The sequence below is a fragment of the Capsicum annuum genome, chromosome 1, assembly GCF_002878395.1.
Source record: "Capsicum annuum cultivar UCD-10X-F1 chromosome 1, UCD10Xv1.1, whole genome shotgun sequence".
NCBI lineage: Eukaryota > Viridiplantae > Streptophyta > Magnoliopsida > Solanales > Solanaceae > Capsicum > Capsicum annuum.
In genome coordinates this window covers 185,608,657-185,680,745 of record NC_061111.1, presented here as the reverse complement: position 1 = coordinate 185,680,745, position 72,089 = coordinate 185,608,657, and the positions used below count along the sequence as shown (strand labels likewise).

General features: G+C 36.7%; 2 protein-coding genes and 1 non-coding gene across 4 annotated transcripts; 2 read left to right on the top strand and 1 right to left on the bottom strand.

Moving 5' to 3' along the window:
* The first annotated feature begins 30,292 nt into the window (after positions 1-30,292).
* Positions 30,293-43,781, top strand: LOC107842602 (serine/threonine-protein kinase PBL27). Its single transcript, XM_016686545.2, has 5 exons — positions 30,293-30,809; positions 31,796-31,995; positions 32,203-32,392; positions 42,113-42,504; positions 42,678-43,781. Exons 1-5 carry the CDS (start codon positions 30,686-30,688, stop codon positions 43,302-43,304), a joined length of 1,533 nt encoding a protein of 510 aa, XP_016542031.2. The 5' UTR covers positions 30,293-30,685; the 3' UTR covers positions 43,305-43,781.
* Positions 43,782-51,043: 7,262 nt separating this feature from the next.
* Positions 51,044-51,150, bottom strand: LOC124892199. Its single transcript, XR_007050130.1, has one exon. It is a non-coding gene; the product is annotated as a small nucleolar RNA R71 (small nucleolar RNA).
* A 1,169-nt stretch (positions 51,151-52,319) lies between these two features.
* Positions 52,320-70,121, top strand: LOC107842611 (protein ALWAYS EARLY 3). Of its 2 annotated transcripts, none has more exons than XM_016686553.2 (21): positions 52,320-52,519; positions 53,516-53,645; positions 54,667-54,765; positions 54,890-54,952; positions 56,617-56,694; positions 57,120-57,294; positions 57,916-58,175; positions 58,270-58,627; positions 60,213-60,290; positions 61,687-61,940; positions 62,022-62,078; positions 62,215-62,523; positions 62,594-62,772; positions 62,888-63,170; positions 64,477-64,704; positions 66,629-66,790; positions 67,739-67,882; positions 67,960-68,175; positions 68,785-68,889; positions 68,968-69,069; positions 69,852-70,121. In XM_016686553.2, exons 2-21 carry the CDS (start codon positions 53,535-53,537, stop codon positions 70,014-70,016), a joined length of 3,426 nt encoding a protein of 1,141 aa, XP_016542039.1. In that variant the 5' UTR covers positions 52,320-52,519; positions 53,516-53,534; the 3' UTR covers positions 70,017-70,121. The 2 variants fall into 2 exon arrangements, with proteins under 2 accessions (XP_016542039.1, XP_016542041.1); XM_016686555.2 differs by having other exon boundaries at positions 52,346-52,519; positions 62,215-62,376.
* The last annotated feature ends 1,968 nt before the right edge of the window (positions 70,122-72,089 follow it).

Genomic DNA, 72,089 nt, shown 5'->3' with positions numbered 1-72,089 from the left:
TCAACCTATCCTATAATCCCTACTTTGCATGCAATCTATATCATACAAAATCTCATAGAGAAAAGTAAAGCTACTCCAACCTCAATATACGCCTACCTCAATGTTGAACCGCAATTCTTCAATCAACCATTAATGCTCATTTTCACTTGACAATCGTAAAATATTTCTTTCTATTAAAATAATATCCTACACATTAATATGAGTAAAATAATTCTTATATTGCAGTATAAATCTCTGGGCCTAAAATTGGGTTAATAATGGACTTGTGGGGCCTGCTAACAAAATTTCAAAATTAAATCTATCATGAGGTCCCTCAGATGACATGGAATCTGTGCTCAAAAGTTAATCACAAATGAAGTACAAATTGGGTCCCAAATCAGCCCTAAAGTTGGGAATTTTAAAAATAATTTCTAAGAGTTAATCAAGAAAAAGAAGAGAACTTGATGATGAAAATAATAAAAATTATCAAGAAGGGTTAATTTAGCTTACTTTGTCCTCAATGTATGATTTCCTACTTTTTCCCAAGCTCTAGGGTTCAATCGCCCATATCTATGCAACCGTCCCATACCGGTGAATAGACATAGGTGCATACTAGTGATAGGCGATGCCCATGCAAGAATGAATGTAATTATGGATTGGGACTTAGAAAATGGTTGGAAAGTATGGATAAGGGGATTATATATTTCCAGGCAATTGGCCTTTACAATCGCGGAGGCCAAGGGTCATGATCATAATGCTTGGTAAAGTTACCCTTCACGAATATAGACAATAGGTTTTAAATGTAAAGGTGGTGAAGTTAAACTATCATGAATGCAGGAAACCAACTGTGATTGCAAGGAAGTAATCAGATTGGGTTAGAGTTGACCCATATCGCGAATACGAATAGTGAAACTCACGATTGTGAAGGTCACAAATTTGACCATTCATGAATTTGACTTGTACCTCATGATTGTGAAGAACTACAAGTGGTTGCACCAAATTTTGGAAAACCAACAATTCCTTAAGTGCCAATTATACTTCGATCGGGTGCTCGAGATTCATTCAAAACTCCGAGGGTGCACACAAACTATTCTACCATACTAAATTGAGCATTCCAAGCTTAACTCAACCATTGAAACTTTCATTTAGATTATTTCAATTAAATATGGATCCACAACCATAGCTCAGAGATTTAGGGTGAGATCCTAACATTTGGAGTATTCCCGCCCTCTTTCTTATCATTAGACTGATCTCTATTCTGTATTCAAAGACATTTTTTAATCTCTTATATTGACTTTACCAAGTTTTCAGAATATATTTACTTTCTTCTGCTTTTTTTTTCCTTGTAATTTAGTTTTGCTTCTGCCTCTGTTATTAATACGTTACTAGTTGCTCTAGGCTATGGTTTGGATTACCTGTTAGTGAGTTATATTAAGTGTAATTATGACCTGAGAAATTGGGTCATGACAAATTAGTATTAGATTGTAGGTTTACCGATGTGTTGGTATAAGAGATAAGTGTCTAGTGGAGTACTGCAGATCGGTACGGAGATGTTTGTATCTTATCTTCGAAAGACTATAGGGAATTCTTAGAAAATTACATTTTTGACTCTTTATCGTGCGTTCTTACTTCTATGAACCTCTAGTACTTCTTTTGACTCTACTCTTTCCCAAGATGGATAGCGCGAGGTTGTCGATAGATGCATATGAGACTTTCACACATGTTTCCAAAGTTTCAGCATGCTTTGGGCTAGGGAGATAGAGTGTAATGTCAAGATCTTCAGTGTCAGCTAGAGAGTTTGGGGTTATCCTAGGCTGTGGTAAAGTTTGTGGCCATCTCAGTACTTCAACATCTGGCGTTAGGGATTGTAAGTATTTTAGTAGATGCCTTCCCACTAGAGATAACACCTGATACATCGAGTAAGCATGTGAACAAAAGGATAGCCTATTGGAAACACTAACACACCTTGTCCAGAACAATCATGAGCTCACTTAAAAGGTTGATAGGTTTGGCTAGGATATTTACCACGTACAAGTAGAGTTGGTTAAAAGTTGTTGCATGTAACACCCAAGAATTTAGTTATGGGTGGTGTGAGATTGAAAATTTTTTGAAAATCCAACTTGAGAAGATGAAATTAGAGGAGTTTAAAATTTCTCATACTCTTAAAGAGAGTATCACTCTTAAGGAGAGCATACTAGAGTTTTGTGGGGATGTAAATCAGGTTACAATTCTTGAGTTGGGGTGTATCGGACCTCATTCGAAGCATTTTTCCATATTATGTTTGGATAGTCAGATCTTGATTGAGACATCCAAACCTAAATAAGAGTGCTAGAAGGAGGAAATATATGTCTACATTCTTGAATTTGCTAAACCAGAATCAAAGAATTACATTCCTCACATAAGGGCCAAGAAGTACAACATGCCACATCTATTTCTTGGGTCCTTTATTTTTATACTTCCGCCCCATAATCATAAAGGGAAATATGAAAAATAATTAGGGGTATAATTCATAAGTACAAAGTAGAAAGAGAAAATTAGAAGCCAACTCTTGGGCTACCTTGGTGAAGTCTGAGTAATCAAGGTATCGATGGGATTGTTGGGGAAGTCTGAATACCTAACCAAGTCCCTTCATGCCACGACATAAAATTATGCACTACGTGGGAGGCAACCCAAGGTATTTTGTTGTTGTATTCATGTTGATGTGACTGACATCGATCTTCGCACCTACGGCATCACAGGTTTATTTCTAACTCTCTCATTTTGTAGTAGCTTAATGCATTAGGGACAATGTATGATTTTATGTTGAGGGAGGGGCTGCTTATGGATCTTAATGTCCTCATGGGGTTTTTATTGCCGCACCTGTTTCCCCCGGAGTCCTATTCCTAGTACAACCGACATGTTTAGGTGTAGTGTTTTGTTTTAGGATGTTTTGTGTTTAACTAGGAGAAAAATGAGTATTTAAGGCAGTTGACATGTTTTTGTTGATTCTTGAGAAAATGATACCCGTTCAACAGCTTGTTTTTGAATTTTGTGATATGTATATATATGTGACTATTATGAATCGTGTTATGGTATTATATTAGGGACATGATAATCATAGCTAACTTATGCATGAACCAAATAACTAGTAGCTTGTGATGTGACCCTGTGCCATGTGTGTGTGAGATGCTACTTAGTTTTCTTTGTGTGTTAAATCCAAAACTTTCCCCAATAGTCTTGCGTAGGTAGTAGGATAGTCGGTTAGGAAAGTATCATAGACCATTTTTTTTATTTTAGTGCACTTTTATCCTAAATGACCTTACTTATGTGAATAAGTATCCCTTGATCCCTATTTTGAGCCTATATAGCCTATTTTCCTTGTTACACCTTTCACTTTCCCATTTGTGTTACAATGAACCTGTTTTGGCCCTAGTTCTCCTTGGACATTAGTGATGCACACTGGTAAAACTTCTCTTATGAGTGTATGTGTCTCTTGATTGTCCCCGCATTGACATGCATGATTTCATATAAGTGAGTGAAACTTCTTTAATGTAAGGGCACATGGGTTGTATTGTAGTTGTTTACTTATTTGGGTAGTGTGACTTGTATATATGCATGATTGTTTGTCATTTATGTAATTCCAAAACTTGATTCACTTTTGTCATATTGTTGTACTTCATGTATACACACAGTTTGTTTTAAAGTGTTGAACTTGAAGAGGGTAATGTGTTTTGAGCTAAATGTGATGATTGACTGCCATAGGTATCTTAGGTTTCCCTTGGTTAAGCATCATCTATATTGTGTTGTGTTTTTGTTGCCTAAGGACATGGAACATTCCATGTTCAGGGTCTTGATTTTCTATGAATTTATAGCAGTTACGATGCTTAAACTTGGAGAATATGCATGTACTTAAGGCTATTTTGTTAAATTTAATGTGTTTTTTGGAATGATTTCACAGGAAACAAGGGTTTGGATACTAAATGGAAGAAAAATATGGGTTTGGATACTAAACGGAAGAAAAAGAGGATTTTGGATTTTAAACAGAAGAAAAAGATGAAAAGTAGAAGTTTTGGGCTACTTACTTAGGCAATTCCGGGCGAATGTACCATTTACTGGGTATAAGTGACCAAGGTAGGTGCCAGAAATTGAAGTCTAGAGGCTCAAGAGCAGTAAAAACAAAACTCTGCACTATCTTATGTCCACATACGGTCCATATGTGGTATATACTGACCGTATGTAGACATGGGTAAGTGGCCACCGACGTAAATTTTTTCGAATCGGTCCGAAATCATTTCTTAGGGTTTTCATGTAATCTACATACACGCCTATGATGTTTTAAGTAATTATTATATATGTTTAGTCAAGGTTTTCCTATTTTATTGAGAATTTGATTTGTACTGTTTTCTTGTAATTTATAAATACCCTTTAGACTTTGTTTAGTAGTAGGATAGAGAGGCCCTTTGAGGATGAGTTTACAAATATATTTTTATTTGAAGATTGACTTGTGATCATGGAATCTTATTGTTCTTGGTTTGTTACTCAATTTAAGACTTGGGGATTTCTTTCTTCATTGTTGAGAGATTGATTCTGTATTTTTGTCTATAGATTGAATGATTGATCTCATAACTATGAGTGGCTAATTCCCTTAGCTAGGGTTGTGGGAACCCCGACATATCAACAAAGTAGAGGAAGTTCCAAGTCATTCTAGATAAATATTCTTGCATGTATTGGGTTTTCCTCGTTCTTATTAAATTCTTAACGGGTGCACACGTTAAGATCCCACCTAGAATATCTCTACTTACTCCATAAGAGAAGTAGTGACCAGTAAAAGATAATTACAATAGTGATTTGAAAATTAACTATTGATCTAGGATAATTAGTATTATCTATGTAAGATGGTTATTTGTCATCTAATAACTTGAGACTCAAAAGGTAATAGTTATCTGGAATCCAGATAAGGAATCACTGTTGATTGTACATAACTTATCAAATTCTGCATATAAGGAATTGGAATAGTTCGATAGTGCACGATAAATCTGTGGAGTTGAAAAGCCAAAAGGAACACAAGCTTAGTGTTCGTCTTAGATTGTTTACAACTAAAATCATCCAATTCTTGTTACTTCTTGCTAGTGACTAATAATCCCACCTTTTTACCTTTTCGCATTGCCTGACATTTCAATAAGTTCAAGTAAGATATCTGACTTATTACTATATTTTGACAGTGATTACTTTATCCTTCTGGGGGGGGGGTAGTTTGGGCGTTATCAAAAGCTAAATGATACATAAATAGTATGAATAAATAAGGAAAGAGAGGGTTATATGGTAATACCTTATATATATATATATATATATATAATATTATAGGACTAAACTCAAGATAATAACCTGAGCAAACCAACCTAACATCTTAGGGATCATAGCCAAGTAAGGGAGCTAATACTAGCATACTCATGACCTTTAACCAAAGTGAATAACCATAAAGTAACCCAGCAATACTAAATTATCCCAAAAAGGAGTAAAGGTTCAGGAATGTACCGACAACCTCAGAAACTAGTGCATAATCATTCTGCCACAAACTAACCATAATAACCAACAATAGAGTAACTTGATAGTCTGAAATAATAATAACCTAACTGAGCCCCCATATGCCTACAAAGTGAAAGCAAGCGCTCAGAAACAACAATTATAGCTTCTTCCTATGCAACCCCAATAAGGCTGATAGATATGAATACCACATAATTATACCGGTGATAGGCAATGCATATGAATGAATGTAATATAAGACAGTAGTAAACTATGTCCAATCTGAGTGATAGATGTACCAAGTGTATACACCTCCTCCAGCTCAGTAGCTTGTAAAGGCAGGACCTATGGTGATCATCTTTATTAGGCACTGTAGCTCATAGATAAAGGGACCCGTAGGGGACTCGAGATATCTGTATACACTGTCTGGTTCTGAACTAGGACTTTAAATAAACATCATAATCAATCTACTCCTTCCAATACCAGAGAGATATATGTATAAGATAATAAGTGCACAGACTAAAATCATAACTAAAAGAGTGTAAATCTATAAATCCATTGCCCGAATCGATGTCAAGACTAAATCAGTAGAATAGTATAGAAAGGGTCAGAATCTCTCTCGACTAAAGTAAATTGTTGTGCCAAAAGAGTGGTTTAAAAATGGACCAGAATCAATCTCAAGATAATTTCCAAAATAGTACATTTAGCAATAAAAGGTCATAATTTATTAAATAAGGTAGTACGATTCCTGTTATAGAAGAAATCTATTTTTAAAGTGAGAAGTGAGAATAAATCCTTTTTTAGAAAATAATAGCAAAATCAAAGATGTTGGAATTGTACCACTAAGTAAACGATAATATCCCTAAAGTATGCATGACATCACCAGTATTCAACCATAAAACCCTAAACATCTATAAACTACAACCACATCCTTACAAGGAGTAAAATACTAACTGGGTGCTCAAATGGTATCAAAACCATGGATTTGGGTCCATAATATACCCTTCAATAGTATATTAACACCATAACTTAAAGACTAAGGTAAACAAAGGCATAGAGCTACTACAAGGGTCTAATCGGGAAATATCACCCCAAATACTAAGTAATATATTGTCTTATTCTAAAGTATTTCTTATGCAAATCTATGGTTAATCAAGTCCATACTTGAACATAATAGGATTCTTCAACCTTAAAAGGTATTCTAGTCTATGGTTTGTATCATATTTCTATTCTTAATCCCCTAATTAGGCTAAATCATGGTATACTAGTCATTAAGGAGAGAATTTGATCATAAAAATAATAAAATTTGATCAAGTGAGGTTAATATAGACTACCTTGTCCTCAATGTATGATTTGCCACTTTTTCCCAAGCTCTAGGGTTAAACAATGATGGATTGGGACTTAGAAAATAGTGGGAAAATATGGAGAATGGGATTATATATTGCTAGGGAATTGGCCTTTACAATCTGTAACAACTCGAACCGAGGCCCTGGCCGTGACGAGCATTCCGAACCATGAAGGCCCGAAACACCCCTATCTATCTGGTAATCATGCACATAATTCATATGATAAAAGAAATGCAGAATATTCACAATACTGCGGAAACATGGTCAACCTGAATGTGATCATAACAGTGAAAACTGAAATACAAGGTATATCTGAATAATAATGTCTAACTCAGTCTGTGAAATCTCTACTATGGACTAAAAAAACTGTCAGAAAACTGGGAAAAGGCCCCCAGTAGACCAAAATAGAACTAAAGATAATTATCTGAAATAACCAGGCCTTCTGGATCATAGAAGGCTCACCACTTCACAATCTGATATGTGATCTGAAATATCTACTATTTATTTGGACCCCTAAACTGTGCCTCAGAACCTGGAGAGAGGGGGGGCCAGCACAAAAGTACTGGCACGTGAAGCAATAAAAAATAGAGTACTTGAACATATATATAAAATAGATGAGAGCAGTTTTTCATCAAACGACATGCATAAAATAGTTTCTCGAAACACATGGGCATCATTCAAGTAATCATAAATCATTCTTATCAAAACAGTTTCTGATCTTTGTTTTACTTCTGAGTTAGGTGGCACTCCCCTACATTTTCTGATATTTCACGAGCTATATGGAATCCGCCATTGACACGGCGGGGAAGCCTCCAACCCGAGTGTGCCGCAAGGGTTGGAGTCTATGATTCTAATACGCCATACGGCACTAGTCCAGCGTAATATAAGATATACCCGGATTGGCAAATCATGATTTCGGGAAATGAGTATCTGGACTCATGCCTTCTTCGGGGAACCACCTAACATCTCTTTCTTCCCAATTTTTAACCATTTCTAATCATGCAACATTCTAATCACAAAATCTATAAATCTGATTTCAAACATGCATTCTATTCTGTTCTGAATTTATCATGGCATTTTTTGAGTTCGTGTCATCCCACCAAGACTTGCAAGTTCTATTTCTGAGCCATAATGCAATAAGCATGATCTTTCATAAAAATATAGTTTCAGACCCCCAAAACATGTAATTTGCATAAAAGATTTTATATTCCAAAAACTCAAGTCAAAACTATGCAAAAACACTCATCAAACATATGGTAGTCACGTGCTTTTGGCAAAAACATGCACTCTTTCATTATATGTATATTCAACATTCATAACCCTCTCTTTCGTATTCAAAAATCATATTCAAAACATAGCAAAAGCCAAAGAATTTCATATCATGCTCTTCAAAATGCATTCAAAACAATTTATATCATATGAAGATGAGAAAACTCATAACAAGAGATGGATTCATTATAATTCATACTCTCAATTGAATAACCATTCTTGAACACATACGTACATATATACATAATTTCAAATCAATTTGGGGGAAAGGCCTAAAGACCAAAACAATACCGTTAAAACTTCTAAAATATGATTATATTCATAAACTTCAAAACCCCATTCTTAAAACATGATTTTTATGCCCATAAGATAATTAGGAAAAACCCTGCGTACCTCTATTTACGAAATTAGCGGGTGCTTCTTGAAGCCTATGATCTGGGGATTTCGAATCTTCAATCGATTTTAAAAACCTACAGTTGAATCTTGGGTTTCTTGAAGTTCTTGTTTGAAACCCTAGAGAGGATTTTTGATGATTTTAATGAAAATAGGGTTAAGTTGCTCAAACATACCCAAAATCCTTTGTTTGGATGGTTTAAAAGGTTAGGGAAAATTCAAATTTACCCTTAATGACTCCTGAACGGAACTGGGAATTTAAACTTAAAAACCAGATTTTGGGTACCACTGCGACGCGCCACAATCGCGGTGGTCCACTGAAATTCGACGGTGGGAAATTGGGTGCCTCCGCGATGCGCTACCATCGCAGAGCTCCACTGAAATTTAATGATTGTCAATTTGACCCTCTTTCCGATGCGCTAGACCCTAAAATGATGATGTTTTCGACTGGAACTTTAAATTATTCATAACATCTTCACCGAGGGTCCGTTTTCGATGAATCTTATATCGTTTGAAAGCTAATTCAGTCATCTATGTAATAAAAGGTTGAAATCTAAGAAATTCCACATGAAAAATAATTTAGATCATTCTTGAAGATAATGCTTAGACTTTTTATGGATGAAACTTAGCTAAGAAAACGTCGGGGTGTTACAATATCCCCCCTTGGGATCATTCATCCCCGAATGATGATGCGGAACACAGAAAAGTACGATTCTACGTATATTAAAGGATAGAAAGATTTAGGTAAGGGTTGTACCTTCAACTCCGCCATCTGCTGGGTCAAAAAGGTATAGGTATCTTGTTATCATGTCGTCTTCTGATTCCTAAGTGGCTTCTTCAACCTTCTGATTTCTCCATAACACCTTAATTGAAACTATTTCTTTACTTCTCAACTTCCGAACCTAACGATCTAGGATTGCAAAAGGTTCCTCTTCATATGATAAAGAGGTTGTCACCTTGATCTCTTCTACAGGAAATACCAAAGAATGGTCTCCAATGCATTTCTTCAACATGGATATGTGAAATACCGGACGGACAAAACCCAAACTGGCAGGCAATTCTAAATCATACATAATATCACCTATTCTCCTCAAAATCTGATATGGGCCTATATAGCGAGGACTCAATTTACCTTTCTTTCTAAATTGCATAACTCTCTTCATAGAAGAAACCTTCAGAAATACCCAATCTCTAACCTCAAACTCTAACTCTCTCCTCCTAACATCGGCATAGGATTTTTTATGACTCTGAGCTGTCTTAAGTCATTCTATAATAAACTTCACATCTTTCATTGTCTGATGAACAAGGTCAGGCCCAACATCTGCATCTCACCCACTTCATACCACCCTATCGGTGACCTACATCTTCTCCCATATAATGCCTCAAATGGCGCTATCTCAATACTGGAATGGAAACTGTTATTATACGTGAACTCTATCAATGGAAAGTGATCTACCCAACTACCTTTAAAATAAATCACATAAACCCTCAACATATCCTCAAGGGTCTGGATGGTGCATTTCGCTTGCCCATCCATTTGGGGGTGAAAAGCAGTACTTAGGTTCACTTGGGTACCTAAACCTCTCTGAAAAGATCTCCAAAATTGAGAAGAAAACTGCGTACCTCAGTCAGATATAATGGACACAGGTGCCCTATGCAAACGAACTATTTCTGTGATGAACAGCTTAGCATAATCCTCTCCCGAATAGTTAGTCCTGACAGGCAAAAAGTGCGCTGACTTGGTTAGCCTATCTACAATTACTCATATAGAATCATATTGGTTTTGGGACTTCGGAAGTCCTGAAATGAAATTCATATTGATCATCTCCCACTTTCATAAAGGCAGAGCTATCTCTTGGGAAGTACCTCTTGGCCTCAAATGTTCTACCTTCACTTGCTGACAGTTCAAAAACTTGGAAACAAAATCAGCTACATCACATTTCATGTTATTCCACCAATACAAAGTTTTCATATTATGGTACATCTTAGTAGATCCTGGGTAAACAACATACCTCGAAGTGTGTGCTTTATCAAGGATTATTTCTCGCAGTCCATCAACATTCAAGACGCACAACCTACCCTGATATCTCAGAATACCATCACCACCAATTTCAAATGACATTAGCTTTTGTTGACCCATATCTTTATTGATTTGTATCAAGATGGGATCTTCAACCTGCTTCTCTTTAACTTCAGCACAAAGGGATGACTTAGCTATCTCATGAACAATCACCCCTCTATCTTCATAATCTAAGAGTCCCATTCTCAGATTTATAAGGCGGTGAATATCCTTCACCATCTCTCTCTTCCCCTCTTCAACATGAGAAAAACTACCCATAGACAATTTACTGAGAGCGTCGGCTATAATATTTTCCTTGCCCAAATGGTAATGCAGGCTTATATCATAGTCTTTCAAAAGCTCTATCCAGTGCCTCTGCCTGAGGTTCAATTCTTTCTGCGAGAAAACATATTGCAAACTTTTGTGGTCAGTATAAATATCAACATGCACTCCATAGAGATAATGCCTCCAGATTCTAAGTGAAAACACCATGGCTGCTAACTCCAAGTCATGAGTGGGGTAGTTTCGCTCATGCACCTTTAACTGCCTAGATGCATAAGCTACCACCTTACCATGCTACATCAGATCACAACCAAGTCCTACACGTGATGCATCACAGTATACCACAAAACCATCTACCCCCCCGGGAAGAGTCAAAATAGGAGCAGTAGTCAGCTTGTCCTTCAACTTCTCAAAACTATTTTCACACAAGTCAGACCACACACACTTTACCTTTTTCTGAGTCAATTTAGTGAGTGGAGCAGCTATGGAGTAAAAACCTTTCTACGAACCTTCTATAATAACCCATCAGACCCAAGAATGCAATAGCATTAAGCTAGAATTCATACTTGGAGAATTTCACATACAAGCCATGATCTTTAAGAGTCTGAAGAATAATTTGGAGGTGAGTGGCATAATCATCCTTATTTTTGGAATAAATCAAGATGTCATCAATAAATACGATCACAAACATATCCAGGAACTAACGGAAAACCCTATTCATAGGTCCATGAAAGCTGTAGGGGCATTAGTCAATCTGAAGGACATGACTAAGAATTCAAAATGACCGTATCTGGTTTGGAAAGCTGTTTTGGGAATATCTGACTCTCTAACCTTCAACTGATGGTATCCCGAACGAAGGTCTATCTTTGAAAAACATCTATCACCCTGAAGATGGTAAAAAGGATCATCAATCCTAGGAAGAGGATACTTATTTTTAATTGTGACTTATTCAGATAACGGTAGTCTATGCATATACGAAGGAAACCGTCTTTCTTTCATACGAAGAGTATAGGCGTACCCCATGGTGATACACTGGGCATATAAAACCTTTATCTAGAAGATCTGCTAGCTGTTTCTTCAAATCTTTTAGTTTTGTAGGAGCCATTCTATATGCTAGAATAGAGATGGGGCGGGTATCTGGCAACACATCAATACCAAACACTATCTCCCTATTAGGTGGTATTCCTGCGAGATCATCTGGAAAGACACAGGGACAGACTGAAGAGGAAGACCCTCGGCATTAGAGTCCTTAACCCAGATAAGGCAATACAAATAGCCTTTAAAAATGAGTGTCCGGGCCCTGAGATGGGATATAAAGTGCCCTAGAGGCGCTAAAGAATGTCCCTCCCATACTATCACTAGCTCATTCAGGAAAGAAAAAGTGACTCTTCGAGTCCTACAATTTAATGTGGCATAGCACGAATGGAGCCAATCCACCCTAAGATAGCATCAAAAGTAACCATATCGAGTTCTATGAGGTCTGCCATAGTATCCCGGCTAAGAATAGATACCACACAATTTTTATACACCCTCCTAGCCATAACAGAATTACCCATCGGAGTGGAAATAGAGAAAGGATCAAAAATCATATCGAGCTCAAACCCAAAACCAACAGCCACATAAGGGGTCACATAGGATAGGGTAAACCCAGGGTCAAGTAACACATAAACATCACGGGAAAAGATTTGTAATGTACCGGTGACAACATCTAAGGAAGCTTCCGCCTCCTGGCAGTTGGTCAAAGAATATAATCGATTGCGACCGCTCTCGGCAGTTGATGTGGCACCCTTTTGAGGTGGGGGTGGTGCCGAAGAATTTGCCTGAGACTTTGTACCACCAACATTTTTTCCAGCAGATGGACAGTTCCTCTAAATGTGACCAGGTTGACCACATGAATAATATACAAATGCGCCTAACTGACATCTCCTTGGATGATTTCTACCAAAAGTCTCACACCGTGGAAAAGTACGATGCTACTGAGCCACAATACCCTGGGATTGAGTATCCAATGCTCTGGATCCATGATGATTCTAGAAACTTTGAGATCGGCTGTTTGCTGGTGGTCTGGGTGCTGGGTTGATGGCAACAGACTGTGCATTACCCCAATTTTTCTTCTTCTGCTATTTATTTTCCCACTTACCACTTTGAGGCTGACTGTGACCCTAGTTGGCAGATCTGGCTCTTTTTGCCTGTTTTTCCTTCTCCTTAGATTCAGAAATCTTCTTTTTCTTCTCCTCTACCTATTACATGTGAACTGTCATCCTAGAAAAGTCCAACTCCTTATTCAGCATAGCTCTCTGACACTCAAGCACCAGATCATCTGAAAGGCCAGAAGTAAATTTCCTCATTCAAACCCTCATACTACTCGGCATCTCGGGAGCATAACGGGCTAGCTAATTAAATTTTAAAGATTACTCCTGCACGCTCATCTTACCCTGCTTGAGGTTCATAAACTCCTCTACTTTAGCTTCTCTCAGCTTCAGAGGAAAGAACCTATCAAGGAAAACTTCTACAAACTCATCCCAAACTATGGGCTCAGCACTGACAACCTTTGCATCCTCCTACTCATTATACCATTAGTTTGCTATATCCTTCAGCTGGTAGGCTGCCAACTCAACACCTTCAATCTGATCCACATGCATCACTTTGAAAAATTTCTCTATTTTATCTACGAATTCTTATGGATCTTCTTCTACCTTGGTGCCAGTAAACTTGGGTGGGTTCATTCTCATGAACTGACCCACCCTAATAGCATCAGATGTAATAGGTGTAGACCCAATATCTTTTGATCGTTAGGCCTGATTAGCCACCAACTGTGCCAGTATATGAATAGACTGTCTGAATTTGATATTCAAAATATCCTTTTGGGCAGTCGGGGGAGATTAACATTGGTCCGTGGAGCCTGGGGTAGACTGGTTAGGATATAGAGGGACTTCCAGAGTAGGGGCAGGGTCTGGAGTGAGAGCACTATTACGTGTCCTCATCCCATGAGTGGGATAGACTTCATCATTCTGAGCACTCTGATTAGTATTGCGACGAAGAGGCATGACTGTTATTTCTGTAAGACAAAAGATCACTAATTAGAAACACACTTGACTCTGAAGCACGAACTAAATTACGAGGAAGGGAAACATTTCCTAAACGCCTAGTAGCCTCCTGCTTATAAGTGTAGAGCGCTACACACCCATAAACAAGACTCTACCCAACTCGATTTCCCAGATACCCTGGGACCAAGAACCGTGCTCTGATACCAAGTTTGTCATGACCCAAACCAGGGCCCTAGCCGTAATGAGCATTTCAAACCATAAAGGCCCGAAACACCCCTATCTATCTGGTAATCATGTACATAATTCATATGATAAAAGAAATGCGGAAGATTCACAATACTACGAAAACATGGTCAACCTGAATGTGATCATAACACTGAAAATTGAAATCCAAGATATATCTGAATAATAATGTCTAACTCAGTCTGCGAAATCTCTACTATGGACTAAACAAACTGTCTAAAAACTGGGACAAAGCCCCCAGTAGACCAAAATAGAACTAAAGATAATTATCTGAAATAACCAGGCCTTCTGGATCATAGAAGGCTTACCACTGCACAATTTGACCTGCGATCTGAAATATCTACTATTTATTTAGACCCCTAGACTATGCCTTAGAATTGGGGGGAGGGGGGCCAGCACAAAAGTACTGGCATGCGAAGCAATCCAAAATAGAGTACTTAAACATATATATAAAATAAATGAGAGAAGTTTTTCATCAAACGTCATGCATAAAATAGTTTCTGGAAACACATGGGCATCATTCGAGTAATCATAAATCAATCTTGTCAAAATAATTTCTGATCTTTGTATTACTTCTGATTTAGGTGACACTCCCCTACATTTTCTGATATTCCATGGGCTATATGGAATCCGCCATTGACTCAACGGGGAAGCCTCCAACCCGAGTGTGTTGCAAGGGTTGGATTCTCTGATTCTAATACGCCACATGATACTAGGCCAGCGTAATATAAGATATACCTGGATTGGCAAATCACAATTTTGGACAATGAGTATCTGGACTCATGCCTTCTTCGGGGAACCACCTAACATCTCTTTCTGCCCAATTTTTAACCATTTCTAATCATGTAATATTCTAATCACAAAATTTGTAAATTTGATTTCAAACATGCATTCTACTCTGTTCTGAATTTATCATGGCATTTTCTGAGTTCGTGTCATCACACCAAGACTTGCAAGTTCTATTTCTGAACCATAATGCAATAAGCATGATTTTTAATAAAAATGTAGTTTCAGACCCCCAAAACATGTAATTTGCATAAAAGATTTTATGTTTCGAAAACTCAAGTCAAAACCATGCAAAAACTCTCATCAAACATATGGTGGTCATGTGCTTTTGGCAAAAACAGGCACTCTTTCATTATATGTATATTCAACATTCACAACCCTCTCTTTCGTATTCAAAAATCATATTCAAAACATAGCAAAAGCCAAAGTATTTCATATCATGCTCTTCAAAACAAACTCAAAACAATTTATATCATACGAAGATGAGAAAACTCATAACAAGAGAGGGATTCATTATAATTCATGCTCTCAATTGAATAACCATTCTTGAACACATACGTACGTATATACAAAATTTCAAATCAATTTGGAGGAAAGGCCTAAATACCAAAACAATACCGTCAAAACTTCTAAAACATGATTATATTCATAAACTTCAAAACCCCATTCTTAAAACATGATTTCTATGCTTATGAGCTTTTAGGAAAAACCCTGCGTACCTCTATTTACGAAATTAGCGGGTGCTTCTTGAAGCCTATGATCTAGGGATTTCGAATCTTCAATCGATTTTGAAAACCCATGATTGAATCTTGGGTTTCTGAAAGTTCTTATTTGAAACCCTAGAGAGGATTCTTGATGATTTTAATGAAAATAGGGTTAAGTTGCTCAAACATACCCTAACTCCTTTGTTTGGACGATTTTAAAGGTTAGGGAAAAGTCAAATTTACGCTTAATAACTCCTGAACAAAACTGGAATTTTGAACTTAAAAACCCAATTTCGGGTACCACCGCGACGCGCCATAATCGCGGTGGTCCACTGGAATTCGACGAGTGGGAAATTGGATGCCTCCGCGATGTGCCACCATCGTAGAGCCCCACTAGAATTTGACGATTGTCAATTTGACCCTCTCCGCGATGCGCTAGACCCCAAAATGACGATGTTTACAACTGAAACTTTAAATTATTCATAACTTCTTCACCGAAGGTCCATTTTGAGCGAATCTTATATCATTAGACATCTAATTCAGTCATCTACGTAATGAAAGGTTGAAATCTAAGAAATTCCACATGAAAAATAATTTAGATCATTCTAGAAGCTAATGCTTAGACTTTTTATGGATGAAACTTAGCTAAGAAGACGTTTGGGTGTTACACAATTGCGAAGGCCAAGGGTCGTGATCATAATACCTGATAAAGTTACCCTTCACAAGTATAGCCATTAGGTTTCAAATATGAAGGTGAAAGAGTTAGACTATGGTGAATGTGGGCAACCAGTCGTGATTGTAAAGAAGTAATTAGATTGGGTCATAGCTGACCCACACCGCGAGTGTGAGAGGTGAGGTTCGCGATTGTAAAGGCCAAAAACTTGACCATTCGTGAATGTGACCTGTACCTCACTATTGTGAAGAACAACAAGTGGTTGCACCAGATGCTGGAAAACCAATAATTTCTTAAGTCCTAATGGACATCGATTGGGTGCTCCTGATTCATTCAAACTTCCATGGGTGCACACAAACTATTCTACCATACTAATTTGATATTCCAAACTTAACGCAACCATTGAAACTTTTATTTATGATTATTTCAATTAAATGTGGGTCCACAACCCAAGATCAAAGATTTGGGGTGAGCTCCTAACGTTTGAAGTATATCTGCTCTCTCTCTTATCATTAGATTGATCTCTATTTTGTATTTAGAGACATATTTGTATATTTATTTTTTACTTCACTTGTAATCCAATCGTATTAGAAGCTCTTATACTTACTTTACTAGGTTTTAGGAATATATTTACTTTCTTCTTACTTTTTTTCCTTATAATTAAGTTTTACTTTTGCCTCTCTTATTAATACGTTACTAGTTTTTCTAGCCTATGGGTATGCTTTCCTACTAGTCGGTTATATCAAGTTTTATCATAACCCAAGAAATTAGGTCATGACAAATTATTATCAAAGCGTAGGTTTATCGATGCGTTGGTATAAAAGCTAAGTGTCTAGTGGAGTACTACAATTCGGTATGGAGACGTCTATATCCGATCATTAGGAGGCTATAGGGCATTCTTAGAAAATTCTATTCTTGACTCTTTATCATGCATTCGACTTCTAAGAACCTCTAGTACTTCTTTTGACTCTACTCTTTCCCAAGATGGATAGCATGAGGTTATCGATAGATGCGGATGAAACTTTTGCACGTGTTTCCAGAGTTTCTGCATAGCATCAGGCTAGGGAGTTAGAGAGTAATGTCAAGATATTCAGTGCCAACTAAAGAATTAGGTCCATCCTAGTCATTGGTCCAGAGAGTGTCCTTTTCAAGGGTTTATTAGTTAGTCACCTCAGACAGATTAGTCTCATAGAGTGGTGGAACCTTCGATTAGATGTAGTTCACTTAGTGTCCTAGTTGGTGGTTTAGATATTGACAGCGCCCAAGCACATACATAAGTGTACGTGGTCTTATCAATTAGTAGAGTGGCTTCAAGAAAGCCCAAGTATCGATCTCTCAGGGACTTGCGTTCTCCGCCTATCCAATTCTAGTTTAATGAAGAAAAAAAGTAAACAAGGAGGTTTAAGAATTGCAAACTAAAAAGAAACTAATCTAATGCGGAAAAATAATGACTTAGGACAATCAATGGATAAAAACCCAGGGTTAAGGCTTACAAACAATCATACTACGTTATTGAACCTCATTCCTTAGATTCCTTATCTTGGTTGTTGATTTAGGGTTAATTGCATGATTACGATTACCCAACCACTAATCCTTTACCTAAGTTGAACCTTACAACTACATCATTGAGCGGGAATGTAATGATCCAATTAGGTTATTTAAGCTATCTTCCTATGTGTGAATAAAGTAAGGCATCTAAGTACATCCCTGTCCTAGATGCTAATTCAAATCTCTTATTATATAAAGAAACAAGCACCCTACTTTGATTATTACCGTGTTCTATCTCCCTATTCCCTCTCCCGAGATCACAAGGTTGACAATTGACGTATTATAAGGGTAGCTAATCCATAAAATAGTAAAAAAAAAAAAAAAAGAATAAACAAGCAAATAATAATAATAAGTAAATCAACAAACTTAATTCAAAATGAAATAATCATGATCTTGGCCTAAACCCCGGAAAGGGAGTTTTAGCATTTAATGGAAAAATTCATCATCCAAACCCTTGGATTGATGATACAAACTATGAAAGAAACTAAATTAAAGAATGATAAAACCTAAATAATGTGTGTAGCATCCTTCTCTTGTACAAAGACGTCCAAAAGTAAGTAAAAACGTGTATAAGGTCCTATTTATAGTAGAAGAAATAGCCCATGCCTTGTTGAACAAGGAAACAATTTCTGGTCGTCTGGCGAACCCAGTGATTAATGTGTTGGAGGGCCTCGCGTTGCGTCTAAATCATGATAGTTCACTGTTTGGGTGCCTTCTGAATCAATTGATGTTTATCACATGTCCAGACTCCTTTCCACGAGTCCACACTCTCTCAATACTTTTCAAGTGTCCAAATTGGCGTTAAGTTGTGTTTTGTGCTTCCGTGATCCATTCCAAACCTTTATGAGTTGTTTCCTCTTGATTTGAAGCTTCTAAATCCTTCATTTATCATCATAGTCCATTAACCAAGCATCCTATAGCATTAAACACAATAATTTAGAGCTCAAAACAACACAACATCCTCTTTTGAGGGGAAATGACTTCCCTCATGGACCAAGGGAAGTCATTTTTCAGAAAATGACAAATGTAACTATGCCCCTAACCCCACCCATGTTCCCTACCCCAACAACAGTCACATTCACATGACTCAAAAAATTCATATTTCTCAAAACTTTACATTACTCAGAAATATTTTTTATAGTGCATTGTTTCAATTTTTCATTGCTTGAACTAAAAAATAGTGAAGCCCGAATTTATCCCTTTTTCAATGTTCGTTGAATGTATTATTATTTTCATATGCATAGAGGAAGACTTACCTATGTTACTTTTGCTAATTGCATATTTCATTTTGTCATCGATGTAACTTGTTTCACAAGTTTGAGTAAACTTGTCGCTCCATTATATTTCTATTGCTTGTAGTATTGTGAGATTGTCCTGACAAAATATAGAAAAATGTCTTCTATATTTGCTAATTAAAAGTTTCTTAAATTAAGTGATTGTACTATTTTAGTATTCGGTATTAATAATATTTGCTATGCTTAAATTAGTTCTTACAAATTGTTGAGTTGCTAGAGATACTGATATACTAGTTAACATTTAGTAGTATTTTCTAAAAAATATTTTTCACTCACCAATAATACACTAGAAAATATTTTTCTAAATAATATGTTTTACTCACCAACCTAACACCATAAAATATTTTTCACTCACCAACCAAACATGAGAAAATAAGCAGAAAACCATCTTAATTTGCAGGAAAACATTTTCCAAGAAAATATTTTCCATGAAAAATATTTTCCATCATACCAAACACACTCATAATGAACCATAGGCTTGCCCTTAGTGTCATGCTCCACTAATATTCGAATGATGAACCTAGGATCAAATAGGTCTTTTCCGGGTTGTAATGTAGGCTAAGGGACAGGTAGAACTACTTTGGCCAAGAATAGTGATTAACCACTCTAAGCACTTTAATACACTACATCATACATTTAAAACAAATCTCTAACAACTAAATTACACTTTTTCATCCACCCATATCTTTTCTTTTTGCCCGAATTCATTTAAGCATTTTCACAAACACTTGGTGGGAAAGAATCAATTTTTTTATTTTTTTCTCAACCATGATAATATTTCTAGCATCAATTACATCACACCCAACCACCACACATCAATTATCAACACTAATAACTATTACCTTGGGGCATCAAATTCACCTTTTTCTTCTTGTTTCTCAAACTTCTTCCTAATATTTTTATATTAAAGCACTACGGAGCTTTTTGGATCAAATTATGGTTTATCAAAGAAGGGAATTAGGCTACATATAAGGCTACCAAAGAAAATAAGCTAAAGGCTCAATGGGGTTAACTAGGATAATGCATAAAGGGTAGGACAAATAGAAGGTATAAAACAAGGCCATCAAAGAAATATCTACATCATCTCCTAAACCCATATTCTTTATTTTACTTCATACATACATCGGGCAAGTTCTAGAGATCGTATACAATAAGAAATATACAAAAAACCTTACACACACATGGCATATGCTCAACTCAATAGGATCATCATACACTTCTAACCAACAATAGCAAGAATTCAAATTTAAGCCACAAATACAAGAGTCACAAATATAAGTCTAGGAGTCTAAAAGTAGAAATTCTTGTAATCAACGTGCTTTTACCAAACAAAACACTTGCATCAAGTAATAAAAAAATAGCACCAAAAAGAATATCTTACACAGTTTTTTTTTTAAATTGAGCCAAAATTTAGGAATTTCCCCACTCCAAACTTAAAAATCGACTTTGTCCCCAAAGTGAATTTAAAAGTAAGAGATAGAAGTACTACCTGAGGCCTCTAGGCCTAGCTAGTAGTATCTTAACATATAAAGAAGATCCGCGGGAACCCCACACTCGTTCTTTGCTATGCTTCAAGCTCAAGTTTATGGTACTCAGACCTCCCATTAACCTGTGACTCAACCAAAAATAAAACTACATGAAATAAAAACTATAAAAAACTAAAAAGAAAACATACCTTAGCTTGGGTTGCCTCCCAAGAAGAGCCTAATTTAGAGTCCCAGCATGACCCAATCAACTTTTTTCCCCACTTTGAAGATATAAATTTCATCCTCAACATTGCATCCATCCTTTTGCCTCGCTCATAGGGTGGTGGTACAAAAACTAAAGAATTGAGTAATAGAATATGAATGGTAAACCACTCGGCCTTAAAGTGAGGTGTGTTTTTATATTGCTTATTCGGTGTAAAATCAAGAATATAGGATTCGTGTTCCTCATCTTCACACTTAGTCACTATTTTAAATGATTCCACAGACAAGATATCATTTAAACATAATGTAAAAAAGTTCTTTGAGTAAGGACCAACTAATCCCACTTCAAAATTTACACAATCCACAACACACTCACTTTTATTCACCTTCTTAATTTCAGTCTCAAGATAAAGATGACAATCGGGTGACTGCGATTTTTGTGTTTGCTCTATAAATTGGCTAATGTCCTTCTCATATTTTTCTTTTCTTAGCTACTATAGACATGGTGGCAATGGTAACTCTTTAACCTGTTCAACAACTTTAGTTTTCGAGTACTCAAATTTCTTTGAATTATCAGTAACTTTGTCTGCAACTAGTTGGAAATCCACTTGCTCTGCAACCTCCCTCTGGTTCTTCATGTATGCTAACAAATTAACCTAAGACGCTAAAATTTATTTTAGTATCTCTTCCATGTTGCTAGTTGACTGATTTGGTTGGGCATGTTGAAACTGATGTTGCTGGTTATTCCATGATTATGGCTGATTCTGCAATATTTGATTGTAGTTGTTTATATAATTTTTCCTTTCAGCATAGCCCACAAATATTACTGAATCAGTATTCACAACACACATATCTTCAAAATAACCACTATGGCCACAAACCATACACCATATAGAATCATCATCACTCGAAAACCATCTATCCCAGGCTGCTATGTCAAGAAGCGTGATAAAAAGAAATATAAAGAAAATAAAAAGAAAAACTAATAAACTATGAACAACTCAATATAGCTAAACTAAAAACAAGATAGTTACCTAGTTACAAGTCCCTGGAAACGACGCCAAAAACATGACAGCGCCCAAAAGCACACACAAGAGTATGTGGTCTTATCAAGTAATAAAGTAACTTCAAGAAAGCCCAAGTATCGATCTCTCAGGAACTTGTGTTCGTAGCCTATCCAATTCTAGTTTAACGATTGAGAAAAAGTAAACAAGGAGTTTTAAGAATTGTAAACTAAAAAGAAACTAAACTAATACGAAAAAATAATGACTTAGAATAATCAATGGATAGAAACCCAGGGTTAAGGCTTACGAACAATCTTACTGTGTTATTGGACCTTATTCGTTAGATTGCTTATCTTGGTTATTGATTCGTAGGGTTAATTGCATGATTACGGTTTCTCAACCTCTAATCCTTTACCTAAGTTGAACCTTACAACTACATCGTTATGCGGGGATGTAATGATCCAATTAGGTTATTTAAGCTATCTTCCTACATGTGAATCAAGTAAGGCATCTAAGTACATCCCTGTCCTGGATGCTAATTCAAGTCTCTTATTTTTTAAAGAAACAAGAATCCTACTTTGCTTATTCCCTTGTTCTATCTCCCTATTTCCTCTCCCGAAATCACAAGGTTGACAATTGATGTATTCTAAGGGTAGTTAATTCATAAAATAGTTAAAACAAGAATAAATAAGCAACTAATAATGATAAGCAAATCAACAAACTTAATTCAAAAAGAAATAATCATGATTTTGGCCTTAACCCGGGAAAGGGAGTTTTAGCCTTTAATGGAAGTATTCATCATCCAATCCCTTGGATTGATGATACAAACCATGAAAAAAACTAAATTAAAGAATGATTAAAATCTAAATAATGTGTATAGCAACCTTCTCTTGTACAAAGACGTCCAAAAGTAAGTAAAAACGTGTATAAGGTCCTATTTATAATAGAAGAAATAGCCCATGCCTTGTTGAACAAGGAAACAATTTTTGGTCGTCTATGAACCCAGTGATTAACGCGGTGGAGGGCATCGCATCGCATCTAAATCATGTTGGTTCACTGTATTGGGTGACTTCTGAATCAATTTATGTGTTTAACGTGCCCAGACTCCTTCCTACGTGCCCACACTCTCTCAATACTTTTCAGGTGTCCAAATTGGCGTCAAGCTGTGTTTTGTGCTTCCGTGATCCATTCCAAGTCTTTTTGAGTTGTTTCCACTTGATTTGAAGCTTAAAAATCCTTCAATTATCATCATAGTCTATTAAACAAGCATCCTATAGCATTAAACACAATAATTTAGAGCTCAAAACAAAACAACATCCTCAACGATGAACTAGAAACAAGAGCTAAGCATAGGCTAAATTCACATTGAGCATTAACTTATTGTTTTAACTCTTTTCTTGATCCAGCTGTTGAACATTATAACTAAGTTGTTTCACATATAATACATAATAAAAAACTTAGTAACTCATTAAAAAACATTAAAACTCAACACAATAGATTAGAAAAACACCTAGCTCAAGCTAGTTATACTAGTTTTCTCGGTTGAACTCTAAATGCTCAAATTAAATCAAAATCTATGTGAAACCACCATTAAACATTGTAAACACATACTTGGACACATAAATGCTCATTTATATCATTCTCAACCCATTAATCACATGAATCATCCTTAAAACAAGGTTAAATAGGCTAGAATAGTAGTTATAGAATGCAAAAATACACCCAACATCACCACCCCATACTTAAAGCCTTATTCGTCCTACAATGACTACATGGAATGCAAGTTTACAACACTAAGCATGTTATATACAATTGAAAGCTCAAGAATCGTACTCCAAAACATCCTAGCCTCAAGAATTTACTCAATATATGGAAAACTCATGCATATTTCTCAATATAAGACATCATACAAATCACCCACATTTATCAAACATGTGCCCTCACAATAAGAGAGTTACCCATAAACACTCACAATAAAATAATTGTCATAATGGATATACAAATCAAGCTACGCTCAGTCTCACAAAGAATTCACAAATTACACATAGGGTGTGTTTGGTATGATGGAAAATGTTTTCCTATTTTTCCTTGTTTGATTGTAGCAAAATATTGGGAAAACATTTTCAGAGATAACTCATTTTCCTCTATTTGAGGAAAAATGACTTCCCTCATGGACCAAGGGAAGTCATTTTCCAGAAAATGGCAAATGTAACTTATGCCCCTACCCCCACCCCTCTTCCCCACCCCAACAACTGTCATATTGACATGAATCAAAAAATTTATATTTCTCAAAATTTTACATTACTCATAAATATTTTTTATTGTGCCTTGTTTCAATTTTTCACTGCTTGAAATAAAAAATAGTGAAGCCTGAATTTTTGCCTTTTTCAATGTTCGTTGAATGTATTATTATTTTCATATGCATAGAGGAAGACTTACCTATGTTACTTTTGCTAATTGCATATTTCATTTTGTCATTGATGTAACTTGTTTCACAAGGTTGAGTAAACTTGTCGTTCCATTATATTTCTATTGCTTGTAGTATCGTGAGATTGTCCTGACAAAATGGAGAAAAATGTCTCCTATATTTGCTAATTAATAGTTTCTTAAATTTAGTTATTGTAATATTTTAATATTCGATATTAATAATATTTTCTATGCTTAAATTAGTTCTTACAAATTGTTGAGTTGCTAGAGACACTGATATACTAGTTAACAGTTAGTAGTATTTTCTAAAAAATACTTTTTCACTCACCAATTAAACACTAGAAAATATTTTTATAAAAAATATTTTCTACTCACCAACCTAACACCATAAAATATTTTTTGAAAAATATTTTTCACTCACCAACCAAACATGACAAAATAAGTAGCAAACCATCTTATTTTGTAGGAAAACATTTTCCAAGAAAACATTTTCCATCATACCAAACACACCCATAATGAACCATAGGCTTGCCCTTAGTGTCATGCTCCACTAATATTTGAATGATGAACCTAGGATCAAATATGTCTTTTTCGGGCTGTAATGTAGGCTAAGGGATGGGTAGAAACTATTTTGGCCAAGAATAGTGACTAACCACTCTAAGCACTCTAATACACTACATCATACATTTAAAACAAATCTCTAACAACTAAATTACACTTTTTCATCCACCCATATCTTTTCCTTTTGCCCCATCTCATTTAAGCATTTTCACAAACACTTGGTGGGAAAGAATCAATTTTTTTTATTTTTTTCTCAACCATGGTAATATTTCTAGCATCAATTACATCACACCCAACTACCACACGTCAATTATCAACACCAATAACTATTACCTTGGGGCATCAAATTCACTATTTTTTTCTTGTTTCTCAAACTTCTTCCTAATTTATTTATTTTATATTAAAGCACTTAGGAGCTTTTTGGATTAAATTATGGTCTATCAAAGAAGGGAATTAGGCTACATATGAGGCTACCAAAGAAAATAAGCAAAAGGCTCAATGGGGTTAACTAGGATAATGCATAAAGGGTTGGACAAGTAGAAGGTATAAAACAAGGCTATCAAAGAAATGTCTATATGATCTCCTAAACCCACATTCGTTATTTCACTTCACACACACATCGGGTAAGTTCTAAACATCGTATAAAATAAGGAATATGCAAAAAACCTTACACATACATGGCACATGCTCAACTCAATAAGATCATCATACACTCCTAACCAACAATAGCAAGAATTCAAATTTAAGCCACAAATACAAGAGTCACAAACATGAGCCTGGGAGTCTAAAAAGTAGAAATTCTCGTAATCAACATGCTTTTACCAAACAAAACACTTGCATCAAGTAATAAAAAAATAGCACCAAAAAGAATATCTTACACAATTTTTTTTTAAATTGAGCTAAAATTTATGAATTTCCCCACTCCACACTTTAAAATATACTTTGTCCCCAAAGTGAATTTAAAAGTAAGAGATAGAAGTACTCCCTGAGGCCTCTAGGCCTAGCTAGTAGTATCTTAACATATAAAGGAGATCCGCAGGAACCCCACACTCGTTCTTTGCCATGCTTCAAGCTCAAGTTTATAGTACTCAAACTTCCTATTAACCTGTGACTCAACCAAAAATAAAAACTACGTGAAATAGAAACTAAAAAAAATTCAAAAAAAAATATACCTTTGCTTGGGTTGCCTCCCAAGAAGCGCCTAATTTAGAATCGCGGCAAGACCCAATCAACTTTTTCCTCCACCTTGAGGATATAAATTTCACCCCCAATATTGCATCCATCCTTTTGCCTCACTCATAGGGTGGTGGTACAAAAATTATAGAACCAAGTAATAGAATATGCATGGTAAACCACCCGGCCATAAAGTGAGGTGTGTTTTTTTATTAGTTATTCGGTGTAAAATCAAGAATATAGGATTATTGTTCCTCATCTTCACACTTTTTTACTATTTTAAATGATTTCATAGACAAGACATCATTTAAACATAATGTAAAAAGGTTCTTTGAGTAAGGACCAACTAATCTCACTTCAAAATTTACACAACACACTCACTTTTATTTATCTTCTCAATTTTAGTCTCAAGATAAAGATGACAATCGAGTGACTGCGATTTTTCTGTTTGATCCATAAATTGGCTAATGTCCTTCTCATATTTTTATTTTCTTAGCCACTGTAGACATGGTGGCAGTAGTAACTCTTCAACCTGTTCGACAACTTTAGTTTTTGAGTACTCAGACTTTCTCGAATTATTAGCAACTTTGTCTATAACTAGTTGGAAATCCACTTGCTCTGCAGCCTCCCTGTGGTTCTTCATGTATGCCAACAACTTAACCTAAGATGCTAAAATTTATTTCAGTATCTCTTCCATGTTGCTAGTTGACTGATTCGGTTGGGTATGTTGAAACTGCTGCTGGTTATTCCATGATTGTGGCTGATTCTGCAATATTTGATTGTAGTTGTTTATATAATTTTGCCTTTCAGCATAGCCTACAAACATTACTGAATTAGTATTCACAACACACATATCTTCAAAATGACCACTATGGCCACAAACCATAAACCATACAGAATCATCATCACTCGAAAACCATCTATCCCAGGCTGCTATGTCAAGAAGTGTGATAAAAAGAAATATAAGGAAAATAAAAAGAAAAACTAATAATGATGAACAACTCAATATAGCTAAACTAAAAACAAGATAGTTGCCTAGTTACAAGTCCTCATAAATGGTACCAAAAACATGAAAGTGCCTAAGTGCATACACAAGTGTACGTGGTCTTATCAAGTCGTAAAGTGGCTTAAAGAAAACCCAAGTATCGATCTCTCACCGACTTGCGTTCGTCACTTATTCAATTCTAGTTTAACGATTGATAAACAGTAAACAAGGACTTTTTAGAATTGTAAACTAAAAAGAAACTAAACTAATGCGAAAAAATAATGACTTAGAATAATCAATGGATAGAAACCCAGGGTTAAGGCTTACGAACAATCATACTATGTTGTTGAACCTCATTCGTTAGATTTCTTATCTTGGTTATTGATTCATAGGGTTAATTGCATGATTACGGTTTCCCAACCTCTAATCCTTTACCTAGAACCTTATAACTATATCGTTATGCGGGGATGTAATGATCCAATTAGGCTATTTAAGCTATCTTCCTACACGTGAATCAAGTAAGGCATCTAAGTACATCCCTGAGGTTGATAAATTTGAGATTTATTTCTAATTTGGATAGTTCATTACCTAGTTATGGTCTTGACCTTGATATTGATAGTGAGTTGGGTACTCCGTTCTTGCTATGACGTGGTTCACGATTCCTGTTGAGCTAGAGTTGCTGAAAATGGGTAAATCCAGAAAATTCTCAGTTTTGACTGTTGTTCATCAAAATATGACTTCTTACAGTGCTTCTGCTCGGTGATATGTGCTTATGGGTATTCGCTATCGCAGATTGAGTATTAGATTGGCCAAATTTAGGCTAAGATAGTAACTTTTCTAAGTTGCTGAGGATTTGACTACCATTAGTATTCCTTGCGGCCTTGGTGAGTTTTTGGTTATGTCTTGATGCATTATACACTTCAGCATTTCTGGAGTTGATTGCTTATGTCTTCAGTCGATGGTTTTCCTCCGTTGTAGTTATGTTCTTCGATGACATTTTAATTTCAACTCTTGTGTGAACCGTGGTATATGTGCTGGAATTCTGATGAGATTAGTTTGAGTACTTAATATCTGTAAAGACTCATGGGCTTCAATTTTGCGTTTGGCTCTTCTGAATAGCGGCTTGGAAGTTGTCATAGATTTTAAGTTATGGATGCTTACTCGACAATATAATTGATTTGGATAGTTGAGATGGGGTAGTTCAACTTCGGTTTGAGGATCTCAGCTATGGATTTCGTAACTTGATTGCAGCCTCATTTCTAGATTTGTTTTAGTTGAGCATTTGTTTCTAGGCTCTCTAAGCCTACTCTTTACCTATCAGTTTGGTTATCTTCAGTTCAAATGGGTTATGCTTGATAAATGCTCGAGGGATAGTCCTTTGGCATACGTTATTGGTTTCTACTGCTCTTTACATTGATTTTTGGTTCAGCTGGAGGTCAGTTGGTTGTTGAGGTTGAGTCTTCAGTTATTTGAAAAGTGAAGTAAGAAATTTGGTGAAAAGGGGATACCTTTGGTGAAATCCCTTGAAAGTGTTGTTTCTTCTTAGAGGTTAGTTGGGGAGTCATGCTCTGTGCATGTGGGCTAGTACCTGGAATCTTTTAAATTTTTTAGCTCTTCCTATCTATTGACTTTCGCGAATAAAAGTCCTTTTAGTAGTGGATATAGTAATGATCCTCTAGGTCATTTTCTCAAATTTTACGTGTTTCTGGTATTTTGAGCCTTCCCACTTCGACTATATATCATTTATGACTTGCTGGAACTGCCTGTTTGGTTATTGAATAGTTTGTTTGTGTTTTAGGCTTATTTCCCTATTTTGGAGCTTTTGTTGTTAAAAAAATTGATCTTAGACCAAAACTCCTAGTAAACTGCCTCAAATGAGAAATTTGACAACGCTATTAGCTTCGGAATATTGATCTTAGATTAGGGGACCTTTGGTTCAAATCTCGAGACATTCGAACTCATTTTGAGATATTAAGTGGATTTAATAAAAGACGAAACTAGGAGGGGGGCTCATATTTAATTGAAACGATATTGGATGAAAGTTTTGATGGTTCTGTTGAGTCTGGAATGCCTCGAACCTGAACCAAGGGTCCCCTAGCTTAAAATCAATGTTCCGAAGCTAATGGCGCTGTTGAATTTCTCATCCAAGGCCGTTTACTAGGAGTTTTGGTCCAAGACCAATTCCTTAACAACAAAAGCTCCAAAATAGAAAAATGAGCCTAAAACCCAAACAAACTATTTAATAATCGAACCGATTATTTCAACAAGTCATAAATGACATGTAACTATTGCAGGATGGCTTGAAACATCAAAAACACACAAAAATTTTAAAAAATAACCCGTAAGGTCATAATAACAACAAACTTAATTTGTCATTTTAGGGACAACAAAAATTAGGAGCAATTGTTAAAATAAAATGAACATAAAAAGCAAAAAGAATTTTAGTATTTCATTTAATTATGAGAAGTAGATTCCAAGGTTATCGATTTGCCATTGACTAGATAATCTTGAGGAAAAAAAATATGAATGAACAATCTGAAAACAAAAGTAACATACTACATAATCAAATTATTTTGAAAGACATGAATACCCATGCTTAGATATGAAAATTTCAAAAGAAAAAGTTTAAGAAATTTTAAAATTGACAGACGTCATCTAAGTTGTTTAATAAAAATAGATTGTTGTTATTCGATTTAATTTTACTGATGGAACATGATCTAAGTCACGCACCAAATGATAATGGAGGTAAAGTTATCGAAGGAAATCTTCACTTGGAGGAGGTAGCGGAGGAAAAAATAAGATTGAGGAGAAAAGAAATAGAAAATGAGAAGTTAAAAAAAAGTAAAAGAAAATACATATTACTAATAAAATAAATAACCTAGATAACCTTGTAAATAATGTTCTCAATACATGGATGGTAAAAGTGATATTAAAAAATTTAAGCGCGTAATAAGACCCCACAAATTTAATTGTCTTCTAAAAAGTTATGGACTAATTTAGGTCTTTATGTATTTTCTTCTTTATTTTTTTTAATATCTTTAAAAGAAAATGCAGAGTTTTTTTTTTTTTTATATATATATAAAAGAGGAAAGACTAAGAAATACAAGGACAACAAAAACAAAAGATCAAATATAATAAAGTATTTCCAAAGTTACTTCAACTTTTATTACCTGACAAAAACAATTAACTCTACATAAATATAAAATAAGTAATTTATATGTCACTTTTGCCCCTAAATTTTATCCCTTAACCTCTTTGTGCCCTTGTGTGAATCGGATTACAATTCCAAGAAGATAATATAACGATTCACCTAAATATTTTCTATCCATTTTTGTTTATTTTTACCGTAACCCCTCACTAAAATTAATTTTATTTCCTTATATATTCACACATAAAATAATATATATATATATATAACCATAACATAAAATCCAATATTTTTATAATAAAAGCAAAAGATTTTGCCTTTGTCTCTGCTTTTCTTTAACCATCAATTTTCTTGGATTTGTTGATCTACTTTGTCTGATGAAATTGGAAGTTTTTTGATCTTTGTTGTTGAGCTTCATTTTGGGGCACTGATGAGTGGCTCATGGCTGAAGAATATCTACTGGAAAATTCTAGTGAAGTGGTGAAGGCATAAAGAAGTACAAATCTTGATTATATGTAAAATTTTGTGAAGTTGGTATTTTTTTGGGTTTTGTTTGATTTTTGTGGATTTGATATGGGTGGGTGTTTTCCTTGCTTTGGATCATCAAACAAGGAAACTGGAAAACAAGTGGTAAAAAAAGAGTCTTTTAAGGATGCTTCTGCTCCTCAGTCTATCCATTTGAGTAAAGTTAATTCAGGTATGTACTCTTCCTTTTTTGTTCTGTTTGCTTTGGTTTTCTTGAATTTTGGTTTTTAATTTCTATTTTGAGTGTGGGTTTTATGTTATAGACTTGATCTGTGTTTTTGTGACGTTGTGTGTGGTGTTTTAGCAAGGGGCGTTACAGATTTGGTTGGCTCTTTATGAAATGAAATTTGGTTCTTTTTATATCGTTTTTGTTGTTTATTGTTTAGTAATGCTGATGTATATTTGAGAGATCTGTCACTTGTTCTGCTTGTTTAAAAATTTGTTTGCCCTATTATATTGTTTGAATTAGTCAGAAATATATGTTCTACGAGAAAATAAATTCTAATAGACACTTTTGACGGCAAAATAGATATTTTTGCTCCGCTTTTTTTAGAGGGGGGAGGGTTTTTTGGAGACAGCCTTTCTACTGCTACAAAGGAAGGGGTAAGGTCAGTGTACATCCTACCCTCCCTAGACTTCACTAGGGTGATTACATGGGGTATGTTGTTGTGGTTGTGGTTGTATGTGCGTAAAGGGGAGGGGGAGGGGCTTTCAAGTAGATGAAAATGAAACTTGTGTTAACTTCACAAGAAAATTTAACTTGGAGAACTCTTGAATTACTAATTGGGAGGAGTAGTAGTACAATCTAACCATGGCACGACAAATTCTTTGCGGTTTACCTCCTATCAACAGTGAAGAATATATATTCTAGCTGAACAGGCTGGTAATGTGTCAATAAATGCTGTGAATATGAATTTCAAAGAACTGGCATATGCCAATGAATCTGTGAGGGAATTTAGATTCTCATAACAATGTAGAGTTTAGAGCCTGAAAGTTCGGTGGACCATCATGATTAATGTGGTGTAATGCTCATACTGCTGTAACTTATAAAAGAATGATCTTATTGCAGTTAAAAATATCAATGAATCATTTTGCAACTTGACTTGTTTCTTTTTCTTCTTTATTGGTATTGACTCGATGTTTATTTCTTATATAAAGATAAATCAAAGTCTCGTGGAAGTCATGATCCTAAGAAAGATCCAGCCATTCCAAAAGATGGACCAACAGCACATATTGCTGCGCAGACATTCACATTTCGTGAGCTTGCTGCTGCAACGAAGAATTTTAGGCCAGAGTGTTTGCTTGGTGAAGGTGGGTTTGGACGTGTTTACAAAGGTCGGCTGGAAAGCACCGGACAGGTAGGTGTTACTTTATAACAATGTAATTCTGTAATGCAGATGCAAATCATTAGCCATCTTTAGGTTAGGTTTAGTAAATGCTAGCATAGGATAACTATTTAAGAGAAATATGTTAGCATAGGAACGAAAAATTTAAATGTCAGAATCTTCAATTGTATATTGAATTGCAATTTCACCCATGGTTGTGTCTGTATGGTGTGTTTGCAGGTGGTTGCTGTTAAACAGCTTGACCGCAATGGTCTTCAAGGAAATAGGGAGTTTCTGGTGGAGGTTCTGATGCTTAGCTTACTACATCATCCAAATCTCGTCAACCTGATTGGTTATTGTGCAGATGGGGACCAACGCCTCCTTGTTTACGAGTTTATGCCATTGGGTTCCTTAGAGGATCATTTACATGGTTAGACCCTTTACTGCAATTTATATATTGATTCTTGCAATGCAACTATAATTTGGTTATTCATGAATAGTTATTCGCGTACTAGAACCCTACCCCTTCTTCCTATAAGAAAAAGGCAGCCAAATGTACTTTTTAAATGGATCTTAGGCCTATGTCAACCCCAAAAGCTTGCTTATGAGGAAGGATTGCCCAAGAACATATAAAGAGTCCATATTCTCCTCATCCCATTGATGTGGGACTCAACTCTCTGCTTTACGCCCAGGGATGGACATCTAGAGCGTGGTCAATTTAATATGGGGCCCAACATTGGTAAATCATAAATTGTGATGGTTCTGGTTTTGATACAATGCTATATGGATCTTGGGCCTAACTCAGTCCCAAAATATAGCTCATGAAGGGAGGGTTGCCTAAGACCATATAAATAATCCAAATTCTCCTTATCCCACGGAGGCAGAACTCTTAACAGTACTAAACACCATCTATTCGTGGGGTCCGAGAAAGGGTCGGACCACATTGTGTCTATTATATGCAGCCGTACCTTGCATTTCTACACGAGGTTGTTTTTACAGCTTTAACCTGGGAGACAACTCTTACTTTCCACCAAGGCTCCTCTTCTCCCGATAGAAATGTTTAAAGAGAGGGAGATTCAAATAAATAAATACATGATGCCTTGGAGAATGGGTTAGACTTACAGTTCATGTACAAAGCACTTATGAAAGTCTTATATCTGTATATAGCTTTGAGTAACACTAATACTAGGTTCTAAATTAGCTGGATGATGAATAGACTACGCATGGTTCAAGATTAACTAAACAAATCAAAACAATTGCAATATTCTTTAATATAAAAAATCAGATGAGACACAGCATGCTGATTTGTGTTGCACTGTTTTTTTTTTAAACTGTTTCTTTGATATCCTTGGTTTCGTGGCACAACACCCTTTCCTTTTGGAACTTCTATTTGTTCATGGACCTTCCAATGAAGGAGTTGTTATATGGATATAGCTGGTGAAAGTGGAATAATTTATTCAGAAATATGATAGATGTTGCAATCTACTTCAAACAGCATTAGAGTGTTACAGAATTTCCGACGCAGTCTCAACAAGAGTTGTCTATTGCACCAATGTTCGATTATGGATGGTTATTGGAATGGTTTTGTGTCTAAGACATTGCTTAGGTGATCATCAATAATTGTATGACGTTTAAACATCTACAAGCCACGATTAGTCTTTATTGTGGCAGCAACATATCCCGTATATTCCCACGAAGCGGGGTCTCGGGATTAGTCTTTACTGTGAGGGGAACATTTCCTTTGGTTGAAGAGGGTGTTCTTACTGTGGTGGAACATAATGCAAGTTAATGGAATAAACATAAAAGTTCTATTTGGCATCTACCTACTATACTAATAGGCATTAGCATGACAATGGTTGGCACTGTGAAGTATCCCTTATTGGAAGAGGGATGGATAATTGGTCTCCTTATATGGACTTGGACAATCCTCCCCTCATGAGTCCAGAAAACTTGTTGGCTGTGAAGCACAATAGCTCCCTTAAATAGCACCTCTGATTCTCACACAACCCCAACAAATCAAACGTCGACACCCGAAAACCAAACTACTCCATCGACTAACCATCAAACCATTCCTTCTCCGCAAAATATTATGGCATCCTCTAACAATCTCTTCTATAAATTGCTCTACGGTATCAGAGTCAGATCCATCTCAAATCTTTGTTCACCGATGTTGGGCCCCTATATTAGATTGTCCACGCTCCAGTTAACGAGGTCTGGGCGTGCGAGGGAGTGTTAAGTATCCCACATCGGAAGAGGTATGGATAATTGGTCTCCTTGTATGGACTTGGACAATCCTCCCCTCATGAGCTAGCTTTTGAGGTTGAGTTAGACTCAAGATCCATTCTTTACAGACACCAACATAGGATTTATCATTGTTACTGTATTCAACAATTATTTATTACATATAGTTGTTCCTATCGACATTGCCCTCACATTGAAGGGTATTGTATTTTTTAAGTTATTTGAACTAAATCATCCTATACACAGTGAATTTCATGATCTTTTCACTGTTGTATGGTTAATAGGTGCTCTTGTTGGAACAATCGATGAACTATATATATTATTTTCTAAAGAAGTTTAATTTTGATACCAATTTGAAAAACTGAATTTACATAAGTAGATACATATAAGACTGACTCTGCTTTCTAATACCTATCAAGGGACCTTTGGCCCCCGTGTTTCATCTCTAGTGTGGGATCGCGCAAGTGAATGATATCAAAATTGCGCTGAAACATTTTGGGTACTTATGCTTGATACTGAGGATGTTCAAATGATTGTGTGGACATACTAGGAGACATAGGATTAGGAATGAGGATTTTCGGGACAAAGTGGGAGCGGTCTCCGTGGTAGACAAGATAAAGAAGGGAGATTGAGATGGTTTAGGCATGTAAAGAAGAGATGTACGGATGCTTGGATATAGTGGGACTATGAGATGCAGGATAGGCCGAAAAAGTATTAGAGAGAGATGATTAGATAGATAAAGACACATCTTTAGCTTATCGTGGACATGTTCTTTGATAGGAGGCTATGAAGGTCGCGAATAAGGGTAGAAGGTTGGTAGGTAGTTGAGTGTTGTCTCAGTATTAGCCTATTCATGTAGTCTTTGGCTTAGTGGTAGTTTAGAGCACCGTGTCTGTCATAGATTAGCCTTTTCATGTAGTCTTTGGCTTTTGGTATCTGAAATCATCTGTTGTTTACTATGTTTAGGTGATCGCACCTTGTTGTTGATGTTACATTTCCTTGCATATATGCTCTAAACTGCTTTGCTATTAGTTGTCATGTTACTCTTAGCTATCCTTCTTTTTTTCCTTTTACTTTCTACTTTGATTTGCTTCACTTGAGCTGAGAGTCTTTCGGAAATAGCCTTTTTAGACCCAAGAGGTAGTAGTAAAGTTTGCATACATTCTATCCTCCCTAGAACCCACTTTGTGGGATTTCACTGGGTATATTGTGTTAGAATATGAGTAGGAGAAGGAATAACATATAAAATTCTACTTGAAAAAGGACTATAATGTAGTGTCCTTCTTGGAAAAGAATTGTAATGTAGTGGCCTACTTGGAAAAGGATTGGAATATGGTGTCTAATAATGAGATCTCAGTGCAATAATGTAGTTACAACAATTCAATAATATTTTTCTCCTATATTTCTCTCGTCGTATCAGAGCCTCTATGATCTTGGTAGAGAATCACATAGCTCCTTTGTCGGTAGTGGCTATGACCTATCTATACTGCCCATTTGATCAATGATCATGTTAGCAAAAGATTGGACCACTGTGCTTCTTTTCGGTGACTATTTTCTTATATTTGATATGCATCTTTCTTTCATATCTGATTTGTGTAGCACCGTGCATCTATTCATACTAATATTAATTTGCTTAATACCATGCATTTTTTGACTACTTTCTCATATTTGAGGTGCTTGCATAGCACCGTGCATCTTTCTGATGACTTCTCAGAGCTGGTTGGCGTAGTTTCGTGCGTCTTTCTGGTGACTCCTAAGATCTGATTTGTGTAGGGTTGTGTCATCATTCCAACCCTACCCATATAATTTCTCTTTTTCAGTAGGGCTGTGTCGTCATTCCGACCCAAACTCATATAATTTCTCTTTTGTAGGGTCATGCTATCATTTCGACCCTACCCATATTTCAGTATAGTTGTGTCGTCATTCCGAACCTACCCATATAATTTCTGTTTTCCAGTAGGGTCGTGATGTCATTTTGACCCTATCCATATAATTTCTCTTTTTCAGTAGGCATCTTTGTGACCCTACCGATATAGTATCTCTTTTCCGGTAGAGTCGTGCCATCATTCCGACTCTACCCAATATAATATTTCTCTAATTTGTCCACTTTGCAGTCGTCAAATCTAATAATCCGATGCGTTAGCATGTTTCAGCTAGTTTTTCGATGACTTTCTTGTTCAAGATCTACTAATATCTTGATTTTGGGATGACCCATGTATACTATGTCAATTTCTGCCAATTTTCCAGAGACAAATCGACTTTTACTATATTTTACTAACCACTTTTCAGTTTGTTCTTTTTCCACTGTGATCGCCTAGATGTCCCTAGCAATCCTTACCAGTTTCTTACGAATATATTCATCAAGTCCCTCACTAATCCTCGTATTAATTACATCCATGACAAGCTTGGTACATATGACTTGTACACACTAGCTTGAGGAGGAGTGTTAGAATATGAGTAGGAGAAGGAATAGCATATAGAATTCTACTTGAAAAAGGATTGTAATGTAGTGTTTATAAATAGGGTCGCAGTGTAATAATGTAGTTACAACAGTTCAATAATATTTTTCTCCTATATTTCTCATAATGTTTTTGTTGATGCTCCATAATGCATCTGCTGCTACCCGTGCTGGAAATTAGGAACCCAAAGAAAACGTGCTAAACTATCTCCGCAATGTTCTGGGTTTTAGGAGACAGTTAGAGAGCGAAGGAACTCGTGCAAATATTCAGCAATGCCTCTGCCATATGATGGCAGCCTACTGGCACTAGCAAGTCTTTAACACCACTTCTATTTATATCTCGATGGTCTGTTACCTAAGGAAAAATAGTAATAATGAAAAGGGCACGAAGGATATGATTGAGGTTACAGTTTCTCCCAAAAAAAGGAATTTCTCAAAAAGAAAAGATTGAGGTTGCACTAAGCAGTTCAGGCAATCTAGGGCTGGATGTAAGGACTATGGATCTGCCATATATGTGCAAGAGATGAAGAAAGAATGTAATGAACATGGGTGGCTGTAGTTGCTGATTGTATAATTGAGAGAGAAAAAAATTGATTAAGAAACCTCTTCCCGCTGCTCCTTCCCTTTATAAAGAGCAGTAAAGGCCAAAATCAATAGGAAAAATGGTATAATTTTGTGATTTCAACTTTTATATATATATTAACTTTCTGATGTCAGATCTTTTGTCGAATTAGCAAAGGGTGACTGTGTCTGACGCAAACTGCTCTCTATACAAAAAAATAAATACTAATTAATAGTTTATCCAGATATATAATTAAAAATACACCTCCTAACATGTCGTGGTAGTGAAGGTTTGGCGGTAGCAGTTGGAGAGTAATTTGGTTAGTTGTAACTTGAACAGAAAGAGTATTTGTCTTATTCTCTGAAGTTCTCAGACTTAAGTTCTTTGGTACTTTACATGAATGTGTGCATTTAGCATGTCTTGGGTACAGATTTGCGTACCTTTTGCCCATTTCTCCTCTCCTTTTTTCCATATGTTGCTCGAACTCTTCAAGAATGTCAGTGGGTGTGTGTCAGATCCTTCAAAAGTAATGCATTTTTTGAAGGATCCAACATGGGTGCAGAATCATTTTTGGAGAATCCGAGCAACCGCCTCGCCCATCTTATCAAACAGGACAAGGAAATATCCTTCATACTAATGGGAGGCTGTGTATATCTTTTCCAAACATTTGGTGCTGAAATCTGATATAGCCACGTAATTGAATTGTGCTTTTGAAGATTGATGTCTTTCTGGTTCACTCATCAATAGAATTGAGCAAAATAGACCATGATTTTGTGTTCTCCTAAACCAGGGGAGGCACTGTGGTTTCTGACTGGGTTCTTTTCCAAATTTGCACATTTACTACTGAAGTAGAGACGAACCGATGTATAATGTATCAAACTATTTTAATTTGAACATTTAGTGTATATATCCGAATATGCAATGTCTTTTTAGTTCATAATGTCACAAATGCCACCGTCCTAAACTTAAGGTAAGCAAATAAAAAAGACTTGATCACTTTCCTGGATAAATCAAATAATGGTGATATGCTGTACAAAAATTAATTTAACCACTTCGGTAAGGGGATAAAAAATACCCCATGCACCATATATACTTGTAACAGTATCTGGATAGTATGCTTTCACTCGGTACCTTTCATTTTTTAGTAAGAAGTAAACAGTTAAATTAATAACGAAAAATCTCCAGTATACGAGCAAGTTACCTAAGGATATAGAATCTACCACATAAATTGATTATCTATCAGCACACACAATCTTCTAAACAAACTAATACCTCATGGGTGTGCCGAAAAGAAACTAGGAATGAGAGGCTATTTCTTTTTTTTTTTTTTTGTAATGACGGTGGTGTCCAGACCAACTTGAATGCTCCCTTATTCTTTCCATCCACGAATTCCACGTGAGTGCTAGTACTGCAACAGCCTAGGCTTTTCAACCTTTTGTCCGTCTGGTTGGAGAATGCTTCCTTCAGTGGAAGGGCATTGCCAAATTGCATTCCAGACCATCTCAAATCTCAGACCACAAGTAAGCTGCAACGGACAATGTTAAAGGCGGTGGTCCACATATTCAGTCGGAGATTTGAACACGAAGCACCAGTTGACATCATAATTTGCTTTTTCCTGAGCATCTGGACACAAAGCACCAGTTGACATTGTAATTTGCTTTTTCCTAAAATGCTCAGCCATCAATATTGTTTCCGTTGCTACCAACCAAGTGAAAAGGCACATTTTTGTTGGTGTCGCGTGAATCCAACTACTTAAATGTGGAAAATTCTACGCCTTCCTTACCAAGAGCTTAGGATAAGTTAACTGAAAGCAAGTGATCTCCTCCCTCTTCCGCCACCCTACCTCCTCAAGTCCTGACTAGCATGAGTTGTACTTCGCTGTAAATTAAGTCAATTAGACCTTGAATTAACTGTCTCCCGTCCCTAAGGTTCCTCCTCGGAAAGCTTCTCTTGACCTTTACGTCCCAATTCTTGTAACCTTTGATCTCTTGTATTATCATATCATACTATGAGTATTCGGGAATGTGAGTGTCAATGTCTCTCCACACTGCCTGTAACTTCTATCCCCTCAAAGGTTTTGTTGCCGATGAAGTCTTCCCGTCCTTTCTTAATATACCTTATCAACTTTGACAGTTAAGCTTAAACATGGTTGCTCAAATGGATTGCCAAGGAATGTCACTGAACTTCGTAGATGTTACGAGGGAAAGGAAACCTATGGAGGTAAAACAAATGGTGGAGAAACTCAAGTGTGTGGCCTAGTAGTTAGTGAATGGTTGAGAACTATGATGTCTTAAGTTCAACTCCTAGCGGAGGAGAAAGCAGTAAGTGGCTTCCTCATTTGTCCAAGCCTTGGTGGACAGAGTTACCTGGTACTTGCGTTGGTGGAGGTAGAAGGTACCCGTGGCACTAGTCGAGGTGTGGCGCAAGCTGGCTTGAACACCACCGTTGTAAAAAAATGGTGGATTATCATCCATTCTCACATATGGTGGACACATTGTGGAGAGAGGGAAGGAAGATGTTTTGAAGACAGTGAGTACATGCTTTCCTTCTTTGTGTAAAACGGATATTTTAGATGGAGCTGAATTGAATCCTTAATAGATTTCATAGTCCCTGTGAGGATATATGTGAGGATATAAATGGGACAATCTTTTTGCTTGTAATACCTGTTAAGAACCAAAAGTTAGGGGTTGCTTGGTTTCTGGTTAGAGTTACGCAAGTATTAGTAATGCAGAAATTACCGAATTAGATATGTAGGTAATGGATGTGTTGTCGCGGCGTATTCAAGGAGAGGTGCCTTGGTATGTGCTTTTTGCAGATGATATAGTTTTGATTGATGGGACGCGGGGGGGTGTGAACGATAAATTAGAGGTGTGGAGACAGACCCTTGAGTCTAAAGGGTTCAGGTTGAGCTAGAGCAAGACAGAATATTTAGAATGCAAGTTTAATGACGTGAGGCAGGAAGACGAGGTGGTAGTGAGATTGGATTCCCAGACGGTGTGTAAGAGGGATAGTTTCAAGTATCTTGGGTCTATGATTTAGGGGAATGGTGAGATTGACGAAGATGTCTCTCACCGTATTGGGGCGGGATGGATGAAGTGGAAGCTCCCCTCGGGGGTGTTGTGTGATAGGAAGGTGCCGCCCAAGCTTAAAGGCAAATTCTACAGGGGGTAGTCCGTCCGGCCTTGTATGGAGCGGAATGTTGGTCAGTCAAAAACTCTCAAATTCAAAAATTGAAGGTGGTGGAAATGCGGATGTTGCGTTGGATGTGTGGGCTTAGTAGAGGTGATAGAGTTCGAAATGAGACTATTCGGGAAAAGGTTGGAGTGGCTTCAGTGGAGGACAAGCTGCGAGAAGTTCGATTGAGATGGATTGGGCATGTGATGAGGAGGAGCACGGATGCCCCGGTTCGTAGGTGTGAGAAGCTTGCTTTGGATGGTTTCAGGCGGGGTAGGCCGAAGAAATACTGGAGAGAGGTGATCAGGCGGGACATGGAGCAGTTACAGCTCACTGAGGACATGACCCTAGATAGGAAGATCTGGAGGACGCAGATTAGGATAAAAGGCTAGTGCCAGTTTGAGTCGTTGGGGTAGGGCATTACTTGGTAGATGTATTGTTCTTGCTAAGACACTTTGTTGCATGCTTTATTACGAATTTGTTTACTATTCTTTGTTTATTATTCCTTGTGGGTGGCGTATTTTTGTCTTGACATCTTGTTCCATGCTTTATTAAGTATTTGCTTATTATTCCTTGTCTTGAGCCGGGGGTTTATCGGAAACAGCCTTTCTACTTCTTCTGAAGTAGTGGTATGGACTGCGTACATCTTACCCCCCAGACCCCACTACACTGGGTTTGTTATTGTTGTATTAGTAATGCAAGGCTTAGTTATGCCATCTTCTACCCTGCATAAAATAAAAAGTAGGTTCCCTCATAACTTAAACATGTATTAGTTATGCGCAAAAGGTAAAGATTAACCAAACATTGTATTAACGATGTTATGTCATAAATTAAAAGAGAAAATCAATCAAAACATTGTATAACTTATACTAGATTCTGTGTGGAGATTATTTTTGTCCATTTTTATAACCTTACAAAAATTGTATAAAGTTATGCTAGTTTTAATACATGGATAACTCCTCTCTAACCAACAACCAAACAACCCAATAGTGTTGTAGTAATAAACTCTAGCATTATTCAAGAAAATTTTCTTCAGAATCTGCAGCCAAAAGGAAGTGTGATATTTTGAGTCCTCCACTTCTCCTATAATTCTACTTTTTCTCTCTAATTTCCCTCTATAGATCTTTCTCTAAATCTCCAAATCACTTTCCTAGTAGGACCTTGTTGAAAACTTCCTATGCCCATTTGTTGAATCACATGGGAAGTTCCTTTGGAACCTTTACAATTTACCTGCAACACTAGATGTTGTAAAGCAATGACATGAAGTATGTGGAGATGCTCGACAGAATGCTCTTAACTAATACTTCCATTCCTCTTTTGATAAATTTCTCTCTGCATTATTCTGGTACAATTAAATGAAAGTTTCCACTGTCAAAAGTTGAAGTGATCTGTAATGTTGATCGTTTTGTGTGGTGTTGTACTTCTGTACATTATTTTGCTGTTGTATTTGTTCCTTTCTTGTAGGCTCTGCACTTCTTTCCTTACTAATCATTTTGTTTGCTTTTTCTTTTACTTGGATTTTTGCATTTGAGCCATGGGTCGGAAACAGCCTCTCTACCTCCATGAGGTAGTGGTAAGGTCTGCATATGCTCTACCCTTTCCCCAGACCCCACTTGTGGGAGTTCACTGGGTATGGTGTTGTTGCTGCTTTTGTAATAGAACCAATGCAGATTATGCACTGGGACCTAATCCCTCTCTTTGGAGTATGTATGCAGATCTTCCACCTGATAAAGGACCATTAGACTGGAATACAAGGATGAAGATTGCAGCTGGTGCAGCGAAGGGTTTAGAGTATCTGCATGACAAAGCCAACCCTCCCGTAATATATAGAGACTTAAAATCTTCCAACATACTTCTTGATGAAGGATATCACCCTAAATTATCAGATTTTGGGCTTGCTAAATTGGGCCCTGTTGGCGACAAGACTCATGTGTCTACACGTGTGATGGGCACATATGGTTATTGTGCTCCTGAATATGCAATGACAGGTCAACTCACATTGAAATCTGATGTGTACAGTTTTGGGGTTGTCTTCCTTGAGCTGATTACAGGCCGCAAAGCAATTGATAACACTCGGAGTCATGGGGAGCATAATCTTGTTGCCTCGGTATGTCCTCTCTGTGATTGTATTTGGTCATTATGATATGTGTCCTCTGTTTCTTAGATTTCTTTGACATTTGATGTGTGGAAGAGACTGTTTTCCTTTAGTTCATTTCTACACCTTCAAAAGGCAGAATATTGCTTTTGCCACTTTTTATACATTGAGAAATGTGTTTGCAGGCTCGACCACTTTTCAAGGATAGGAGGAAGTTCCCGAAAATGGCAGATCCACTATTGCAAGGCCGTTACCCAATGCGAGGACTTTACCAAGCACTGGCTGTGGCAGCAATGTGCTTGCAAGAACAAGCATCTACTAGACCTTTAATAGGGGATGTTGTGACAGCTTTAACATATTTAGCCTCTCAAACTTATGACCCTAATGCAGCAGGTGCACAAAGTAACCGCGTTGGTTCATCCACTCCAAGGAGCAGGGAGGATAGACTGCACTCTGTTGATGGAGTAGATAGCCCTGAACATTGCAGTGCTCACCATGGTTCTCCTTCCATCCAGAGGAATTCTCCTGATTCCAGGAAAAGAGATTATGCCAGGGATTTCAATACTGGGATAGAGTTGAGGAAAATTGCAACTAGTGGTGGATCTAGTCGTAAGTGGGGTTTGGATGAATCAGAACGTCCTGATTCTCAAAGAAACAGCCCTGTCAGTGCAGGTAGAACTAGAGAAACCCCAAGGAATCGAGATTTAGACAGGGAACGTGCAGTTGCTGAAGCAAAGGTATGGGGCGAAAATTGGAGAGACAAAAAGAAGACAAATGGAAGGGGCAGTAGTTTTGATGGGATAAATGATTGATTTATGCAATATATATGTCTCAAGGATTTTTAGGAATATAGGTGGTGATCTTCATGATGCAAATACGTGATACTGCAATTGCATAATCCTTGAGTTCTTGGTTTTCCATCCTCACCTTGGAAGTAAGAGTCCTGTCCTACTTTCGGTGTTTGCTCATTGAGGGTAATTCATTCTTGTTCAATGTAAATTAGATGTTTCAGCTGTTGTGGTCGAAATGAGAGGGAAACTAGCCTGATGGTGCAATCTGGGGCTAGAGTTGGGGAACATGTTAATCTTATGTATTACGGGGTTTCTAGAGTTTATGGTACAGAAGAAGTGGGGAACATATCTAACTTTCGCTTCTTATGTGGTCTTTGTATGGAGCGGACGTCCCTTGTAAAATTCCATTGTTGCACCTTGTATTCTGTTGTAGTTCCCATCTGTAAGGATTTCCGAGTCTCGCGTCTTGGCTTTTATAGAAAAGGGGTTTGAGTATCATAACATGTCTCATGAGATGAATGATTTGTATATTTTGGATAACCAGTTTTGAGGGTTCAAACTGGAAATCTCGCTTTTAGAAGGATCTGTTAACGAGTTCAACATTCCTTGCTATAAGCAACAGCAGAAGAGTCTAGTGAAGACCATCCTCATTATATATTGCATGAAGTCCATTTGCTGATGTGACCTTCTATGCAATAGTTTGGCATATTGTTTGCTCTGAACTCTGAGATTTTGCACCTTCATTTCATTTTCTTGTCACTAACCATAGAAAAACGAAGTTGGTGAAAATATTTAGAAATAAATTCATCAAACGGATTCTCACAGTTTGTAGAATGTGAGATTTTTTGTGGAGAATGGGGTTGGGGTGCAAAAAAAATGGAAAATATTTGTTAAGATTAGAGCAGCACAGTTTGTAGAGGCCTCTCCTGACATGAAACGTTATTTATTCATAAAATGAATAGGTGAAATGAAAGCAAAGAAAATCTAATTAAATTATAGTTCATAGGTCGGGATAACTTTCCCAGTAGTCCCTACTCACTGGGACTAACAAACTTCCTCACTAATAAAGCACACAATTTCCGTCACTTTGTGCAAAATTTGGCTCAATGGAAATAGGGAACGGGGTCACCATCCAGCGAAACGAAGAGAAAATGAGACTAAGAAGAAACGTGAAGAGACATCCTGGGCTAGACGTGTTTTTTTTTTGTTGTTCTTGGACCTGGGCGACGCTATAAGTGTGTGGGGTGTGGCTTTCATGCCTGATTTTTACAAATATACCAAACACCCCAGGTCTTTTCAAACACTCCATTACCAGTATTATTTTTCATCCTCTTTTCGGATTTGAGGCTTAGGCCTCATTTGTTTGCACTTAATGGAGGTCTGAATCATAATGATTCAGACTTCAGACCATTACGTCTATTTATTTTTCATTAAGATTTTGGTTTTTAATAGGTCTGAATAAGTTTTAATCATTCAAATCTGGAACTAAGACTGCGTTTTTTTTTTTAAGATTCAGACGTCTGAGTTTGAATGCATATCTGAATGCTTAAGATGTTGTCTTCAGATCTGAAAACTGAATGATTAAGACTATTTGTTTTTCAATAGCTGAATATGCAAAATTTATTTAACTGCATATATAATAAAAAAATATAATTTAAATAAAAAATAATTATATATTAGAAAAATATTTGTTTTAATACAATAAAATTATTATTTGATTGAAAAAATATTTATATTTGTTAGTGATAATGGAGATGGTTTATAATGGTGGTGATGGTGGTAATGATTGATGTTAGTGGTTAGTAACGTTGGCGGTGATAGTTTTGATTGTAGAGATGTTTGGTATTGTAGTGACTGTTATGATGGTGGCGATTGACAGTGATGGTAGTAGTGATGTGAAGTTGGTAGATGTTAGTACTTGGAGGTGTTGATTGTGATAGCTTAAGAATGAATGCATGATGGTTGACATATGTTGGTGGTAGGTGGAGATGTTGTTAGCTGTGAGGTGGATATGATTATTAGTAGAGATGTACTGTAGCGATGATGATGGTGGTTCAAGTGGTGGTAGAGGTGGTGGAACCGGTGACAATAGTGGCGGTGGTGGTGGCTGAAAAATGTGTGGATACTGATGATGTGTTAGTGGTAGTTAGCAGTGGCGCTAGTTGTGATAGATGAGTTGGTTGGTAGTTGGGATTGACCAATAGTTGTTGATGGTGATGGTGGTGTTGGCATTGGCCTTAGCGTTGACAGTGGTGATAGCGACAGATATAATTAAAACAATGAAGGTGGTAGATATGACAGCGGCTGAAAATAGTGGTTAGTAGCAATTATGATTGTGAATGGTGGTTGTGATGGTGGAGGTGGTTGGAGGCTAGGTGGTGGTTGACAATGGTGGTGGTGGCAGAGGTGATTAGTGGTGGTGACTGATGATTATGGATAGAGTGACGATGAATATTATCCAACAAAAGAATACTTGATTAAGACCTATTCAGACTTATCAAGAGCCAAAATCTTAATAAAAAACAAATGCAGTTAATGGTCTGAAGTCTGAATCATTCAGATTCAGACCTCCATTAAGTGCAAACAATTGAGGCCTAAGTCTTAAATTCTTGTGTTGGATAATATTCACCACCACTGTATCCATAATCATCAATCACCACCGTTAACCACCTCTGTCATCACCACCATTAGCAACCACCATTTAGCCACTATCACCAACCACCTCCACCATCACAACCATCATTCACAATCATAATTGCTACTAACCACTTTTTTCAGCTGCTGTCATATCTACCACCTCTATTATTTTAATTATATCCACCGTTATCACCACAGTCAATGCTAATGCCAATTCCAACGCCACCAATGCCACCACCATCATCAACCACTATCAGTCAATCCTAACCACTAACCAACTCATCTATCATAACTAGCGCCACGGCTAACTACCACTAATATATTATCAACATCCACATATTCTTCGGCCACCACCATTGTCAGCAGTGTCGTCACTTTTACCACTGCTTCAACCATCATCACTGCTACATTATATCTCTACTAATAATCATCTCCACCATCACAGATAACAACATCTCCAACTATCGTCAACACATCATCAACCATCATTCATTTATTTTTAAGCTATCACAATCAACACCTCCAACTACTAATCAACCCACTTCATATCATTACCACTACTACTATCAATCGCCACCATCATAATGGTCACTACAATACCAAACATCTCTACGATTGCAATTATCACCACCAACATTATTAATCACTAAATTCAATCATTACCACCATTACAAACCACCTCCATTATCACTAACAAATATAAATATTTCTATCAAATAATAATTTTATTGTATTAAATCAAATATTTTTCTAATATATGATTATTTTTTATTTAAATTATATATTTTATTATATATGCAAATAAATAAATTTTGCATATTCAGATATTAAAAAACTAATATTTTTAACCGTTCAGTTTTCAAGTCTGAAGACAACATCTTAATCATTCAGATATGCATTCAGATTTAGACGTTTAAATATTAATAATAACAAATGCAGTCTAAGTTCCTGCACCAAAATTCCTCATTGGCTGACACCTCTCCAACCCATCAACTAATCCATGACAATTTAAACACCTTGAGATTTGGTAAGATGATCAAAAATAATAATTTTTAAAAACATATTTTTTAAAAAAGAAAAATAAAACTTATCTAAAATTAAATAGCAAAATAAATCTACAAAGCAAATAAACATGGATTTGCCTCCCATAAAGCGTTATATTTGACGTGATTCAATTTAACTACTTGGAGGATATGAATTGACTCCCTATTTTTGAATCAACCTTTTCGACTTAGCTCATTGGGAGGTGGTACAAAAGCAAAGAGATCAACTTTCGATGCCTCATTTTGCACTTATTGGCATTTAGTGAGGGATGCCATTTTATCCTTTTGACATGACAACAACAACAACAAACTCAGTGTATTTCGACATAGTGGGTCTGAGCAATGTAAAATGTACGCAGTCCATACCACTACCTCCGAAGAAGTAGAGAGGTTGTTTTTGATAGACCCATGTCTCAAGATAAAGGATAGTAAATAAAGTCGTAATAAAACATGAGACAGGATGGATAAAATAATAGAAATAAGACACCCACAGAGTAATACCATACACTCACAAATCAAAGACGCCCACCACACCCAAACTCTCATAACTAGCAGCTCCAACCTATGGACACAACCCTAGGATTACTAGCTCGTTTACACCAAAGCTCTTCTAACTACTTGTTACGACTCACCCACACGCACTAGCCTTCTAACCTAATCCGCGTCCTCCAGACCTTCCTATCTAGGGTCATGTCCTCAGTAAACTATAACTGCTCGATGTCACGTCTTATTAAATCCCTCTAGTATTTCTTTGGACTACCTCTACCCCTCCTAAAACCATCAAAAACTAGCATCTCACACCTACGAACAGGGGCATCCGTTCCCCTCCTCATCACATGCCCTAACCATCTCAGCCTCACTTTCTGCATCTTGTCTTCCACTAAAGCCACTCCCATATTCTCACGGATAGTATCATTCCTAACTCTATCTCCCCTAGGGAAATGCTCTGAATCTCCTCTCATTGTCCTCACATGAGTCTTCGCTCCATTATATATGTCCTTAATAGATTTGATGTACGCCACCGAGACCCCTCTCACCTCCAAGCATCTCCAAAGAACCTCCCTAAGGACTTTGTCATACGCCTTCTCTAGGTCGATGAACACCATGTGTAATTTCCTCTTCCTTTCCCTATACTGCTCCATCAATCTCCCCACCAGGTGAATTGTTTCTTTTGTCGAGCGACCGGGCACAAATCCAAAATCATTTTCTAAAATAGACACGATCATTCTCAACCTCCACACGACCACCCTATCCCAAATCTTAATGGTGTGCCTCAACAACTTAATACCTCTGAGTTATTGCAACTCTGAATGTCACCGTTGTTCTTATATAAAGGAATCATAGTACTCCATCTCCAATCCTCAGGCATTTTCACAGTCTTGAAAATGTCGTTAAACAAATCAGTTAACCACCTTAAACCTTCTCTGCCAAAATACTTCTAAAAATCCATTATAATTTCATTAGACCCCGTCACCCTACCCCTCCGCATCCTGTGAATAGCCTCTTTGACCTCCTCAAACTTAAAACATCTACAGTAACTGAAATCACGACACTCATCTGAGTGATCCACCTCCCCTAACTCAATGTCTCTGTCCCCTTCATTGTTCAGGAGTCTATGAAAATACGCATGCCATCTTCTTTTAATGTGAACATCCTCTACCAATACTCTACCATCCTCCCCCTTAATGCACTTTACTTGATCGAGGTCACGACTCTTCCTCTCTCTAGCCTTAACAAGCCTATACAACCTCTTTTTTTTTGCCTCTCTTCTCTAACCTCACATACAAGCTCTCAAATATTATTGTCTTAGCAGCCATAACTGCTAACTTAACCTCTTTTCTAGCTAACTTGTACTCCTCCCTATTCACCTATTTCTTCTCTTCATCCTTACTCTCAACTAGCTTAACATATGCCCCCTTCTTAATCTCCACTTTCTTCTTTACTTCTTCATTCTACCACCAGTCCCTCGGATGATGTCTAACCCAGCCCTTCAAAATAACCTTTTACTTGATAAATGATCTTGGGCGTATTTATATGTCCAATCACCAATATTCACCCATATTTGGACCTGTTTTGAGAGCTATAATATGCTATTCTGAGGGTAATTGAACTTTAATTGTGCTCCTTACCTAATGGACATGATTAGCATATCTAGGACTAAATTATTATGGATTTGGATGGCATTAAAAAATAAAGAGGTGAGAAACTACAAGTCCAGAGGCTTCTTGAGTTGATCATTGAGGTGCAACGGAGAATCAATCAAAATTTCCCAATTTAGGATATCACCGCTGAGCGGTGAGGAGCACATTTACATTTGTCAAGAACTAGAAGGTCACAACGATATCACCATTTAGCAGTGAGAAGCCAGCTCATAATTGTCAAAAGACAGAAAGTCATCACGATAAGGTCGCTCAGCGGTGTGTATAGCGGTGAACATCATACCGCTCAGCGGTGATAGGAAAAAGTGGGTTATTCAGCCCAGCTATAAAAGAAAAAATTCACTAACAATTGGGGACACTTTGGAAAGCATAGCAGCGGCGGGAAAATACAAAATTCTCTCTTTTAGGGTTCTCAGAATTTCCTTTGAACTTCTTCACTTCAAGATTAATTCTTGGTATGATTAATTACTTATTTTAGATGTTAACTTCAAACATGAGTGGCTAAACACCCTTGCTCTGGGGTTAAGGCCAAGAACATGATTACTCTTTGATATTATTTATCGTAGTTTCTTGTTGGATTATCATATGGGTTATTCTTAATTTCTTGAGCTTACTATTTTGATGAGTGGCCACCATTAGAATAATTCTATATTTCTATGTGAATCCAGGAGGAGAATTGTGGAATAGAACAAAGAAATTAAGGAGCAAGGTTCTAATCCTTGCATTAAATAGAGGATTTGAGTTAGCACCTAGGATAGGGATATACCTAGGAGCCTTGTTTGGTTCAATTGCAAGAAGATAGTTATATGCATCTAGTTGAATTGTTGCATCACTGTGGGAGCTGTAGTTGCAATATTCAGATAGATAAAAGATTTGAGGTCGAGAGACCAAGATCGTACCATAACCCTTGCGAATCAATAACCTGATAACCAACTAGAATGTGATAAGAAGATAGAATTGTATGATTGTTAGGTGTGCCTCAACCATGGAATCCTTATCATTACTGTTCACAATCGTTACTTGCTTTGCTATTGTCACAAATTGCTATTTCTTATTTACATTTTTATTCAACACTTAAAAAATCATCTTGATACTTTATCACTTAATACCTCTTTATTAAAAACTAAAATTAATTAAATTGCTATTTGCTTAGTCCTCGTGGGAATGATATTCGACTGTCTGAGTCACTATATTACTTGTACGATCACATACACTTGTATATACATTTGAACGCAATAAGTTTTTGGCACAATTTTTGGGGACTAGTATAATTAGTAATTTGCTAAAATTTTGGTTTTTGATAATAAGTTTAAGTGTTAACTACTTGATCTTAGCAATTGAATTTTTGCAAGTTTAGATAAATACAGGACTAGCGAGAGATAAAGAGTTGGTAGAGCCTTTTACAGAACCAGAACTGATAGTTCAACAACGGCTAAGAGCTCAATATCCTATTCAATAAGTTCAAATGGCTGAAAGAACAGATCTGAATGTGGTTGATCCAAATGCCGGACATGTCCCAACTCCAGTTATCCCAGTTGTTCTTGCTCAAGTAGTTGCTAGACCTGTTTGTGAGGTGTCAATCCTATTCATGAACCATGCGACTAACAATATTCACTAGCCCGAACCAGGTAGTCAATTTGAATTAAAGCAGAATATGGTGCAATTACTGATTTTAGTGGGGCAATTTTCTGGCCTTTTACATAAAGACCCACAGCATCACATACAGAACTTCCTGTAAATAAGTGATACTTATATTCCTACAGGGGTGAATACTGATTATGTCAGACTAAGGCTCTTCTCTTTTTCCTTAATTGGGGAAGTTAAGAGGTGGTTACATGCTGAATCACCACTCTCCATCACTTCTTGGGAAGATTTAGCTCAGAAATTCCTTATTTGATTCTTTCCATATGGAAAGACTGCACGTTTGAGAAGTGTGATTCTGAGTTTCAGATAGAAAGCAAGAGACAATCTCTACCAAGCTTGGGAGAGATTTAAAAGTATGCTCAGAAATTTCCCTCACTATCATCAGTCTAATGATGTCCTTATTTATATTTTCATTGAAGGGTTAGAGCCAAATACCAAGATTCTCTTAGATTCAGCAGTGGGTTGGCAAACTCTTGAGAAGACTTATGAGGAATTATACACACTGATGAATCGGATTTCACAAGGGAATCCTGAATGGCATGCTGATTCGAAGAGTGCTCCTAAGAAAGTTACTGGTGTGTTAGAGATAGATCAGTTCACAACATTATCATCCTAAATTACAGCAATGTAAAATCAGATGGTTACTTAGATTAACAATATAAAATTGGGGGTTCTGCAAGTAGCAGCTATAGATAATGTAGTCAAATAGTTAAATTCGTGGTGTGAGGTTTGTGGAAGTAGTGAACACGCGGCAGATGCTTGTGCGATTAATCCAAATTATTTAATTATTTGGGGAATGTCAATCATCCAGTATAATAGAATTTTGGTAACTCATATAATCCCAACTAGAGGAATCATCCTAATTTCTCATGGGGTGGAAATCAGGTATAGAATAATAATCAGTATAAGGGGCCAGTGCAACAGAATCAACAGTAGGTTCAAAATAATCAGTCTACTACTCAAACAATTAATATGGAGGAAATAATGAAGCAAATTTTAGCTAATCAAGTCCAGTTTGCAATAGATTTGAAGAGTCAATAGTTGATAAGTAAAAATTTAGAGTTACAACTTGGTCAGATTGCGGGAGCACAAAACACAAGACCTCAAGGTGGCTTACCTAGTGATACAGAGGCAAATTTAACAATCCATCCTTCCCCTCCAAAAGGAGATTTTAGTAAATAACCAAATATGATACTCGGGCTAAGGGTCAAGTTGGTAGTTTTTCTTACATCTCCCCCTCCCGGATCCCAGGTATCATATACGCCCCCAAAATAAAGAGCCTTGAACACTAGAAGAAAAGCACCTAGACGTAACAAGATTAAGTGAATACCTAAAATTGTAGTCATTTTATTTTGATCTTGCCAGACATAACCAAAGAAGGGAAAAGATTCTCCAAGTGTCTCAGGTCCCAGAAGTGGAAATAAGAATCACTCCATCTATTTTCTCTATTCTTATTCTTGTTCTTTATTATTTTATAACAAAAGTTATTTTAAATTCAATTTGAAAAGGAAAAGTATTAAAATTAAATAATACTAAAACTTTGCTGGAATAAAATACAAATACAGAGTTTCGCGGCTATTACCCCAAAAATATATTTTCAATTTCTTTTTCTTCCCCATTTTTTCCCATTCTCTCTACCGCAAAATTCTTCCAATTTCTCACCGCGGTTTCAAAATTCACCTATGAAATCTCTCATTTTTACAGTAGCTCATGGTTCTGAAAATTGATTGAGAAGCTGTAACTGTTTTGATAGGTAAACAAACTCACCTCTTTTTTTTGCTGTACGGTGCTCAACAAATTGGTGCAAAAAAAGGCTTTTTTACTGTGATTTTGAAAGTTTGAGTCTTTTGTTTCTGGGTATTTCTAGAAGTTTATCAGATCGCAATTTTTGTTTGTATTGGTTAGTGTTTGTTGTAATTTGTGTTTAGTGCTGAGAGTTAGTAATGATATCTTTCGGCGGCCCCTTTTTGAGCAAATAGACATAGAATTAATAACCTCTGTTCATCACGCAAGAGAAATCTTATCGATCTTAGGAATAATTGGTAGGCATAATTCCTATTGTGGCCTAGTGGTCAATGAAGTGAGGTGAGAATTGAGAACCATGAGGTCTCGGGTTTGAATCCCCTTAGAGAAAAAAATACTGGGTGATTTCTTCCTATCTATCCTAGCCTTGGTGTGAAGATTGGAGGTGGTAGGTATACCATGGAAATAGTCGTGGTGCACGAAAGCTAGTTCGGACATCGCAGTTATCAAAAAAAAATATTGGTAGGCATACTTTATATTGTTGCCTAGTGGTAAAATGAAGTGGGATGAGAATCATAAGGTCTCAGTTCAAATCCCAGTAGAGATAAAACTAGTAAAAACAAGCAAGGAATTTTCTTTTTGTGTATAAGAAACTTATATGGAGTTAAGGTAAAAGTACTTGAGGTGCAGCTACAATTTAATGTTGTTAATACAAATTATGCATGCAAGTTTTTGATAGCCATTTGAAATGACTATGCGAGTTTTGAAGGTTAAGAAAAAGTTACTAGTTGCTAATAAGCCAGTTGTTCGCTTATATATAATATCTACCATTTACTTAAATATTGATCAACAAACTACGCGTGGACATCTATTTTGCTGAAACTATAATTTGGTGCGTGTACATATTAAAATCATGTTTATTAGTGATTTAGTTTATCACTTCCCAAACATATTCTCATAAACAGAATCTTATATTGTGCTTGACTGATTTTGCTTTTCGGTATAGGTTTTCCAAGATTGTAGGTATGGCTCCAGCAAAAAAGTCCAAAAGCATAAACAAGCGATTATCTCCTACAACTGAAATCTCTCCCAGTAAAGATGGCAATGGGGACAACGGAAAGAAAAGCTTGCAACGGGTGAGTTTTACTGTACTTTTGTTTTCTCTTGTACTATTCCATGATGAGGCATGTAAGTTCTTTTATGGTTTTGTTTTCTTTTGGAATCTAGGATAAATTAGTGGCTTCTTGGAAATGATAACATGCTCTTTTTTTGTTTGAGAATTTGGACCTCGTGACAGCATAGGATGGTGCATGTTACCTTTTCCATAGTAGAAAATTGAAAAGAGACAGATAGTGCAAGGAGAGATGAATGATTTTGTCAAGGATGTTATGAAGTTGCTAGAAATATGTCGGTGAAATGAGGACATTTTTCTCATGTTTTTCTTTGAATTTAAGAGGAAAGTTTGGAATGAAAAGACAATGTCTGGTTTAACTTTCAACTTTCATTAAAAACATATTGTAATTATTTCATCACGCTATTTTTATGGTAGTTATTTTTGTGGGAAAGTTTTCAAATTGTTTTCCCACAACTTTCCTCTTACTAAAGGTGTACAGAAAGTTAATTTTCCACCGCGTCCCTTTTTTATTCTTGTCAACTATCAAGTTCCACACTAGTTGAGGGAAAGAGTTGTTGTTTCCTTATATATACTTGGGAAATCCTACTCTCATAAGCTAGCTTTTGGTATTGAGGTAGGCCTAAAGTTCATTTCTTCACATGGTATCAGAGCTAGGTCCGTTGGTTCCTGCTGTTGTGTTTCTCGTCGTTGGCCCCCCACGTTATGTTTATCCTGCTCCAGTTGTCCACTCCTGAGTGTGGGGAAGTGTCAAGTCCGACATTGGTTGAGGGAATGGATTGTGGTTTCCTTTTATGGTCCTGGGAAGTCCTCCTCTCATTATGAGCTAGGTTTGGATTTGAGTTGGGCCAAGGTTCATTTCTTCGCACCAAATGGCTTCTTGAAGAAAGTGTTAATATGTTGAGTTGTAAAGGAGAAATATTTCATCTAGTTTCTTACGTTCAATGTAACGTGTTCTATAAAGATTGGGGGAGGGCAAGGCATTATGTTTGCATTTTGACACAGTTATTTGATTAAAATTGCAGAAGCGGAAATTGTCTGACATGCTTGGTCCTCAGTGGAGTGAGGAAGACCTGACACGCTTCTATCAAGCATACCGCAAGTATGGTAAAGATTGGAAAAAGGTCAGTTCAAACTCCAAGTGTATCCATCAATTGAAGTTAATTAAAATTACCCTGTACTTGCATATGTTTGCTGTTGATGATCTCTGATGCCTTGCCTCTGAGAGCTGCTTTGTACTTATTGCAGGTTGCATCTACAGTGAAATTCCGAACTGCAGAAATGGTGGAGGCTCTTTACACAATGAATAGGGTATGCTCTGAATGCTGACAACAAAGTAACACGTCTTTATAATTGAATCCTCTTAGCTTATGATATCATCTAATGAAGTATCTTGATTGGCAATGCCTCTCTTCATATTCCTGCTGATGTATACCTAGTCTTAAATGTCATCTATACTGATAGCATGGTGAGAGAGTCCATTTTGTGGAATCTTATTCTAATGCTTCATGTTGTTGGCTGGTGAACATTTTGTTAAATGTAAGTTCTTTGAGGAGCAAAATACTCTAATAAAAGTCAGATCTTTTTCACAAAGAAATCTTGTTAGGGTTATCAATTTTTGAGGGGCTGTTTCATCTGTTGTTCAGTTTTTCTAGTACTAGTAGGCAATCAATTAACATTGCTTGCCCTCTGCCACAGAGTCTTTGACTCTTTCTTACTCTTGGAAATAATTTAACCTTTTCTTTTACATGGTATTGGTGGTATGGTGATATGTGCTTCACTACTGGTATCATAGATGCCTTTGGATGTTATTAACATGAGCTGCAAGCTCCTATCTCCATGAGTACTCTGTACACATTCATATGGCGTATCGTGTGCATGTGTTGTTTTGTACTCACCAGCTGCGTAAATTTCACCTTTCAGGCGTCCAAAGTAGCGTTCCACGAGTACTTTGAGGTTGCCATGTTTCAAACACTTCATACACATAAGTTTCCTTATTGTACCTTGTAAAAATGTCATCTCCACTAAAGAACAGTAGGAAAGGAGGAGGACAGTGTTAAAAGGAAAGAACATAGTTCCCAGTAATTGCAGTAGGATCTAGGATGCCGTATATCCATTAGCTATAATATGACACTTATAGTTTTTCCTTGTTTCTTTTAATAAATTTGACATTTCTATTCCTATGTAACTAGCTTTTAACATATATAATTGATTGAGTTTCTTTGCAGTGTCTTATTATAATATCATCCTCTTCCTCTCTTTTTCTGTCTGTTTTGAGCAGTTTCCAGATTCCATTGGTCTTATTTTTTGTGCATGTGGCGTCTCTGTGTCATATTAACCAGCTTTGTTAACTTTTGGTGCTACTTTATTTTCCTTTTCTGAATCCTGATATGGAACATTGCAATATTGTGGGTAATTGATACTAGTTGAAAGTTTTGCATCAAAACTGATCTTCACATTCATAAATCTACAATACCAGTTGGTGCTATGATTTGTTCATTTTCCTTTTGATGCTATTATGTTGCGTTCACACTGTGAAACAGCCCCCAAACTCCATTGTACTTGTAAAAGAAAACTGTCATTTCCTGGTGAAGCACATTAACTTAGAAAGAGCAATCTCTTTTTGGAGAGCATACCAATCATCTTCTGGGCCAACATTTTGCTCTAAAAAAGAGTAATCACTTCAATTATGATCATTTTTGCCTTTATGATGGCTATATACATAGAAAGCATGGAATGTCATGTTAATCATCATAAACCATTGTGTTTATCGCAAAATCATCATAAATCACGGTCTTGTGATTTTAGCTAGTAACTGGTTAACTACACTTTGAAGATTGTTTCTATGGTGGTATTATTATAAGATTTTAAATTTAGAAGAAATGACACCGAGTAATTAATCAGCATTGAATATATTTTTAAGTCATATACAATGATGATGCAATTCCTTGTCTATTCATTGTATTGTATTTCAGGCTTATTTATCTCTTCCAGAGGGGACTGCGTCTGTGGCTGGGCTGATTGCCATGATGACTGATCACTACTGCAACTTGGTAAGACTTAAGATATATTGAGTTTCTCCATCCACCAGACTTATATGTTTCTTTCATATTTATGTTTATTTCATAGTTGCTTCATGCTTAAGGAGTAGTATTAGAATTTGAGCTTCGTGGCATCAGATAGATGGAATTCCTTGACACTTCAATTGAAAAAATGCAGCTAATCTTGATTAGAAAGATTGTTGCAAGCTGTTCTTTTTAAATAAGCAGTAGGAACGATGATTCTAGGCATTAGGTCGTTGCAAAAACATTTTTTTCTTACTGTCGACAAGAAAACCTTTTCTAAAAGAGAACTGTATATATGTTCAGTGTTATCACTTATATTTGTTTATGGTTTCTGAGTTCTAGTGTTTAAATTTTGTAGTTGCATCTTAGTTTTGGGTATTTGCTGATGAAATAACTTGACTATGGGATGTCAGGCAGCAAGCGACAGTGAGCAAGAGAGTAATGAGGACGCTGGAACGTCTCGAAAACCTCAGAAACGTGCATGGGGTAAAGTTCATCCTAATATATCTAAAACATCTGAGATGACATCTTCAGCATTAGCTGCTAGCCATGGTTGTTTAACTTTGTTGAAGAAGAAGCGTTCAGGAGGTGCGTTGTCCCTTCTATTCCTCCCACAATAAAAAGGGATAAATTAAAATGTAGTGTTTAGTTTTATTCCAGAGAAAAAAGAATATAATATCTGTAAAAAGTCTTCCAGATGGACCTATATTAGAATCTTTCTTGCTTGTTATTCTTGCATAGAGTTTATTGTCAGCAGTGCATTGTACTTTCATGCATCAATAGCTTTTCCAGGATGTCGTTTTGTTTAGCTGCCTTCCACATCACGGCCTATTTGCCAATTGAACTTAGTCTTGAACTCTTTTTGAATGTTGACAAACTAAATCTTTCTTTTTATTTATGATCTGTAACTTGAAGGGGAGCCTTGGAGTAACTGGTAAAGTTGTTGCCATGTGATCAGGAGGTCACGGGTTCAAGCCTTGGAAACAGCCTCTGGCAGAAATGCAAGGTAAGGCTACGTACAATACACCCTTGTGGTGGGGCCCTTCCCCGGACCCTGCGCATAGCTGGAGCTTTAGTACACCGGGCTGCCCTTTTTATTTTTTATCATCAGTAACTCAAGATAGAAGCCTACCCTCTTTTTCTTTATCCAAGGATTGAGCACTTGTCATGTGATATTATTAATGAATTTTCTATGGAGTTTCCTTTCAGGAAGCCGTCCTCGAGCTGTTGGAAAACGAACCCCACGATTTCCTGTTTCTTTTTCTTATGAAAATCCCAAAGGTGAGAAGTATTTTTCTCCTAGTGGACAGAGTTTGAAAGTGCAGCCACATGACACCGATGATGATGTGAAGATAGCGTTAGTTTTAACAGAAGCTTCACAAAGAGGTGGTTCTCCTCAGTTCTCTAAGACACCAAGCCGTTGGACGGATGGTGCTATGTTCTCACCTATTGGGACTGCTGAAAGAAAGGTATTACTTAACTTCCATTTCACATTCTGACTTATCTGCATAGACATGTCCACAGCAGATCAACTAATTGATTTTTTTTTTTTTTTGCAACTAGCGTGTTAAAGTGGATATGGGCAACGCCAAGCTTCTTAGTAATGAAGTGGATGAAGAAGAGGGAAGCATGGAAGCAGACACTGGTGAGCTGATGCGGTATAAGAATGATTTTGAGGAAGCTGAAACCGTTGGTCGAACAACACAGAAGCAAAAAAGACCATATGGTAAAAAGTTGGAAGTTGATGATAGTGGTGAAAATCATTTTGATGATATCAAAGAGGCATGTAGTGGTACAGAAGAAGGTCAAAGATTGGGTGCGGCGAGGGGTAAACTTGAAATGGAGGCCACAGATGAAAAGAATGCAAGGGCCTCGTTACAAGGCCCTAGAAAGAGGAGCAAAAAGGTTCTTTTCGGGCGAGGTATTACAAAGTTTTGTAGATTACTCTTCTTTAGAGCTTTCCATTTTAACAATTTAACAGCATTTAAATGTTCTTTTGGTCCTTTTTGATTTTTTATTTGATCTTTTGCCACTAATTAAGAAGGGGGATGCATTCTTGGAAACATAAGTGAAATTGAGTCCCTAATAAGATCTGAACACGCATCCAAGTTTGACACAAGTGCTGAGCAATAAGTATGAGGTGTTACTATTGCACTAACCTAAACTAGGGCTAATTCTCTTCGAAAGATAAATTAGAAAATGATGCTTTTTGTTTCATCACAGTGACCATTAATTCTTACAATCTCAAAATACATAAGTGTATACTAGACTGTATCTGCTTTGTTTTAGCAGAAAGCTACATAAACCTCAAATATTATCTCCTTAACGCCTCTTCCCGTTATCTTTTCCTATCTGGTATAAATCCTCCCTCCCCTCCCCCTTTCCCCCTCCTTCCTGGTATTCTTGATGTTAAGCGTGTCACATTGGTAGGTGTTGGGCAAACCTCACTTCATGAACTAGCTTTGGGCTTGAGTTAGGCCCAAGGTCCATTTTCTTATCATGGTATCGGAGCCAGACCCTTCCTCATGGCTCATTCTTGGTTACTCACTATTGGGCACCCATGTTATATTGCCAAGGCTCTAGATATCACCTGGAGTGTTTTTTTTTTTTTTTGGTTTTGGGTTGGTGGGTGGGGGGGATATGTTGTTAAATGTCCCACTTGTATGATATTGGGCAATCCTCACGTAATGAGCTAGCTTTTGATGTTGATTTTGGGAGAGGTCCATTTCTTATCACTTGACATGCCCTAAAATTGAAGGGAAGAGGTTATTTACAGAAGCAGCAACTCAAGGATTGCTCGACAATTGACATACTAAACATCTCTGTAACAATGTTAACAAGTTCAAAGTGGCCAGGAACTTCAGAAGGTGAGCACCATCAGAATAAGAGCCGAAACACAGCAGATTTTCATGAATAACCCAAACAAAATAAGAAACAAAAGAAAACACAAATAGGTTTACCAAGTGCCTAATCATCAAACAAAGTTTCCCAAGTCTACCTTCAATATGGGACAAGTCTGTTACTTCCGTGCCATCATAGTTATAGTAAGCTAAGTTTTATAATTGCCATTCTCGGGGATTTTTTCCTTTGTCCAGTTTTTCGCCTTACATCGCTTTATTATGGCAGGCAATAGATGAGACCATTACCTTCGTAATATTAATGTTTAGGAAGGTACTTTATTCTTAAAAGTCTTAGACAGATAGGATAAGGTAGAGAAAGGAAGGAATCAATATTACAAGTTTTCAATAACTTAGGGCTTAGGACATCATGGAGGTTCTGTTATATATTGTGATGTTGTTCCTTTTCTCATTAGCTTGACTTTGTTTTTCAAGTTGTGGAGCAAGAGTTACTTCCGAGTTCTGTTATTTTAATGCTAAGTAGCTTGCTACTTTTGGTGAAGTAATTCGACTTTAAACCTGTTATTATATGATAGAAACTGTTATATCTTGGTAGAATGAGCGGAAGTAGAGGATATATATGCTTATTTGCTTTTTTCCTTCATGTAGATGAAAGCTCTTCTTTTGATGCCTTACAAACTTTGGCTGATTTGTCTCTAATGATGCCAGCAGCTGAAAATGAAGATGGTAAGTGTACAAAATTCTGTTTCTCTAGATCTTTGCATGAAAGCTGGCTTATGGCTATTTGGGATATGCTGGGTGTTGATAGTATCTCTTTATCCCCCTTTCACATTCTGTCTTAGCCAAATATTGTAGCCACTTTGATCTCTATGCATTTCAGGTTTTCTCTCTTGTTATTTGAAACTTGAGATCTTTGAATTTACTCTGTACTTAGACGTCAAATTTCTTCTGTGAATTATTTACTGAAAAAGGAACTTGAGCTAAATTTTTAAAAGAACAGTGATTTCTTTTTAGCTTATCTTTGCACATTTGCTCTCGGATTATGCTATGCTTCTCTCTCTCTCTCTTTTTGTATCTTCACAGCTGCTTGCCTGTCCCAGTCTGAGTGCACTTGCTTGATAATTTAAGTGATTTCATTAATATACCAGCACCAAGGAAGTGCTTTGGAAAGACGCAGAAGATACTGACATATTTGTAGTGTAGCTGTAAGCGATATAGTAACACAGTATCCTCTATGCTATTTCCTTTTTTCAACCTACACAGCTACACCAAAATTCAAATTCTACAGACCTTTGAACTTCATGATAGCGTTATTATATCTTTCTTAAAAGATTCCTATCTGGTCACCGTTGCTAAATGTTGCTTAAAGTGATGCGAGGGAAGGCAAGGCTTGTCTTCCCAGGGGCCAAAGCCATGCACTTAAGTGAATTGTGAGCTTCAAATAATGAAGCACAAAGTGACCCCAACGAGAAGCATTAGTACTTTGAAACTCAACTTTGAGGAGTTGAACTAATATTAATGTTATTGTATATTTGATGTTGAACTAGTTATTTTAATTTGAAATCAATTATTTTAACACTAAATTCATGCATGTTTGGTATTTTCTTATCTTCTGTAAATCATTCACTTCTCTTCAAAGAAGAGTGTGCTTCACTTCTTGCTTTTCGCTTCAAGCCTAGTGGACCTTGTCTCTTTTTTGCTCTTTCCACTTTCAAAACTGTCTATCCATTTGATCCATAATATGCTCATAGGAATAGTTCTCTGGACATCTCAGCATTTTCGCACCTTCTGATCCTTCCAAGTAGTGATACGTTTGTTCAACCCTCTTGGCATGACTAACCGTATACCATATATATTTGTATATATATTTAAGAACATAAACCACAAATCTCAAAATCTGTCTGCAGTTTATGACATATAAGTAGGTAATTAATTTATTCCAAAAACATCCATTTCCAGTGTTTAAGTTTTCCCCCCTTAACTATTTCCTTTTGTTTTCAATTGAAGTGTTGGATATGCTTACAATCCTATATCTTGATCGCACTTCATGTGTTTCCATTTGATTTTTCAGCTGTTATTCTGTCTTAACTGTGAGTATATTGGATTCTCTTTTTTTTTTCAGAGTCAATGATGCAGGTAAAGGATGAAATTGATGACCATTTCGATGAATCTGGCTCCTTGGAAGCCATTCCAGCACACAAACAAAGAGACAAACAAGGATCGGCGGGGGTTAAATCGAGATGGAGTCAATCTTTATCAAAGTTTGAAGTTACTTCCAGTAAGACATCAAAGCATGGGAAAGTTACTTCTTCTGATGTTAATGCTGTTCCTGAAACAAAGCAGGCAAGGAGGGCACAGAAAGCAATGTCATCTAAGGTATTAGGAGACAGCATTGCATCCCTGTTTAATATTCTGATGTGCAAATGATATGTAACACTTCTGAGGATAATCTTGCAGGCTCGCAAAGCTGAAGTTCATGTTGACTATGATGTTACTGAATCTCAGGAAGCTGCGGTGATTTTCTTGTTTTTGTCCATTTTAAGTGATTGTTTCGAGATTTAGACATGTTTGAGCCACTGTGTTGAGCATTTTGCCTGATTGGACACCTTACTGCACTGTTTCTAATTTGACATGATATTTTCTCCTATAGGTAAAAGACGCATCAAAAAAGGCCACCAGTAAGGGTAAAAGATCCTATCAGTGTGTGTTGCCTAAATTAATTAAAGATCAGGAGCATTCATCATGTGCAGATCCAAGAACAGAACGAAGTGATTCAGCTCAATCAACTGCACAAATCCCTGTCGAAAACCAGGTGAACTTGCCTACTAAAGTTAGAAGCCGGCGTAAGATGGACCTGGAAAAACCTCAAAAACAAAAAGATTTGAAGATTCCTGATAAAAGTTTGGATGATCCTAGTGCATCCTTCACTGCACTTCGTGACAAAGCATTCAGTCTTAAGGTTTTAGTTATGCACTTGTAGTTCATTATTGTGATATGGACACTTGTTAACTTGCATACATTGCATGCAGAAAAAGATTTCCAGTTGCCTTTCCAACCATCAGGTACGAAGATGGTGTACGTATGAGTGGTTCTACAGCGCAATTGACTACCCTTGGTTTGCTAAAAGGGAATTTGTGGAGTACCTGTATCATGTTGGATTAGGGCATGTTCCAAGGTTAACTCGTGTTGAATGGGGCGTCATAAGAAGGTATACTCTCACTTTCTTCTATTTGGAAGTCGCACTGTTCCCTGGGCGAGTCCTAAACATTAGGAGTTTGTTATTTTTATGTTAATGATGGTTTTCAATCCTCGTCTTGATGTAGTTCTCTTGGCAAACCACGACGATTCTCTGAGCAATTCTTGAATGAAGAAAAGGAGAAGCTTAATCAATACCGGGAATCTGTTAGATCACATTATACTGAACTTCGTGAAGGTACCAGGGAAGGGTTACCCACAGATCTTGCAAGGCCTTTGTCGGTTGGGCAACTTGTGATTGCGATCCATCCAAAAACAAGAGAGATACATGATGGAAATGTGTTAACAGTTGATCACTCTAGATGCCGTGTTCAGTTTGACCGACCAGAGCTTGGGGTTGAATTTGTCATGGTAATTCGTTATTGCTTAGTATGTTATCATATGGTATTCTATAATGTTAGTCTATAGTTTCTCTTAGGTTCACAAAGATTAGAGATGATTACGAAGGTGCAAGTAGCACATATATGAATATAGTGAGAGAAGTTTGGTTTAAATGGTTTGACCATGCCCTACATAGACCTCCATATGCACCTATCCGTAGGTGCAGCACTATGATGATTGAAGATAATAGAAAAGGACGTGGTAAATGTAAAATCCCATTGGGGATATTGTATCAAAGGACCTATAATCTCTCGAAAATCAATGTCGATTTAGCTAAAGAATAGAACACAATGAAATCAACGGATCCATATAGGTGATGCCGAGTGCGAGATTAAGGTTTAGTTATTGCTACACTTGCGTTAGGTCCAGAGTTTGACACAAGTTCTACTTTGGTTAGAGATGTATATGTCAATATAAGGGTATGTGTGAGACTTAAAGAATCTTTAGTTTTAGAAAACCCCTTATCTGCCTTTTCTAAGATATCATTTAGTATTTGATTGAAGTGCGTTTGGATTAAAAAAAAAAAGGGCAGCCCGGTGCACTAAAGCTATCGCTATGCGCGGTGTCCGGGGAAGGGCCCCACCACAAGGGTGTATCGTACGCAGCCTTACCTTGCATTTCTGCCAGAGGCTGTTTCCCAGGCTTGAACCCATGACCTCCTTGTCACATGACAACAACTTTACCAATTGCTCCAAGGCTCCGTTCTCGCCCCATCACAAGGGTGTATCGTACGCAGCCTTACCTTGCATTTCTGCCACAAGGGTGAAGTGCGCTTGGATACATACGATAAATATAACCAACTACAACTAGTTCGGGATTTAGGAGTAGTTTATTAATTGTTTATGCCCCTTTCGAACCTATCCCATAGTGTGAGAGAAATAACTAAGAGTCAGGTTATGATACTGAGTCCAAATGTCTGTACTAACACTCTGGTGCCATCCTCCAGATATGGTAAGCTAAATTTTTCTTCTGAGGATGCTTCTGACAGAAAGTAAGAGAAAAAAGAAAGGCATAACTAAAGTAAATTGATTACTCAAGTCCAACCAAACTTAATTATTGAACTCCTGCGTGTAATCTCTTTATCTGTTGGAAGACATCTTATCTTCTTGTAATTATCTTTTCTACTTATTCATAACAGGTTCTTTGTGTATGAATCACTATTTCAGTACTGTACTTTTAAAAAGATTTGGTATTTCAGTACTTTGTGGTTTGGTTCTCCGGTGATTGCTTTCTGGACCTGATGGCTAATTAATTAGAACACTTAATGTTATGGCAGGACATTGATTGCATGCCTCTAAATCCATTTGAAAACATGCCCACGCTACTTACAAGGCATGCAGATGCTGTTGATAAGTTTTTCGAGAGCTTCAATGAGCTCAAGATGAATGCACGAGCAAATGAGTTTATGAAATTTCCGGCTGGTGACAGCACGGAGAATGGAGATGTCTCCTCTCATTTCTCCCCACCAAGTCATCCCGTCAGTAATCTCCTAAAGCAGACGAAGGTCAGTGGTTCTCCTCTACTCTTCCTTAAATTCCTTTTATACTTCATTTATTTTGGATTCAGTAGTTCTCAAAAACCCAGGTTTAGAAACTTATATTGCAATTCGTCCCATACAGTTTCTAATCAAAACAATTGTGACCTTGGGGCAAACAAATTAATGTTAGGACTTAAGAGAGAACTTTCTTTGTTCCTAATCTAAATTATGTGATGTTTGATGCCTCCTTTCTGAATTTTTGTCTTCTGTGATGTTTCTTTTTCTCTTGCAATTATTCCTTTTCTTCAATCTCCCCTTGATTGTACTTTTAATGATCTAGAAATCTGTCTGGGCTGACCCTTAGGACCAACACAGCTTTCGAAACTCAGGAATAATGAATCCACCCCTCTACTCTTCTCCGTTTAAATACCAAGCTTAGTTTGCATAGGACTCGAATCTCTTACTTAAGTCCGAAGCCCCTAGTCCTTTGTCACTTGAAGTAACCACTTCATGATTTCTTATTCACATATTCTCCTAACAATCAAAGAATACATATACACCCATCTGAAAAAAGATGTTTGTAGTGCTTTTTTTGGTGAATGAAAAACTCTGTGGTATCTCCTAACATTATAGTTTGTAAGAAATAGAATGTAAATTGTAGCAAGAATACAGGTGTCATATAACTTTTTGTACCACTTTAGTACAAGACTTCTGTCCCAAGTTAATTGTTCTAAGTTGACTTTGGGGGTTTCAAAATTATGAGATTTAGCCATCAAATTATTTTTGATATATTTAGCTTTTGAAACAAAGATATAAATATTTGATGGTATTTCTATTTTAATTTAACGTAGCTGCCCTTGTTTTTCTGAATTTTGGTAATTGAGGTGAAATACCACACCAAAGTAGGCCACTTTGTTAAAGAGTTTCACCATCACATCCGAAAGCTTAAACTGTTAGAAAAAGCATACATTTAGTTTAATTAATTATATCTTCAATACGCAATATCCCCACACATGCGGATCTGGTTCGTTTCTTTTTCTTTTTTTTTTGAGAAGGTAACGATGCGTGTCTGGTTCTTTCTTATGGACCAAACATGTGGAAATTCCTTTTAATAATGGGTGACGGTGAGACTCAAACTTAGGACCTCTACCTGCTCTGATAGCGAGAACACTACACTTGATTATATCTTCAGTACACATAACAGAAAGGGTACATTTATAGATTTTCGATTTAAAAAGCTGAACCTCAAGTTGATGAACCAGAAAAACTGACATTCAACTTGGGGGTTAGTAGATTTCATGATTGCCAATTTTACTCTTGATCTCAAAATCACCGTTATACTATATAGTTTATATTGATATATACCTTAAGAAGTCCGTTTAGAGTTTTGATCGTAACTCCGCTAAGTCGTGGGACTCTTCACTTTTGATGCCTCACCTGTATCGGTTTCTCAAAAAGTACACTACTTTTGGCAAATCCAACACACACTCGTTGACATTTTTGAAAAGTCCGTGCAACATAGTAACTCCCTTCTCGTTTTGTTCGTGACTTTTTCTTTTTCACATAATTTTGGAAAGTGGGTAATTTGTATTCCTCAGCATTAAGGGGTATGCTGGATACCTCAAAAAGTAATCAACAGTAACTGTGGACCCAAAAACTAATACGGAGATCCTAAATAGTCTACCAAACGGATCTGCATCCTCTACATTTGCTTCTTTACATCAGAAATGAAAATTTGCATTATATTTCCACTTAATTTTCTGCATATTGAATCTGTCCTCAAAACACATTCCATTCCTTTCCTTCCACACTGTCCTCCAAATGCATGAAGGAATTGCTCTCCGCCATCTCTTTTGAGATTTGCTGCCCCACTTCTTTAAGAACAGCAGAGAGTTTTGTAGGCTTATCTATGTTTAGCCTTCCACATAATCTATTAGTAACTTGTTGGCAGGTGGCTTCAGCAGAAGCTGATATGCAATCTAAATCTGGAGTCATGGAAACCACCGTATATCAACAGATAGCATATTCCAAGCCTTCTACTGTCGCTCAGATTCAAGCAAAGGAAGCTGATGTACAAGCTCTTGCAGAGTTGACCCGTGCACTAGACAAAAAGGTTACAAAACTAATCTAGTTTTTAGTTCATTTGATCCATGAATGAAAATTATACAAATGAAAGCTAGCTCTCTTTCTCCCTCTGCATATGCTTGTGTCTTGTCTGCTTATGCAATTATTGTAGACAATAAAACGTCTGCTCTCCAACTTAACTTATAAATGAGGTGGTCCCACAATTCAACATTGTGTCATGGTGATACAAATCCTAATTTCTAGTCTTACTTCACGTGCTTGAATCAGGTAAACGAATTAGGCGTGCATGTGATGGATCATATTGCAAACCTATACTAAATAAATATGTTCCCTTTTTAACAATTTAAACCTAGTTAGATGAGATGGTCACAAAATTCAGCAGAATCTTTTTTTTTTCAACCAAATAAAAAACCTTTTTGAATAAAACTAGCAGGCATTTATGTCCAAATTACTGATAGGGAGAAATATATTCTTTACTTTTTTTCCTGAAGTTGAAGAGTTTATTTGTGTAAAAAGAAGAAATTGTCGAAGGGGTAAGCTTTCATGAACTAGCAGGTTAAAGTTCTATTTTCTTTTTGAAGGCGAAGGCTGAAGAAGCTTTCTAGAACTTAGTCTAAGTATAGTTATATGCACATCTATAAATCGTTTCTCTGACTGTGGAGGTATTGGTTGAGCATGTATTTGTTGTTGAGAAAAAACTGTGTTTACTGTTCTGTTTGTAGCGGAGAATATTTAAGGTAGATGGAGCTACTCTGAGCAGATGCTGCTACCAAATTGATGAATGGTTTCTTCTATTTTAGAGTTGGACTGCTTCTTGTCTTTCATTTTTAGTTTTGGCTGTTCTTGTATTTCAATGTATGTGTTTCAGGATTTGTGTCAATAGATGTATTTCTCTAGTTGATGTTAAATATACAAAAGGCATGAATATCTTATGCCAGATGTGCAGTGAGCTCATGTCATTAGGTTGAACGTGTAGGATGCAGTGGTTTTGGAGTTGAGTCTCATGAATGATGATGTTTTGGAAAACCAAAAGAGTGATGACTGTTCTCTCAAGGACTCGGAGCCTTTCAAGAAGCAATATGCTGCCGTGCTAATACAGTTAAATGAAGTCAATGAGCAGGTATGTTTATCCTCAATATAAGAATCTAAATTTCTAATGTGCTCAAAGTTTGCTATAACATTCATATGCTTTGGCAGGTTTCTTCTGCTTTATATCGTTTGAGACAGCGGAATACCTATCATGGAAGCATTCCACTTGCATGGCAAAGGCCAGTTCCAAATTTTGCTGATCCCAGTATTTTGAGCACTTTTGATCGTTGTACGAGTCAACCGCAGGAATCAGGGTTCCTTGTCAACGAGATAATAGAAAGCTCAAAAATCAAATCTTGGACTATGGTTGATGCAGCGGTGCAGGTAGACATTCAACTGTTATTTCTCTTGGGAATCTTGGTGGTGTGACCCAAATCGGTTTTAAGATTCCATGTTTGAATTTTTTCTTTTTAAAAGAGGGTTATGATTAACCATAGCATGTTAGTATTTATTAGCTTCTTCAGAAACCTCCTTTGCATGGTTGCCAGGTTGATTCATTCCCTAATTTACCTCAGCGGACTGGGAATTTTGAAATGCATTTCTTGAAAAGATGCAGTAATATTATGTAATTTTGCATAAAGGTGGTTACAATTTCATCTTGGTTAATAACTGGATCAAATATTTTGAGAATACGTCAGGATCAAAGTTAATGGGAGAAAAATTGGACTTTCAGTGACTATTTGAAAAAAATTGAAATTTAGTTCATTTAAACCTTTTACTATTTTTTAACCAGGTTTAATATTATCAGACATCATGTGATCTGCTTGGACTTGATTTTATCAGTTTAATGCCTCCAGAGTTTTGCATCACTTAAAAGCTTATGTTTATGCATTTTGTCCTAATTCTTATTGATGTTATCATGTTTGTGATCTCATCATTATCGTCTGCATGTTGCTGTATATTGTTTTAGGACTGATTAACTTTCCTGTGTAGGCGATGCTTTCATATACTGGTAGAGACAACACCACCGAGAAGATTGAGGAGGCTATTGATTATGTGAATGATCGGATTCCACTAGATGATTCTTGCATGCCAATTGTGAGATTTTTTACCATTGCTTAATGGTTATTTTGCTTCTCTATATCAATTGATTTTTATTGCATTGATCTATTGCAGCCACCTGATCTTAAGTCAAAGAATGTGTCAGATAGAAGAAATGAAGCAGAAATTCCTTCGGAACTTATCACCAAATGCGTTGCTACTTTGCTTATGATTCAGGTAAATATATTGGTTACCCCGGTTCTTTTCCTGTATTCTGTTGGCAAGTTCTTTTGTTCCTTAATTCAAGCAGATTTTCCAAGTTTTTTTTGTTTCTTTGGACTAGCTTTTGTGACAATATTATTGCTTTAGAATGTTTGGCATGGAAATTACGTTTGCTTAGGTAACATACCATGTCCTTCGCGACCTTAGATTCTGTATTGGTTGCCTCTTGTTTGCACGGACATTAAATGTTCCATAACCTCCAGAAGATGCTTCTTGTCTTGATATCTGGATTACAGAATTATCTTTATCAAGCGAAGACAGCAGCGTATTGTGATTTTTGATAACTGATAAATAAAGGGACAAGTAGAGGACTCAAGCAGATTGACTGAAGGAGCAATTCCTCTTTCCTCACCAAGTTTAATGCCATCTAAGATTGCTAGATAGCCCTGGAGGAGGAGGATATACCCTATTTAATTTTAATGTAAAAGGGAGCAAAAAAGATGATCTATAGTCTCCATTGTGTGTTACATTATCATGATCGCCAGTATAGAAAACATTGTTGTGACCTCCATCTTCATATGTCCGAATACCTTGGATATGAGTTTAAACTACATGTTTCTTGCTACTCAACTCCAAAAGGTAAAAAATGACCTAGTGTTTTATGGCAGCGCATGATATTCTCTAAAAGCACTTCACTTTTGCTTATTCGGTTCACATATCTGGTCACCCATACAGTTGTCATTATTGTCCATATTTATGCTTGACACAACTTGATTATCTGTTGTACATGGTTGCAGAAATGTACAGAACGACAGTTTCCACCAGCTGATATGGCAAAAGTACTGGATTCTGCTGTAGCAAGTTTACAACCCTGTTGCTCACAAAACTTTCCAGTCTATGCTGAAATACAGAAGTGCATGGGAATCATCAGAAACCAAATTATGGCATTAATACCGACGTAGGCCATGTATTATCAACACTTAATTTGCTCTTGTAAATTCACTATGTAGATAACTAACCTTATTCATGGTGAAGCTCTCAGATTAATGCAGACTTAATTTACTCTCTCTCTTCTTCTCATTGTTCGTAAGTTCTGCATACACCTGGCCCCCCCGACCCCCGCTCCCTCATAATGTTGTTACTCTTCGCATGATCTATTTCCTCTATAATAACTAGTCCCATAGTGGTGAGGCTGAACCAGTAGCTGCAACTACTAATTGGATTGTAAGTTCAAAGAGCCATGGAATTACAGTTTTTAAAAAAAGAGCCATGGAAATGATGAAAATTTTAGATTAAATCTTAAATTTAAGCATATTTTGTGTATCAAATTCTGTTTTACATCCTTCATTTCCATGATAGTTTGTCCGATCCCAAAACTGATCTATTTTTATATGGGTTTCCGAAAATAATTTGCACTCGTGACATAACACTGAGAGTAATCCCCCTAGTAGAATTCCAAGAGGTTCATGCAATTTGAGCTGAAGTTTCTTGCAAGAGGAAAAAGTCTTCCGTATATTTATTTTAAAAGAGCAAAAAATATTTATTTTAAAAGAGCAAAAAATATTTCTCTACTTTGATAAATTGATTAAGTTTGCCTCTCGTATACTATGAGATCAAATATATCTCTGTCGCTAGCAAAGTTATTAAAAATACTCCCTTTTTAACACCTCTCCACCATGGCAAGGTGAGAGCCATGTGGCATGATATTTGGATGAGGTGGATGGCACGTGACATGCTCAGATTTTCTTTTTTCTTTTAATTTCTTTACTTCAAATTTTATTAATCATTTATTTTGTGAAAAAAGAAACTTACAATATTAAAAAAAAAATTAATGAATATCAATGTTTTTCGCCCACCAGTGTCACGTCACACCACCACCAGTCCACCACAAACCATCACCTTCATTTTTACAGCCAAGAAGCTCATGGTTCGGACGAGCTTGAAGCTCGTCATTAATGGCGTTGGCGCCGATGGAGGGGAGACATTAACGGCGGCGGCGGAGGAAGTTGTTCTTTGTTGTAGTAAGACACCAATGTATCAAGCAGTAAACAACCATTTACTTATTTGCAGATACCATCTTTTTCCTCAATCAACAATCGATCTTTCAATTATCAATTAACAAATTAATTTATCAATTGTTAATCAATTCCAGTCAAAAAAGTCTCCATTGGACTGGTGGTGGTGTGATGTGACACCGGTGGCTAAAAATGTTTTTCATTAATTTTTTTAATATTATAAATTTTCTGTTTTACAAAATAAATGATTAATAACATTTGAAGTAAAAAATTAAAAGGAAAAAAATTTGCTGCTGAAGTGGCATGTCATGTGACATCCACCTCATCCAAATAGCATGCTATATATTTTTGATAACTTTGCTAATGATAGGGATATATTTGATTTCATAGTATAACGAGGACAAACTTAGTCAATTTATAAAACGAGGACAAACTTAGTCAATTTATAAAAATAAAGGAGTATTTTTGATTTTTTTCCTTATTTTAATGGTTTTCTTCCTTCCACTAATAACACGTTTGCCAAAGAAAAATCCCAACCAAATTCTCTCAAAGACAATAAAAATGCAAAAAATTTGTCAATCCCAATACAGAATTTCCATCAAACACACAATTGTTCTTGGATTCTTCTCATAAAGATAAAAAAATCTCAATCTCAGCTCCCCAAAGTCTTTAAACCAAATCAACTGGCCACTTATTTGGCGTTTCTTTCAAGGCACTTCACTCAGTAACTAGTGAGGAACATAAACCCTATAAGCACACGTGGAAATGTGTCTTTACGTAAAGTGTCCTATCATTTTAACTGTAGATAATTATAGAGGTTTTTTCATGGCTTACACTACGACAGGAGCACTCCCTAATGAAATTTGACTCATTGTTTTTCTTCTTATAAAAAAGGACAAAAATTGACATAAGTAGCGGTTTATGAAAATAATAGCCAAGAAATATATTCCCTCCCTCAATTTTTTTTCTCCGCCTCAAAACAGTGGTGGAGCCACAGCCAACGAAGGGTGGTCAGATAAA

Bases quoted from the DNA above. Each gene is read 5' to 3' on its own strand.
- LOC107842602 (XM_016686545.2), top strand. From the start codon at position 30,686: ATGGGTGGGTGTTTTCCTTGCTTTGGATCATCAAACAAGGAAACTGGA. The intron at 32,393-42,112 runs GTTAGACCCTTT...GTATGTATGCAG, and splicing joins CTTAGAGGATCATTTACATG to ATCTTCCACCTGATAAAGGA. The intron at 42,505-42,677 runs GTATGTCCTCTC...ATGTGTTTGCAG, and splicing joins AGCATAATCTTGTTGCCTCG to GCTCGACCACTTTTCAAGGA.
- LOC107842611 (XM_016686553.2), top strand. From the start codon at position 53,535: ATGGCTCCAGCAAAAAAGTCCAAAAGCATAAACAAGCGATTATCTCCT. The intron at 54,953-56,616 runs GTATGCTCTGAA...ATTGTATTTCAG, and splicing joins CTCTTTACACAATGAATAGG to GCTTATTTATCTCTTCCAGA. The intron at 60,291-61,686 runs GTAAGTGTACAA...TTTTTTTTTCAG, and splicing joins AGCAGCTGAAAATGAAGATG to AGTCAATGATGCAGGTAAAG.